The 72,089-nt window shown below is 44.0% G+C and overlaps 2 protein-coding genes and 1 pseudogene across 3 annotated transcripts in view; 1 reads left to right on the top strand and 2 right to left on the bottom strand.

Annotated features, from left to right (window-relative positions):
• LOC118384575 (histone deacetylase 5-like) overlaps positions 1 to 3,920 on the bottom strand; it is a 90,867-nt gene extending 86,947 nt beyond the window's left edge. The window contains exon 1 of the mRNA XM_052518838.1: positions 3,758 to 3,920. The gene's annotated coding sequence lies outside the window, so the exon portion shown is untranslated. The remainder of the gene's footprint in view (positions 1 to 3,757) is intronic.
• Positions 3,921 to 22,579: 18,659 nt separating this feature from the next.
• On the top strand, positions 22,580 to 33,080 carry LOC118384569 (transmembrane ascorbate-dependent reductase CYB561-like). Of its 2 annotated transcripts, none has more exons than XM_035771203.2 (6): positions 22,580 to 23,208; positions 24,035 to 24,248; positions 25,954 to 26,052; positions 29,710 to 29,813; positions 30,027 to 30,184; positions 31,122 to 33,080. In XM_035771203.2, the coding sequence occupies exons 2-6, from the start codon at positions 24,038 to 24,040 to the stop codon at positions 31,315 to 31,317; spliced, it is 768 nt and encodes a 255-aa protein (XP_035627096.1). In that variant the 5' UTR covers positions 22,580 to 23,208; positions 24,035 to 24,037; the 3' UTR covers positions 31,318 to 33,080. The 2 variants fall into 2 exon arrangements, with proteins under 2 accessions (XP_035627096.1, XP_035627095.1); XM_035771202.2 differs by having other exon boundaries at positions 24,031 to 24,248.
• A 91-nt stretch (positions 33,081 to 33,171) lies between these two features.
• On the bottom strand, positions 33,172 to 63,861 carry LOC118384572 (protein TANC2-like; annotated as a pseudogene).
• Between the last annotated feature and the right edge of the window lie 8,228 nt (positions 63,862 to 72,089).

Raw genomic sequence — 72,089 nt, 5'->3', positions numbered from 1 at the left:
GCAAAGGGACCAGGACGACTGATCCGTCCGTATAAAGGAAAGAATGAAATGGGGCCATTGAAGATGAAACGTGGCTGGGTCTTTCAGCATGACAATGATCCCAAACACACCGCACGGGCAACGAAGGAATGGCTTCGTAAGAAGCATTTGAAGGTCCTGGAGTGGTCTAGCCAGTCTCCAGATCTCAACCGCATAGAACATCTTTGGAGGGAGTTGAAAGTCCATGTTGTCCAGCAACAGCCCCAAAACATCACTCCTCTAGAGGAGATCTGCATGGAGTAATGGGCCAAAATACCAGCAACAGTGTGTGAAAACCTTGTGAAGATTTACAGAAAACATTTGACCTCTGTCATTGCCAAAGGGTATATAACAAAGTATTGAGATACATTTTTGTTATTGACCAAATACTTATTTTCCACCATACTTTGCAAATAAATTCATTAAAAATCCTACGGGATTTTCTGGATTTTTTTTCTCATTTTGTCTGTCATAGTTGAAGTGTACCTATGATGAAAATTACAGGCCTCGTCTTTTTAAGTGGGAGAACTTGCACAATTGGTGGCTGACTAAATACTTTTTTGCCCCACTGTATAGCTGAGGTTATTTTTGCTTCACACTGTAGCCTAAACACTTTTCTACAGTGTATGAATCCAAGTTTCCATGCATTTTTGCATTGCAAACAGAATAGGCAAACATCAAGGCCCTGTATCTTCAGGGCAGCACATGGGCAGGGCTGTTCAATAGCCTTTTCAACACCTTGTGTGATTCATCAGGACAAGCGACTCTGCGTCACGTCATTGATGAACTGTCTTAAAAAAATTAAAAGGAGTTGCCATCTTATATACTGAACCTATTTCATGAAGGAGTAGGCCTAATCTCTCGTGGACAGATGCACGTAACATGAAAATGGTAGTAGCATCTGTCGACAGCCTGTGGGATGGCAAATAGACTAGCCCGAAACTGGCTGAGAGTTTCCATTTAGAGGGATGAAGACTTTGCTAGTATCGTTAATACATTTACGCAAGATTTTATTTCTGGGTGTCCGAGAACAGAGAAGCAAAGTTCGACCCATCAAGTTTAATTCAGGCAATCAATATAAAAGATAGACATTTTAAAAATAGACAGTGACCCGCATAGAGAAAGCACATTTAAATGTATACTGTTCAGTGGCCATGGTCTGAAGCAAATGTTATTTATATCCTCCCTCATAAGGAAGAGGTCCCCTATGAAACATGGGGTCTCAATGTGTGACCCTTTAAGGTCTTGACATCGGTCACCATGTAATTCAACTGGGCACATCCAGATGTTTGCAGATAACCTGATCTTATCTGATAGCCAAGAGGGCACAAAATCAGGAGTGTGTGACAAGGCAACCCTTGAGCAAAAAAGCTGATGCTAGAGATGAAGAAACGCTAGCTAAACCATTTACTTGGAGTGACTTAAATGAGGGAAATTCCACAGCAACAGGGATGCTGATATTTTTCACATTGGCATACAATTTAAACAAAATCCAATGATTAAAGTTAAACAAACCGTACGACTCCATGCACAAGGACTTAACCATTTTCAATTTTTTAAAAACACTTGCAAGGCCACTCGAGGACTGTGAGAGGCATCCACACACACACGTGATCCACACACACACACACGTGAGAAGCAGCATCTGTCAATCAACTGATCTCTAGCAAATCTTTGACACTTAATCAAAGACAGGCATTTGTCATTCATTTCATTTTAGGATGAAATCCTTCTCCATCCAACTTGGAGCCAAAACCACAAGCCACATCTTTTCATAGGCTTTAGGGTAGGGGCCTGCAGGTACAATGTTAACATGTATAAAAACACAGAACAAGTCACAAATCAAAACCTTACTTTGGAATCCACTGTAGAATATGCACTGAGTGTACAACACATTAGGAAAACCTGCTCTTTCCATGACAAACTGACCAGGTGAAAGTTATGATCCATTATTGAGGTCAACTGTTAAATCCACTTCAATCAGTGTAGATGAAGGAGGGGAGACAGGTTCAAGACGAATTTAAGCTTTGAGACATTGAATGTGCCATTCAGAGGGTTAATGGGCAAGATAAAATATTTAAGTTACTTTGAACAGGGTATTATAGTAGGTGCGAGGGGGACTGGTTTGATAGTGTCAACTACTGTGCTTTTCACACTCAACAGTTTCCTGTTGGTATCGAGTACGGTCCGCCACCTTTGGAGTCAACATGGGCATCCCTGTGGAACACTTGACACCTTGTGGGCCGTTCCCCAACAAACGGAGGGCAAAAGGGGAGTGCAACACAATATTAGGAAGGTGTTATGTTTTGTACACAGAGTATCTAGGCCTACCTTTAATAAATGCCATGTTCCTTTCATAACAGTTATGCCTATCATGAAAGTAACTGCAAAAACAACTTTGTCAGCAGACAATCCATTGTGATAACTGATACAGACCATAAATTAAGAAACTATTCAGACATCTCTACATAAGGAGCAAACCTACCCATCTGTACTTCACTATCTAGGCACAAAAGGTGCTTCCAGTAATGCAAATTTGTATTTTGGGGGCAAGGAAGAGTTAATTGGCCTAAGCTATTATACTTTTCACTTTCATCCACATTTTATTTTACGCAGTGGAACTAGTGGCGTTAAATGTCATTTAACTAGGAAAGACAGTGAAGAACAAATTATTATTTACAATGACAGCCTACCAAAAGGCCTCCTGCGGGGACAGGGGCTGGGATGAAAAATATAATATAGGACAAATACACATCACGACATAAAGAGAGACAGACCCAAGACAACATAGCAGGGCAGCATCACATGACTACACAGCATGGTAGCAGCACAAAACAGGGTACAAACATTATTGGGCACAGACAACAGCACAAAGGGCAAGAAGGTAGAGACGACAATACATCACGCAAAGCAGCCACAACTGTCAGTAAGAGTGTCCATTATTGAGTTTTTGAATGAAGAGATTGGACAGTTCTCAGTTTGAGTGTTTGTTGCAGCTCATGTTAATTAGTATAACGTTATATTGAATATGCAAAAATACAGGCTACTGACTGTGTGGGATCCTCTCTCACACACGGCATAGGAACTGTATACACCTATAGAAACAACTATCAGGGAGTGGGACCAAAACTCAAGTGGCACCATTACCTTTTTAAAAAATGAGGCGTCGCAAACTTGGAGACGACTGCAATGGGGGTAACCAGAAGTGGAGATTGCAGAAGTGGCAAACTAGTCATTTCAACTCGAACAAAAACACAGTTTGCTAAACATTGAGGACACAAATTGCCATGGAGAGGGCACCGACGGCTGCGGTACTGCTTTTAGCAACCACCCTAAATAAAAACGTTTTAAAATTGTGATAGCTAGTAACGTTTAGCTAATTTAGCTATCTGGAAGTAGGCTGCTGATGAGCTAACGTTAGCTAGCAAGCTAACTAGACGTATGGGATCATTACAACCTGGCAAACTGACGCTTTAAATCAGATTCCAATACTATGTGTCAGTTTGTTAACTTAAAATTTTCAAAATCAGAACAATGCATTCGTGCACATTTACATTAGCTAAAGCAACTTCGCTTGCTATAGCTAACGTTAACTAGCTATCAAAACTTCATAGCGTTCGCTCAGCTTGTTAGCTAGCCAGCAGTAACCAAACGCATCAGATGAAAATATCGCCGTATAAAAACATTTCTTACCAGCAGTAGACGAAAGATACATTATCTCCCAGCAAACATAACGTACCTGATTGTCGTTATCCTTTTCGCTGCTCGGGGATTGCCTCTTCGACCGTTACACTTCTTGATCGGGTTAATAATATTTTTTTTGGGGGGGTTGAAATGTCTAATGTTAACTGTCACAACTCTCCTCCATATTTTCAGCTCCTCCACCAACAACATTAATGACGTTTGTCCCCTGTCACGTGACCCCATCTGTTGGCGCTAAAAATAGATTATACACCCAATGAGTAACTCAGAACAGCAGGACAGATACCCAACACAGTCGCAATGGTAGCCACTACTACCAAGGCCCGAGTAGGAAAGGACTACAAGTTTCCTACCAAAATCTTGGTTGCGCAGAATGTGGAGCGCATCTTTTCGGGAAGACTATCAATGTGAATCTTGGGCGCCACTATTAGATATACGGTAACTTAGAACAGCAAGTTACAGAGTATGCTAGAACTAGAGCATGGGAAACATGTTTACATTGCCAAAGCATGTGGAATAGATCATAAACAAAAGTGAAATAAACAGAAATGAACAGTGAAAGCTTTAAAAGAATAGAGCCATTTCTATTACTGGCTACATACAGTGTTGTAGCAATGTGCAAATAGTAGAAGTATGAAAGGGAAAATAAATAGCATGTGGATTCTATTTGGAAATGTTGGTAGCACAGGTGAGGATGTGTTTCTCTTTAGACATCATTTCCTTAATTATTGTTGCTAACCAGATGTAAAATTATGTTTTGATTAATTTATTGATTGAGTGGGTTAGGTCTGCCCTATACCAAATGAGTCTCTTCCCTGTTTCACACCTGGTAGTTTGGTGGACTGTCTTGTCTTGTCTTGTCTGTCTGTCTGTCTGTCTGGTCTGGTCTGGTCTGGTCTGGTCTGGTCTGTCTGTCTGTCTGTCTGTCACAGACTTAATCTCACTTGCACAAGTGTGGTAGACCTTGCATTTGCACTGTGATGTCCCCTTATACATGCAAACTCTTGTTCTCACACTCTCTATTCTGGCCACATAGTGCACTGTCTTACTGCACAAGGAGAGAGATTGCCCTACACTCTCACTTTTACTGTTTGGTTTCCTGTGTGTTCATGTGTCGTTAGTTGCCATGGATGCACCTGACTGCACAGCTCCACACCTTACCCCACCGGTTTACCAGACACCCTCTCTCTTTCCCTCATCCTTCTCATCTTGCTCTCTCCCTTGCTTCTTTCATTTTAAGAGGGGTCTCGTCAGTCTGTCTGTCACAAACCAATATTGACAGTACTGTGAACCCTCCTGCAGAGGTGGGAAAGGACGTCATGCCTCCCAGGGAGCCAGCAATTGCTGCCTCTTACGTCAGAAAAGGCCATTTGTGTGAACATGGTGAGGTGGGATCGATGGATTCACGTTGAAAGATAAGATAGCAGCTAAAAATAACACAGGCAGTGCTGCAAAACAGGCTAAAAGCGAACAAAAGCAACCCTGTTTGTTCCACTGGCCTGACAGCAAAAGAGAGCGAAGGGAGTGGAGGAGAGAAAAAAGTTGAAAATAGAGGAAATGGGTATATTCTGATAGGGATTTTTACTCATGTTGGCCTGACCCACAGGTGTCTTGGATTTTATGGTGTATTTGCCTGCTTTTGATTTGTCAGGTCACACAAAGTAGTTGGAGAGATTCAAGGCTGCATTTTCAGTGGAAAATAGTCAACAAATTCTACCTATGAAGGACAATAAGGATGAGATTGACATGTGCTGAGAGAGAGAGAGAGAAATATTGAAAGATATATGAAGAGAGCAGCAAGAACTCATCATTACCTCATTATGATTGCACAGAGAGAGAGAGATATGGGTAGATGCATTGTCTTACATCAGATAGCATGTCGATTCCGTAGGACTTGGGGGTACAATGGGGTAGGGATAGGATGACAGTGGTTCTACTCCATTATGATATACAGATGATGCCCTAAATATCAACATTATAATCCATGTCAATGCCATGGGTTATAAATATGCTACAAATGTTGATCATTAAATATAAACATGAACTTTAGTTATCTTACATTTCCACATTACAAGCATAGAACCTGTAGAGATTCCCTACAGTCAAGTTATCATCCCAATCTACAGCAGGTGACCTTACCAGAAGAAAGGATAAGGGAATCTGGAATCAAAACTCAATGTCATGCAGAACGAGTCATGCACATTGTGTACTCTGACCGCCTAAAGAATGAAGAGAATGAGACAATGCTAAAACATAGCAATATATACCTCAATGTCATTCGCATTTCTAAGTACAACAGCTGCAAGGAAATGGTTAGATGGATGTTGTGATTGTACAAGCTTCAGTCAAGATTCAGGCATTCATGATTAAGTGACTCTTGATATGAAAAGTTTATTTCCAAAACACTATATCCATTTTCAGAAATGTTGGTAAATTAGCTTTTGTTGTTTAAAAAACCTTTTGTGTTTTTTCACTATCTAATCATGGCATGGGGTTGTTCAATGACAGACATGTATTTATTGGAAATGTATCACTTGATGGTTTCATTTCAGAGAGAAAAATAATCATGTTTTTTTGCAAAACGCTATACATTTTCCTTATTCTCCGAACAATAAGTAGTACTGCTAGGTTTTACACAGTCAATACAACAAATAACTACATTTTTCATAAAGAACTTTCTTTACAAATAATACATTTGTGACATCAATATAATTTTGTTTAAATGAATCGATATAGTAATATGAGATCTGTATGTAAACATGTACATTTGACATTTTAGTCATTTAGCAGATGTTGCTATCCAAAGTGACTTACAGTTAGTGCAGTCATCTTAGCCCTCAAACTACTGACTGGAGTCATTTTGACCCTAGGGGCATATTTTTTATCATAGCTCAAATGTGGTTTATTCAATTCTTCCACATGTTCAGGACTTTCTCAATCAACTTGTTCTTAATCAATCTAAATCATTAACCAAATTCAAGTCCTTTAGGCTCATTTTGACCCCAGCAAAAAACACCCAATTCCACCTATAGTGATTTGATAGATAGGAGATTTATTTAAATCTAGATTTCTCTGGAGACATAATAACAAGTTATCATGCCACCAGAGGGTGGAGGGGGACCTGTATCAGAGATTTCGACCAGCTAGACAGATCATTTGAAGAGATATAGCTTCCAATGTACTCACCTAAAATTGTACTTTTCTATACCACGTATCATATGACCGTGTACAAAATCAAAAATACCTGATTAAACTGCAATACAGAACTCAGATATGCTATGAATCTATACATACAGCTGTATTGGCAAATCTATAAAAGTATTTATTTTCAATTCAGGTTTCTCTGGGGACATACTATTAGGTTTTACATATCCTCAGAGGGTGTAGGGGGACCTGTTGGAGTGATCTTGATCTGATAGACAGATCACCTGCAGCGATGGAGCACCATATGCTCCAGGTTACAACTGGTTATAACTAGATATGACTATGTACAAAATCAAAATGACGTGAGATATATTCTCAGTTGCCGTCAAAACAGATCATAAAAGTCTGTCAGTGGTGTGAATAATTGGTAGAACTGTAAAACAGAAAACAGCTACACTCTGAATGTACACATAGTGCAGTATTGGTGTGTATTCTCCGAAAAATTAAATGTAATATGAATACCAGAATTCCTATAATATCTTTTAATATTCTATATGTGCAGCTTTTGGTATTCGTGGTATTCGTGTTCCTATAACACAGACCTGACCATAGCATTTGGTTTGAAGTGACTGAGGATTTGGGCATGCTTTTCACAAGCAGCAACGCTAATGCTGGTTGCGGGGTAAGTAAATAAAGAAAACTAAGCCATACTTTTGGTCATTATCTCTCAGGATCAATGGATGAAGATTTTTTTAATCAATAAAATTAAGTATATTTAAAATGTTGGTGTACTGCCCCTTTAAATGGTAGTAGTTTTTTTTTACCATATGCAGTGCCTTCAGACAATACTCATACCCCTTGACTTATTCCACATTTTGCTGTGTATTGATTAAATATAATTTTTTTCTTACCCATCTACACACAACACCCCATAATGACAAGTGAAAACATGTTTTTATACATTTTAGCAAATTTATTGAAAATGAATTACAGAAACACTGCATTAACATAAGTATTTACACCCCTTTGCTATGACACTCCAAATAGAGCTTAGACGCATCCAATTTCCTTTGGTCATCCTTGAGACATCACTACAACTTGATTGGAGTCCAACTGTTGCCTATTCAATTGATTTAGAAAGAAACACACCTGTCTGTATAAGGTCCCACAATTGACAGTACATGTCAGAGCAGAAACTATACCATAAAGTCCAGGTAAATGTCAGTCGATCTCCCAGATAGGATTGTGATTGAGGCATATATCTGGGGAACGATATAAAACAATTTCTAGAGTGTTGAAAGTTTTCAAGAGCACAGTGGTCTCCATCATTGGGAAACAGCCACGGGAAGTAGGGTTGCTGAGCCCTGATAAATCACATTTATTAATATATATGTATGTATATATATGTATGTGTATATATATGTATGTGTATATATATATATATATATATATATATATATATATACAGTACCAGTCAAAAGTTGACACACCTACTCATTCAAGGGTTGTTCTTAATTTTTACTATTTTCTACAATTTAGAATAATAGTGAAGACATCAGATCTATGAAATAACACATATGGAATCATGTAGTAACCAAAAAAAAGTGTTAAACAAATTAAATAAAAAAATATATTTGATTCTTTAAAGTAGCCACCTTTTGCTTTGATGACAGCGCTGCACACTCTTGGCATTCTCTCAACCAGCTTCATGAGGTAGTCACCTTGAATGCATTTCAATTAAAAGGTGTGCCTTGTTAAAAGCTAATTTGTGGAATTTCTTTCCTTCTTCATGCGTTTGAGCCAATAGGTTGTGTTGTGACAAGGTGGGGGTGGTATACAGAAAATAGCCCTATTTGGGAAAAGACCAAGTCCATTTTATGGCAAGAACAGCTCAAATAAGCAAAGAGAAATGACAGTCCATCATTACTTTAAGACATGAAGATCAGTCAATGCAGAAAATGTCTAGAACTTTGAAAGTTTCTTCTAGTGCAGTTGCAAAAACCATCAAGTGCTATGATGAAACTAGATCTCATGAGGACTGCCAAAGAAAAGGAAGACCGCAGAGGATATGTTCACTAGAGTTAACTGCACCTCAGATTGCAGCCCAAATAAATGCTTCACAGAGTTCAAGTAACAGACATATCTCAACTTCAACTGTTCAGAGGAGACTGTGTGAATCAGGCTTTCATGGTCAAATTGCGGCAAAGGAACCACTACTAAACCACACCAATAAGAAGAAAAGACTTGCTTAGGCCAAGAAACATGAGCAATGAACGGATGATCTCCGCATGTGTGGTTCCCGTTGTGAAGCATGGAGGAGGAGGTGTGGGGGTGCTTTTCTGGTGACACTGTGATATCTTTTATAAATTCAAGGCACACTTAACCAGCATAGCTACCACAGCATTCTGCAGCGAGACACCATCCCATCTGGTTTGTGCTTAGTGAGACTATAATTTGTTTTTCAACAGAACAATGACCCAAAACACACCTCCAGGCTCTGTAAAGGCTATTTGACCAAGGAGATTGATGGAGTACTGCATCAGATGACCTGGCCTCCACAATCACCCGACCTCAACCCAATTGAGATGGTTTGGGATGAGTTGGACTGCAGAGTAAAGGAAAAGCAGCCAACGCATGCTCAGTATATGTGGAAACTCCTTCAAGGCTGTTGGTAAAGCATTCCAGGTGAAGCTGGTTGAGAGAATGCCAAGACTGTGCAAAGCTGTTATCAAGGCAAATGGTGGCTACTTTGAAGACTCTCAAATATAACCTGTATTTTGATTTGTTAAACACTTTTTTGGTTATTACATGGTTCCATGTGTGTTATTTTATAGTTTTGATGTCTTCACTATTATTCTACAATGTAGAAAATAGAAAAAATACAGAAAACTTGAATGAGTAGGTGTGTCAACTTTTGGCTGGTACTGTATATATAAATTAAAATTGTTTTCCCCCACCAAATTAGTGGACTAGGCCATTATTATTCCTGTATGAGCAGAAAAAAGACTTTTCAACTATTTTTATTATCAGCTTTTCAATGGCAGGGACTGGGAGACTGGTAAGGATAAAGGGTACAATGACTGGAGCCAAATACAGGTAAATCCTTGATGAGAACATGTTTCAGAGTGCAAGCAAACTTAGACTAGAGAAAAGATGTACATTCCAATAGGACAATGACCCAAGCATACAGCCAAAGCAATGCTGGAATGGCTTCAGAACAAGAATGTACAAGTAATTGAGCCAAAAGCCAAGACTTGAATCCCATTGAAAATCTGTGGAAAGACCATCTAACTTAACAGAGCTTGAGAAAATCTGCAAGGAAGAATGGGAGAAAATCCCCAAATCCAGATGTGCAAAGCTGATACAGACATACCCAGGATGACTCAAAGCTGTAATCGCCGCCAAAGGTGCTTCTACAAAGTATTGAGTCAGGGGTGTGAATGCTTATGAAAGTTATATATTTCTGCGTTTTGGAAATAACTCTTCTATATTGAAATGTTTTCTTAATTTAGAAATCTAAAGCGGGTTCTGTAATAACTTTTATACATTGATTATAATTATTCCTATGCTTTGCCCGTCTCAATCTCTTCACCCTTGACTGGGTATGTTTATGATATCTTGTCTGTGGTTCCAATCAACACTGTCTCTGGTGATCATTCTCCCCAAGCTCTAGCCAGTCACCACTTACCCCAGCCCTTCACATCGATGAAGAGCCTGTTACCATGGCGATACTGCACTTGCTATGCCACGGGTTAGCGTCGGCGTGCACTGGAAACAGATAGAGCTGTCACGTCACCCGCAAATGCGGAGTAGGCTTAGTCATAGGCAGCATTCACTGCAGACTTTGTGTTTTGAATTTTGATAACCATTGCACAATTTTCACCAATTAGAAGGGCTTCTTGCCTTGACCAAAAATGTATATCAACCACCAATGTCTTTTTCTTGCTCTCTAACACATACACACAATATATTGAGCTTGCAGGGCTCATTGCTAACCTCAGTGACCTTTTTAGTCCAGATGTCATTCAGGGTGTGCGTGCAGGTTTGCTGCATCCCTCTCTGCCCTGCCTTTGGCCTCAGGGTCAGAGGAGCTGTCAGAGGAGCTGATATGAGGAGAGGTTTGGTTTATTCCCTGTGTGTGAAACTGTGAATGGACCCTGGGCTGCTAAATTTGTAAACAAAGCAATGAGCGGTGAGTCATAAATTAGTCATGCCGTTACCGAGTCATACTCAAATGTCATCTTCCGTTACTCTCATACCCTCCCACCCCCGGTTGTGAGACAGGAAATTAAAAGGAAAACAGAAAGAGTGAGAATGCATATATTACTTTTACTGACATGAATAATCAAGTGTATTAATGAGTCTTTTAGGGTATGTCACTATAAATAATAAAACAGAGAGATGATGATCAGTTTGTGAGGTTATTGTCGGTCATTATAGATGAGCTAATATACACATAAGCATTTACACATAAGTTACTGGGGTTGACATTAAATAATGGCATTTCATACTCTTAATATTGTTCTTGCGTCACTAAAAACAATACACTCTTAGAATTGTTGGAATACAATTGCGTTGGCCATACTACACTTGGCGTACAAACATTAGGAACACCTGCTCTTTCCATGACATTGACTGACCAGGTGAATCCAGGTGAATGCTATGATCCCTTATTGATGTCACTTGTTAAATCCACTTAAATTAGTGTAGATGAAGGGGAGGAGACATGTTAAAGACATGGATTGTGTATGTGTGCCATTCAGAGGGTGAATGGGCAAGACAAAATATTTAAGTGTCTTTGAATGGGGTAAGGTAGCAGGTATCAGCAGTTTCCCATGTGTATCAAAAATGGTCCCCCGCCCAAAGGACATCCAGCCAACTTAACACAACTGTGGGAAGCATTGGAGTCAACATGGGCCAGCATCCCTATGGAATGCTTTCGACATCTTGTAGAGTCCATGCCTCCAACAAATTGAGACTGTTCTGAGGGCAAAAGGGGGTGCAACTCAACATTAGGAAGGTTTTCCTAATGTTTTGTACACTCAGTGTATATTGGCCATTGAATTATCATACAAACCTACAATTAATCAGACAATTTCTTGTTCATTCTATGATGCCTTACATATTCATATAATTCAATCTTAACCTATAACATAACTTACCATATAACATAAATGATAACTTTAAAAAAAACTTGGGAAGGCAACAATTTATTCTAAAACAAATCTATCCATAAAAATATACAGCGAAATAGAATAATTTGCAGAAATACTAAAAGGGCAAATCAAATCAAATCTCTGAGTGGATACATGCATGGGAAGGGGCGACTCCATGCATATAGTGGTCAAAAAATGTTAAACATCTTCCTGCCTATCATTAGAATTGGATGCCAAAAAAGTTGTTGAAAGTTAAAATTCTCAGAAGGCAGGACTGGACTTCTTTTCTTTGCCTGAGAAGAAGTGGAAGAAAGTGTCACAGTTCATACATGTGGAGTGTGAGTACATAGCACCAGTGGCGATTTAGCATGTAAATCTTGGTGGGGCAAACACATTGTTTTGGGGGGATGCATGCCAACAAAGCCACTACACTACATAACACAACACAATACATTTAATTGCACTATAATGGTGACAAATGGTGACAAAGTGCCCACAAACTGTTGGGGCCTGCATAAAGCTCTCCAAACAGCAGTCCCAACACCTTACCACATCTACACCTGGCTATCAGCGGAGCCTTGTCTGGCAGCGAAACAGTTCATTTAGCCTCATTTAAAAAACATTGCTGATATGGCTGACTTGCTTAAACAAACGTGGTTTCTACTGACAATTGAGATGTACAAACTATGGAATAAGGGGATGACAAGCGGCAATACGTAATTTCGATTAAGACATTAATGAGAAAGCTAGGACGGGCGTAGTCAGTATAACTATTTGTTCAGCACTTTTGAAATGTACAGTGACAGAATTCAGAACATGGGCCATTCTTAGCATTTTCCCTGTACACTGAGTCAGAACCATAGGATAAATAAAGGGGGCATATAAGCAGACAATGAAAACTCTTACAATATTCGATGATTACATTTCTCTAAAACAGGTTATACTGTAGGCTACATTTTCACCACCAAGTCAGAACAGTAGGTGAAATTAAGAGGAGACAATAGACCAAATGATTAGGGCTATTAACAGCTTACTACACAACATACACTTAGTATTACTTTCTTAGCTACAGTATATATTTCTCCCTGGCATATTACATAATTTATGCAGCAGCATACTATACATTTTTGGACTCACCTTGTTGTGCTGTGCTCACTTGAACAGGAAGGTGGCGTGGTAGTCCTTCGTGGGCAAATTTTGTCATCAAACTTTGTCAAGACAACTGGGAACTCTGAAAAAACAAGGTTGAATAATGATGATGTCAGTGATCTTCAGGTCGTAGCTCTAGAAAGAGGCCCGAGTTCCCGATTTACAATTTTGAGTTCGATGACCGTTCAAAATGTATTTTCCCAGTCGGTGCTCGTTTTTCCCCGAGCTCCCTGTTCCCTGAACTCACCAATGAGCGATAAGCACCAATACGTTTTATCTATAATTTCTCTTCATATGACAAGGATTAAAAATGATTTGCTAGGAGAATGTCGACTTGATTCATGATGATGAATACTAGCTAACATTTTTAAGGTATGACGTTGACATGATCAGTCCAATCAAATGAATGACAAAATAACATGCAGAACAGGCAACCCCTGCCCAACCTGCCCTGATTGACGGATCGCCACTACATAGCACTGAGATCCATCTTCACTATACTGTCTAACTGAAACATCTTATTCCCCCTGGGCACATATTCCCCCTGGGCACATATTTCTCATGGTCATCATGTCCACCTCTGGTTGGTCAGAAAGGGCTAAGCTCACTTTAGACTGTGAAAATAATGTTTTTTTTAAACATTAAATTAAACTTGCCTTGAAATGATCTTCATCAAAATATATGGATAGCCTCCTGAGAACCTGCCGTCTTGAACAAAGGCCTTTGGATATTGCAGGCCAATTTGTCAAGGGAGGATTCCAGGATAATGTCTTCCTTTTCCACCATGACAACATTGGGATTTCTGGTGAGCAGGTCGTGAGTCTTATCACATCCAGAGTGATGAGGTTGAGCTTTGTTCTTTTACATTTTTTAATATTTTTTATTTAACCTTAATTTAACTTGTGTGCAACTTCAGCTCTTACACATAGGTGTCAGCATTATAATCACCTGCATGGAACGTTTTGAGGAGGATGGGTACAAGTTCATCCAATTGAGCCCTGTGTGACATCATCTCCTTTATATTATCCTCTGTACTATAATGGTTGTGTAAGGGTCGACGCTGGTAGAGACAAGAAGCAGGTACAGGGAGTGAACATTTAATGGCAACAGACATGGAAAAGGAAAGGACAGCGTCTGGACGTGAGCACATAACAACATTAATGCAGACACAGGGAACAAACAGGGGAGCAGATAGTTATAGACGGGGCAATCAACAAAGGGAAGGAGTCCAGGCGAGTCCAATGAGCGCTGCTGCGTGTAATGATGGTGATAGGTCCCTCTTTGGACACTGTGCTAAATAACCTCCAGATGAGCTTCAAAGCCATTACAACTCTCCTTCCGTGGCCTCCAACTGCTCTTAAATGCAAGTGAACAACTACAAATACCTAGGTGTCTGGTTAGACTGTAAACTCTCCTTCCAGACTCACATTAAGGATCTCCAATCCAAAATTAAGTCTAGAATCGGCTTCCTATATTGCAACAATGCATCCTTCACTCATGCTGCCAAACATACCCTCATAAAACTGACCATCCTACCGATCGACTTCGGCGATGTCATTTACAAAATAGCCTCCAACACTCTACTCAACAAATTGGATGCAGTCTATCACAATGCCATCCGTTTTGTCACCAAAGCCCCATACACTACCCACCACTGCGACCTGTACGCTCTCGTTGGTTGGCCGTCGCTTCATACTCGTCGCCAAACCCACTGGCTACAGGTTATCTACAAGTCTCTGCCAGGTAAAGCCCCGCCTTATCTGAGCTCACTGGTCACCATAGCAGCACCCACTCGTAGCACACGCTCCAGCAGGTATATCTCACTGGTCACCCCCAAAGCCAATTCCTCCTTTGGTCGCCTTTCCTTCCAGTTCTCTACCGCCAATGACTGGAAAGAACTGCAAAAATCACTGAAGCTGGAGACTCATATCTTCCTCACTAGCTTTAAACAGCCCATATACAGTGCCTTGCGAAAGTATTTGGCCCCCTTGAACTTTGCGACCTTTTGCCATATTTCAGGCTTCAAACATAAAGATATAAAACTGTATTTCTTCTGTGAAGAATCAACAACAAGTGGGACACAATCATGAAGTGGAACGACATTTATTGGATATTTCAAACTTTTTTAACAAATCAAAAACTGAAAAATTGGGCGTGCAAAATTATTCAGCCCCTTTACTTTCAGTGCAGCAAACTCTCTCCAGAAGTTCAGTGAAGATCTCTGAATGATCCAATGTTGACCTAAATGACTAATGATGATAAATACAATCCACCTGTGTGTAATCAAGTCTCCGTATAAATGCACCTGCAACACAAACTCGAATATCTCCATTGCCCTAAGGCAGACATTGGCCTTGCTTCATGTTTTGATTACTCTCACCTACACAAGCTGTATCACAACCGTCCGTGATTGGGAGTCCCATTGTAAATAAGAATTTGTTCTTAACTGACTTGCCTAGAAAAATAAAGATTAATAGGCGTCCTGCTAGCAGGACACAAGCCGACAACATCTGGTGAAATTGGAGGGGGCGCAATTCAAATAAATAATTGTAATATTAAACATTCATGAACATACAAGTATCTTATATCATTTAAAAGCTTAAAGTATTGTTAATCTAACTGTGTTGTCTGATTTCAAATATGCTTTACAGCGAAAGCATACCATGCGATTGTCTGAGGACGGCGCCCCACATCAACATATTTTTCAACCAGCACAGGCTTCATAAAATCACAAATAGCGATTAAATAAATCACTTACTTTTGAAGATCTTCCTCTGTTTGCAATCCCAAGGCTGCCAGCTACAACACGAATGGTTGTTTGTTAGATAAAATCCTTCTTTATATCCCAAAAAGTCTGTTTAGTTGGCGCCATCGATTTCAGCAATCCACTCGTTCAACTTGCAGACAAAGGAGTCCAAAAAGCTACCGCTATACTTCGTCCAAACAAGTCAAACAACGTTTCTATCTAATCCTCAGGTACTCTAAAATGTAAATGAACTATAATATTTAATACGGAAAGTAGTATGTTCAATAGTAAAGGAAAATTAGTAAGTGCGCACGAGGGAGTGATTGTTCCGGTGTTCTTCTCGCCAAAACTCAAAATTCTTGCTTGTTTTTCAAAAAACAAGCCTGAAACCTTGAATAAAGGCTGTTGACATCTAGTGGAAGCCATAGGAATTGCAATCTAGGAGACGGATTTACATAAAAACAATAGGTTTCCATTATAAGAGCCTGGGAGCTCAACAAACAAAAACATTTCTGGTTGGATTTTCGCCTGCCATATAAATTCTGTTATAGTCTCAGACATTATGTTAACAGTTTTAGAAACTTCAAAGTGTTTCTATCAAATGCTACCAATTATATGTCTATCCTGGCTTCTGGATCTGAGTAACAGGCAATTTACTTTGGGCACGTCAGTCATCCGAACTTCGGAAAACTGCCCCCAAGCCTTAAGAAATTAAGCTGCCTCTGCATCTTCTCCACCACCTCCAGGACTCTGGTGTTGACCTGCTGGGAGACTGCTCTCTTACCTGAGAGGATATCCTAACTGCTGAGCCTAGTTTTGATCATCTGCAGTATTGCACTTTAGGACTCTCCTGTCCTGGGCCGTGTTTAGGTCAGGGGAGGACATGCTCGGTGATGCAGCATTCGATGAGTTACTGGCACGGTAATCGTCATTTCGAATGACTATGTTTACCATGATCATATCAAGTATTTCATCATAGTAGCTTCCCAAAGCCTGTTGTGGTAAACAGAGGATGACCTCCAAGGAGTTTTCCGAGAGTTTCAGAGTCACTGCCAACCGGCCTAACTGACACACAGAGTGGTGTGTTCTGACTGAAAGAAGTGGACTAATTAGAAGTATGGCCATCCTGTTCCTCATCCAACAGAGTTGAGGATACAGTCCCCTGAAGTCTCAACACAGAGATTACATTTTCAAATGTTGAATCCACCATATCTTCTCCAAGAGGGCTGGTCCTGGAGTGGCTGACCAAAAGCTTGATGGAAGATAGTCTTTAGAGGAAGTAGGGGAGCCGCAACACTCATAGGGGTAGATACATCCAGTGATTCTGCTTGACTGAAGCACAATGACACCCTCTCCACAGCTGTCTGAAGCTCCTGCATAGGGATGCTATGGTCTGAACAAGCAGCTGCAATGGAGCCACCAATACGGGAACCAGGAATTCTTATCTAATTTGTACCTTCTGAAAGTTTGGGAGGTTCTGCTGGTTGAACCATGGCTAAGAGGTATGGCCATTGCTAGATCCTCACTGGAAATCAGGCAGGCTCTGCTGCTTAAGCCCTGGTGGGAGGACTTTTTACAGGAGATGAAAGATGTTTGACTGTTTGAATGGCTGGAATTCTGTTTAAGGGAGACCAGAGAGGTGCTGCTGGTTGTGCCTTGGCTGGAGTTTTTTTTTTACAGACCATGGAGATTCTGCTGGTTGAATCACGACTAGAGGGCTCTTTTACAGACCATGGAGATTCTGCTGGTTGAACCACAGCTAGAGGGCTATTTTACAGAGACTAGAGAGGTGTGGCTGTTTGTATGGCTAGAGTTCTGTTTAAGGGAGACCAGAGAGGTTCTGCTGTTTGAACCATGGCTGGAGCCTGGGAAAATGTCATATCAATCTCATTACTGTGTGCAGGGAGATGTGACTAGAGCCCTTACTGAGAGGGGGGACATAGCTAGTTCCTCGTTAGAATTACTGGCAGGGCTCTTGAGCAAAGGGAGAGATACATCTGGTGACTCTATTAAAATGTTCCCTTTCTGTCTGTTTTCAGACGGACTGAGGCGGAACGAAGCCCCGTCACAGCATGCAGTATGTGCATGTTCATTCTACACCTTTCTCTCATTTTCATTCCATTTCAAGTAAAATAGTTCAAACAGGAACCAAATGGCTATTAGTTAACTTACTGATGTTTGTCTCTTTATCATTTTTTTTTTGGCATCATGGTGGTAGTGCCTTCATCCACACACCTAATAAGAGAGAGAGAGAGCAATCTTCAAATGAAATATGAAATGTGCCCCACTTACAATATAAAGTAAAATGATGTCATAAGTCAAACATTGGCCGAGACACGTCAAATGGAGTTTCAGTAAAGCAAAAGTTGGCTATATTTGTACCTCCCCATTTATGACTATCTACGCTACAGTACATGATACAGTCAGCAAATATAGTTTTTTAGAACAATCAACAGAGTGTGGGAATGGTCTGTCTGTCTGTCTGTCTGTCTGTCTGTCTGTCTGTCTGTCTGTCTGTCTGTCTGTCTGTCTGTCTGTCTGTCTGTCTGTCTGCACACTAGCCTTCTAAAGCGGGAGATCAACCATAGAGTGCAACCTTCACATAGGCTACAATGGTTAGTTCCCTGTGACGCAATATCACTTCTCTGATACCTGGCCCAATAGGTCTAATGAACCCAACATGCTACTCAAATTTTTGGGACTTGAACCGTGGCTCCTGAGGTAGCATACAGAGGCAAGTTTCTAACGGACTAGGCTAGAATAACTCAGACCTCTGGACAAGAGCAGCAGGGCTCCAGGAATAAGCAACATAAGCAATTGCTTACCAGAAAATAACTCTTACAAATACATTTGACTACGTAGGGGTCTAAACCTACAGTTACAATAGTAGAATACACAAAGTGCAATTTAGAAATTTGGTTCTGTTCTGGATATAAAAATGAGTCTAGCCAGCTATCTAAACTTGTAGTAACCATGACTGAATACCGAACGGGCAGGCAGGGCATGTGACTAGGGGCCCTGACTTCTAGGAGCCCCCATTCATTTTGTCATTCACTCTCGCTCAGATATCATTAACATGGCATACATCTTGGCAAAATGTGTAGAATTGCAGGAAATTGGCTTTAAGACTGCAAACGTTTCTCTCCACCCCATGGCAAAAGGGTTTAAATTGCAGGATATTTGCTGTAAAACTGCAAAAAAAATATCTCTGCCCCATGGCAAAATGAGTACACAGCCAATTCCACAGTGTTAAATCAACACTGACAGTGTCTGTATGGGTCCACATTTTTCAGAATTAAATTACTTACTTACTTAGTGTAAAGCCTTATTTGTAAATTTCCCAGAGTGCCTTGCCTTTCGAGTAACTTGTAGAGTTACCACCCATGACTGTATTTGTTAGTGACAGAGACATGGATTAATGCAACATGATTGTTGTATTCATCCATTTTCAGTCCTGTAGCCTTCACCAAGTGAGATTCTAAGTGAATATGTTGTCATCAAAATGAAAATGATTTAATAACACAATACAACAAGTTTTTAATGAGGCCTTATTTTGAGGGCACCGTTTTACTCTAATGCAGCTGCCTGAAACATAAGGTTTTCAGGCCTGCAAGTCACATTATGATGATTTGCAAAGTGATGTGTGATTCCTATTGTAATCCAGCCAGAGCAGGGATATCCAACATTTTGATTGACTGCTGGGTTTAGAAGACTATGAGACTACCTAAACCATCTAAACTGGAACAACAATTTCAGTAACCGGTGCAATAAGTCCACGTAACAGATTGGATTAGTTTAGAAAAATGTATGTTATTTATATTTGAGTAGTATAAAATAAATGAATCAATGTATATACAAAAACATGTATATTTTAAACAAAACAAAAATCTACCTTCAATAGAGCATGCTGGAAAATCTGATAATGATGGGTGTAGTTTTGGTTTAACACTGGTTATTAACACCAAAACTGGGAATATTTACACTATTAATTATACACTTAATAACCCCTGAATCAGCACTGAAAAAGCAATACTAGGTAACACTGGCAAATTTGCTGTCCTTCAGAAAGTGAACACTACAAAACTTTGAAAGTGTCTGCTTCTATATTAGCCTATTCGGGAAATCACATTAGGGCTACGGCAAATTGCCTTACGTGAACTATCAAGCGTAACGCGGCCTTTGGTCACGAAGTCCTTGAAGTCTTTGTCTCCCTCTTATGGATAATTTGGGGAAGCGGTATATTCATAAGCGGAGCTTCCAAATTCTGCCATCAAGTGTTTTGCTGAAATGTGTGATTTAACGGTAGACTCAGCTATATGACGTAGATGCAGAAAGTAAACAGCATAGTGGGTCAATTTCCACAACAAATAAGAGCGCGAGGCTCAACTTCTCCACTGTTTTGGTGCCTTGGCGAATCAGGCTATTAAGAGCTTGAAGCAAACGCTTACAACATTTGCAGATACTGTGTGTGACTGCGTGAGAGAGAAGTCTTGCATCTCGCTCATCTCAATATCTGTGGTGCTCCTCGTGGCAACATCATTTCGCTGAGTCTACCTGTAATTAACAAAATATCCTAATTCATATTATGCAACCAGACAAAATATTTTTTAGACCGATTTGTGTGCTAAACCTAGATTTTCAACATTAAGCCTAGCAGATTAAGTTGCCAAACTATTTAGATAAAGCAATGTCCATAATTATTGGCACCCTTGATAAAGATGAGCAACGAGTACTGAGCTAGGCTGTATTGTATGATCCAAACATTTTGGAAATCATATTAATTTCTAATAATACAGTTGCTCAGAGAAAAAAATGTGTTTAACAAGTATCATAATCTAAAAAAGATTGGAGTCATAATTATTGGCACCCCTGTTTTCAATACCCTCCCCTTGAGAGGATAATGACACTGAGCCTTTTTCTAAAATCTTTTATGATATTGGAGAACATGTTGGGAGGGATCTTAGACCATTCCTCCATACAGAATCTTTCCAGATCCTTGATATCCTTCCTCTACGCTTATGGACTGCCCTCTTCAATTCAAACAGCAGGTTTTCAATGGGGTTCAAATCCGGAGACTGAGATGGGCATTGCAAAATGTTGGTTTTGTTGTCAATTAACCATTTATTTGTGGATTTTGATTAGTGCTTGGGGTTATTGTCTTGCTGGATTGTCCACTTGGCCTCTACCTAGCAGAGGCAACCAGGTTTTTGGCTAAAATGTCCTGGTACTTGGTAAAGTTCATGATGCCGTTGACCTTAACAAGGGCCACAGGTCCTGTGGAAGCAAAACAGCCCAATAACATTAAAGATCTACCACCATATTTTACCATATGTTTATAGCTTCAGGATGTAGGGATGCTGAGGGTGCTGCAGCACCACCTTAAAAGTCATAATAATAATACAATTAAAAAACATATATCTAAAAATATATTTTTTTTATAATAAAAGTAGGCCTTTAATAGTCATGTATTAGCGAACGGACATAGCCACATGCAGCTTGGGCAAAAACTTCCTTTGAAATATTAGTAACTACTTTGAAATATTAGCCTACTTTAATTAAATAAACTGTTCTTTCCTGCATCTTTATTGTTCAACACAAACATCCAAAGCTGGGCTATCTCTCTTTCCACTGGGATTCTCTGCCTCTAACCCTATTACAGGGGCTGAGTCACTGGCTTACTACTAGGGCTCTTTCATACCGTCCCTGTGAGGGGTGTGTCACTTGAGTGGGTTGAGTCACTGATGTGATCTTCCTGTCTGGGTTGCCCCCCCCTTGGGTTGTGCCGTGGCGGAGATCTTTGGGCTATACTCGGCCTTGTCTCAGGATGGTAGGTTGGTGGTTGAAGATATCCCTCTAGTGGTGTGGGGGCTGTGGTTTGGCAAAGTGGGTGGGGTTATATCCTTCCTGTTTGGCCCTGTCCGGGGTGCCATCGGATGGGGCCACAGTGTCTCCTGACCCCTCCTGTCTCAGCCTCCAGTATTTATGCTGCAGTAGTTTATGTGTCGGGGGGCTAGGGCCAGTTTGTTATATCTGGAGTACTTCTCCTGTCCTATCCGGTGTCCTGTGTGAATTTAAGTATGCTCTCTCTAATTCTCTCTTTCTTTCTTTCTCTCTCTCGGAGGACCATGCCTCAGGACTACCTGACATGATGACTCTTTGCTGTCCCCAGTCCACCTGGCCGTGCTGCTGCTCCAGTTTCAACTGTTCTGCCTGTGATTATTATTATTTGACCATGCTGGTCAACTATGAACATTTGAACATCTTGGCCATGTTCTGTTATAATCTCCACCTGGCACAGCCAGAAGCGGACTGGCCACCCCACATAGCCTGGTTCCTCTCTAGGTTTCTTCCTAGGTTTTGGCCTTTCTAGGGAGCTTTTCCTAACCACCGTGCTTCTACACCTGTATTGCTTGTTGTTTGGGGTTTTAGGCTGGGTTTCTGTACAGCACTTTGAGATATTATATCAGCTGATGTAGGAAGGGCAATATAAATACATTTGATTTGATTTTGATTTGATTTAGGATGCGTTTACACAGGAAGACCAATTCTGATAGTTTCTTCCACTAATTGATCTTTTGACCAATCACATCCGATCTTTTCACGTCAACCCCTTTTTTCAAAAGACCAATTAACTTAAAAAGTTCAGAATTGTGCTGTCAGTCTAAACGAGCAGACAAGATCGCACAGCCCATCTTTATCCATTTAACATTAACATACATTTAAGTCATTTAGCAGACGCTCTTATCCAGAGCGACTTACAAATTGTAATGCTGTTAGGGTGGGAGGAGCTGAGTCAACTAATTGGTCATTATGCCTTTTTAATGAATTGCCTTGATTCAATGCCGGGTCTGCATCTGCAAGAACGCCCTGAGTAGCCAAGGTAATAGACCTTTGGACAGTTTCGTCAGTGCGGTGCCAGACGTCATACTCTCTGAAGGCTGTTTGTGCTCCTCCCTCCTCTATGTTTGGTGCTAATTGAAGGGAGAGAGGGAGTGTATAACGTATTTCTCTGTCAACTCAACATTTAGCTGCGCCACTGTTTCTGTCACGACTAGTCGACAGATCCACCCACCCGCGACGTTTTTGTAAAGCGCGCGTGAGGAGTAAGAAAGCGTGAAATATTTAGTGGCAAGCCTAGGCTATAGGACTTTATTGCGTTTCTTTAGTAATGAGGTTACTAAGAAAATTGTAGGCGTATTTAGAAATCATTCCAAAATACACACAAGGAGCGGAACAAGGATCTCCACTCCCTCTCAGACTTGCTGGGAAAGCACGTTATTTACGGACCAAACGGTAAGTGGAACATGTCCTACCTTACCGATGTTTGCGCTTGAAGCTGTATGATCGGATAGAGCTCCGAGACGTGTGGTATCCAACATTATAGTCGAGGATAGCCTATAAATAGTGTTTTGTTTGTCAATAGTTTGAGTACATTTAACCACAACATGCGCGATATTTGGTTCTTGTTTCTGACATGCATCCGTCTCAAATCCAATCAGTAGCCTAAAATAAGAGTTGACGTTTTCGTAGCAGGTTAGGAGTTTATTAGTTAACTAGTTTCTTAACCTAATTATTCTAACCTGCTAGGTTAATAATCCTAACCTGCTGCATAAATTATCCTTACCTACGAAAGTCACTTTCCTCTGTAGCTGTATACCATCTAGTAAAAAACAAGGTGGTGTAGGCTAAACGGTCATACTCATAGCCTATAACAAACTGTTATTCAACTGAAGAGCAAACACCTAGCCATGTAAGTGTTTTTCACATGGATGTGAGTTTCCCCAGTGTAGCGCTCTGCAGTCAAACACGCACATCATTACATGAGCCTAGAAACGGCGCAGGAAGAGGACGCTTCTGTTTATCTCAATCCCGGAGACATGACTAGACTGACCCAATATTTGGTTATTTCTCTGACTCTTTTAGGGTGGTGACTGGTATGACTAGGTAAAGATTTATATCACAGGTTTTGTTCATGAGTCCAAGGTCTTTTCAGAAAGCTATAGGTGGGTTCAGTCAAAAAAAGTCAGGAAACTAGTAATCATAACACATACCTTTTTGAACCGCTGGACTAAACCATCATTCTCCCCCTCTTTCTATCCCTCCTCCCCCTCCAAGACAGACCATGGAAGATAGCCCTCAGCGGACCGTGCAAGGCCTGGGCTCCTTCCCGTGGTACGTGGGGGGGACTCAGGTTCTGGGCCTGGCCTGTGTGGTGATCACGGGCGTGTGGATGGGCAGCTATCACGGAGGCTACGCCTGGGACGGTTCGGGACAGGAGTTCAATGTACATCCCCTCTGCATGGTCCTGGGCCTGGTCTTTCTCTATGGAGATGGTAGGGTAGAATTAAACTAACTTAAATTAGAATTAAAACCATTCCTCCAGGAATTTAAAACACCTATCTATAAATCGCCTCAATTAATGGCTCATTGTCCCAGTGATCGAATTGGTAATGTAGAGGAATAAAGTAGCTCTCCATTGCTGCTGTCCTATGTACATAGACATGGAACTCTGGTCACTTTTAATAATGTTGACATACTGTTTTACCTACTTCATATGTATATACTGTATTCTAGTCAAGGCCTATCCTATTTAACTATACTATTAATATCAATGTATTCTAAATATATACTATTTATTCTATCCATATGCTGTCTACACATCCCATCATACATATACAATGTCGAGTCCGGTGTATATGTATCTCACACACACCAGACTCGACATTGCTCGTCCTAATAGTTCTTATTTTACTTTTAGTTGTGTGTATTGTTAGATATTATTGCACTGTTGGAGCTAGGAACACAAGCATTTAGCTACACCTGCAATAACATCTGCTAAATATGTGTATGTGACCAATACAACTTGATTTACTGGTAGCATGGAGAGATGGAGGTAGATGAACAAAGGGAAGCTGAAGCCACAATGGCAGTTGTCTTCTCTGATGTCTGCTCTGTTAGCCTAGGGGTCTTCTGACCTATTGCATTAGTGTGATGCTAATGCTACACAGGGCACAGGCCTGAAGGCACACTGCAACCGGAATACATTCCTAATGCTGTTAGGGTGGGAGGAGCTGAGACTTTATTTTGTTTGTTTCTAGGCCGTTGTGTTTCTCCCCCTCTGTGTGAGATATTAGTAATGCAGGGATTTGTTCCCATAAATAGTACTATGATAAACACTTACTGGAAAACGGTTGCAATGAAAGCAAACATTTTCAAAGGGTTTTCCATTGGTCCCTGAATCATGATTGTAATGAGAAAAATAAGTTATTCAGCCATTGACAATGTAAAATAAAATGGCTGCTTGTTAAGTCAGCTGTAGCCTCCTTTATTCCTAACCTTGCTACAACAATTTAATTAGGACATTAAACAGTAAAGGTCACTTACACCTTAATGTGAGCGGTCAGTCCAAATGGAGCTGGGATGAAAACACCCTCCAGGGGAACCAGCTGTCCTTAGTGGGATCAGGAGACAGACAGCAAATACAATTGCCTGGAACATTGTTTCAGTGTTTCTGCAAGGTTAATATAATTTCTTTATAATTGTAATAATACAGGAACTCAGTTGAACAGTTTGTTCTCATAGCATTTCTGTAACATTTTTATGCTAACCAACCCTATGTGCTGCTGAGACCTTGGTGGCAGCTACTTGTCAAGTGTTTGTGAAAATGCATTAGTGGTCTTGTTGAATGACTTCTGCCCCACTCAAAGCCTCACCTTACTTAACCTTCACCTCAAGCTCACTGGGACTAAAACACCCCCATAACTACCCTGATTCACCCTTTCTTTTGTAGCCTCATACCTGTTATTGCCCTTGGTGCCATGTTGGGTGTGATTATGGTACTATGACAAAAGTAATGACTAACCTTTTTAAAAGGTTACAGCAGATTAAGGTGCAAAAGCGGTGTTTCAAGGTTTTATTTTGTGTTAAGTCGGACCACTGTATATTTAGACAGGCTTGACTTTATTATCATCTTCTTGTGGAAATGATTCTATTTGATTAGTCTTATGTGAATGTTAACCAGAATTGTTTCTCTCACAGCGATCCTGGTGTACAGAGTATTTAGGAATGAAAGCAAACGCAACGTCAAGATTCTCCATGCTGTGCTCCACCTTCTCGCCCTCATTATCAGCATAGTGGGTAAGGCCTGTGTGGGTGTCTGTCTATGAACAAGTCTTGTTGTTTTTGCCCTTTCCCCTTGAACCCAAACATTCTAAACTAATCTAAAGTTGTAGCTACTGTGTATATAAAATGCCTAAGCTGGCTAGTTGAAAATATGTGTGTGTGTATATAGACAGACATGTTTGTCCCACAACGCAAGACAAGTGGACTTAACTATTGGAGGGTCATAAATACAGGGCCTTGCGGAACTTTGTGACCTTTTGCCACATTTCAGGCTTCAAACATAAAGATATAAAACTGTTTTTTTTATGAAGAATCAACAACAAGTGGGACACAATCATGAAGTGGAACGACATTTATTGGATATTTCAAACTTTTTTAACAAATCAAAAACTGAAATTGGGTGTGCAAAATTATTCAACCCCTTTACTTTCAGTGCAGCAAACTCTCCAGAAGTTCAGTGAGGATCTCTGAATGATCCAATGTTGACCTAAATGACTAATGATGATAAATACAATCCACCTGTGTGTAATCAAGTCTCCGTATAAATGCACATGCACTGTGATAGTCTCAGAGGTCTGTTAAAAGTGCAGAGAGCATCATGTGGTCCTTCTGTAGCTCAGTTGGTAGAGCATGGCGCTTGTAACGCCAGGGTTGTGGGTTCAATTCCCGGGACCACCCATACATAGAATGTATGCACACATGACTGTGTCGCTTTGGATAAAAGCGTCTGCTAAATGGCTTATTATTATGAAGAACAAGGAACACACCAGGCAGGTCCGAGATACTGTTGTGAAGAAGTTTAAAGCCGGATTTGGATACAAAAAGATTTCCCAAGCTTTAAACATCCCAAGGAGCACTGTGCAAGCGATAATATTGAAATGGAAGGAGTATCAGACCACTGCAAATCTACCAAGACCTGGCCGTCCCTCTAAACTTTCAGCTCATACAAGGAGAAGACTGATCAGAGATGCAGCCAAGAGGCCCATGATCACTCTGGATGAACTGCAGAGATCTACAGCTGAGTTGGGAGACTCTATCCATAGGACAACAATCAGTCGTATATTGCACAAATCTGGCCTTTATGGAAGAGTGGCAAGAAAGCCATTTCTTAAAGATATCCATAAAAAGTGTTGTTTAAAGTTTGCCACAAGCCACCTGGGAGACACACCAAACATGTGGAAGAAGGTGCTCTGGTCAGATGAAACCAAAATTGAACTTTTTGGCAACAATGCAAAACGGTATGTTTGGCGTAAAAGCAACACAGCTCATCACCCTGAACACACCATCCCCACTGTCAAACATGGTGGTGGCAGCATCATGGTTTGGGCCTGCTTTTCTTCAGCAGGGACAGGGAAGATGGTTAAAATTGATGGGAAGATGGATGGAGCCAAATACAGGACCATTCTGGAAGAACCTGATGGAGTCTGCAAAAGACCTGAGACTGGGACAGAGATTTGTCTTCCAACAAGACGATGATCCAAAATATAAAGCAAAATCTACAATGGAATGGTTCAAAAATAAACATATCCAGGTGTTAGAATGGCCAAGTCAAAGTCCAGACCTGAATCCAATCGAGAATCTGTGGAAAGAACTGAAAACTGCTGTTCACAAATGCTCTCCATCCAACCTCTCTGAGCTCGAGCTGTTTTGCAAGGAGGAATGGGAAAAATTCAGTCTCTCGATGTGCAAAACTGATAGACATACCCCAAGCGACTTACAGTTGTAATCACAGCAAAAGGTGGTGCTACAAAGTATTAACTTAAGGGGGCTGAATAATTTTGCACGCCCAATTTTTCTGTTTTTGATTTGTTAAAGTTTGAAATATCCAATAAATGTCGTTCCACTTCATGATTGTGTCCCACTTGTTGTTGATTCATCACAAAAAAAATAGTTTTATATCATTATGTTTGAAGCCTGAAATGTGGCAAAAGGTCGCAAAGTTCAAGGGGGCCGAATACTTTCGCAAGGCAATGTAGGTTCTCTAGGGCCAGATCAGTCATTCAGACTAGAGGTCTACCGATTAATCAGCTTGGCCGATTAATTAGGGCAGATTACCAATTGTTATGAACTTGAAATCAGCCTTTTTGGACTCAGATTGCATTGAAATCTGAGAGGAGACTGCGTGACAGGCTTGACCACCTGTTACATGAAGGAGCTAAGCTAAGTTGCTAGTTAACATTATTTATTTACAAGATAAGTTTAGTCATCACATAACAATGTGTAGGTAACTAGTGGTTAATGATATTACTAGGTTAACTAGCTTGTTCTGCGTTGCATATAATCAATGCAATGCCTGTTAATTTATCATCGAATCACAGCCTACTTCGCCAAACGGGTGATTTTAATAAAAGCGTTGCACAAATGTACCCAACCATAAACATCAATGCTCTTCTTAAAATCAATACACAAGTGTTTAACTACATATGCATGTTTAAAAATATTTAACAGAAATCATGTTAGCAGGCAATATTAACTAGGGAAATTGTCACTTCTCTTGCGTTCAGTGCAAGCAGAGCCAGGGTATATGCAGCAGTTTGGGCCACCTGGCTCTTTGCGAACTGTGTGAAGACAATTTCTTTTTAACAAAGACTGTAATTAATTTGACATAATTATGACATAACATTGACGGTTGTGCAATATTTAGGCTTAGGGTTGCCACCTGTTCGATAAAATACGGAACGGTTCCGTATTTCACTGAAAGTATAAATGTTTTGTTTTAGAAATGAGTTTCCAGATTGGACTATATTAATGTGTTTTTATTATAATTAAGTATATGATTTGATAGAGCAGTGGTAGGCAGCAGCAGGCTCGTAAGTAAGCATTCATTCAAACTTTACTGCATTTGCCATCATCACTTAGCAATGCTTCATGCACTGTGCTGTTTGACTTAAAGCCTATCAACTCTCAATATTAGGCTAGCAATACTATAGTGCCTATAAACATCCAATAGTCAAAGGTAAATGAAATACAAATGGTATAGAGAGGAATAGTCCTATAATAACTACAACTTAAAACTTCTTACCTGGGAATATTGCTTTTTTTACATGGCACATATTGCACTTTTACTTTCTCCAACACTGTTTTTGCATTATTTAAACCAAATGGAAAATGTTCTTTGTATTATATTAAAATAAGTGTTCATTCAGTATTGTTGTAATTGTCATCACCATCTCTAGCTAACTTTAACTCACAAAATGATGATTTGTGTGTCTGAATTTGGTCGACCGATTAGGATTTTGCAACGCCAATACCGATTGGAGGACCTAAAAAAAAGTCTAGATTGTGAGGCTCCCAGGGAACTGGGAAGGTCTCTATTTATTTTTTTACAAACATAGGTTATGAACACAGGTAAGATGAGACTGCGCATGCTAACCACGAATCAGTGGTGCGGCATGGGAGTCTAAAGCTGAATCGCCGTAGCCTGCGTCCTGTATTGAGGTCTGGAGTAGTCATGGAAACAGGCAGGTGTATCCAAACTGGTCGTCAGTTTAAACGCTGAAATCGGGCTTCAGGCAATCCTTACTGACTCAAGAGAAACATTTGGTTTGCAAGCAGTGTCATCATGTAAATAATATCCATACTTGGGAGGCAGGTAAATTCATAATTGATCAACATTGTTCTATACAAAATGAATGGGAAAGATTGACAGCATGTATCATTGTATCTCCTCAGGTATCGTGGCTGTGTTTGACTTCCATAATCATAACAAGATCCCCAACATGTACTCCCTCCACAGCTGGTGTGGCATGCTCACCTTTGTTCTCTTCTGTGTACAGGTCAGCCCTCGCCTCTCCTTCTATGCACACATGCAGTCACGTGCACACACACACACACACGAATCAAGCTAATAATTTAAACTTTTTCCTTGTATCAGAATTCCAATTAATGTACTGTTTACACTGAGAACCTAGCTGTATACAGGCAGTAGCTCTCATATTACATTCTAATAGGCATAATTGTTTAATAACATTGATCCTCTACTCCCTCAGTGGCTGATGGGGCTTGGTTTCTTCCTCTTCCCTGGGACGTTAATGGCGCTGCGGAGCTGGTACCTGCCACTACATGTCTTCTTTGGGCTGGCCATGCTCGCTATGTCCCTAGCCACTTGCCTACTGGGCATTTCAGAGAAATTGTTCTTCAGTATCCAGTGAGTATTACTATGCAGGGGCTCAGTTCCAATATACTACCACCACGTACAATGAAGAAATGTATGCAAATGGCATGCTAAAATGCACATAATTATTGGGTGAAAAGTAGTTTGGTGGGCCTCCCGAGTGGTGCAAGATACTGCATCGCAGTGCCACTAGAGATTCTGGGTTCGAGTCCAGGGTCTGTTGCAGCCGTCCGCGACTGGGAGACCCATGGGGCGGCGCACAATTGGTCCAGCGTCGTCTGGGTTAGTCCGGCAGGGATGTACCTGTCCCATCGTGCACAAGTAACTCCTGTTGCGGGCCAGGTGCAGTGCACACTGACACTGTCGCCAGGTGTGCAGTGTTTCCTCTGACCCATTGGTGCTGCGGGCTTCCGAGGGGTAAGCGGCTGTTGTGTCAAGAAGCAGTGCGGCTTGGTTGGGTTTTGTTTCGGGGGACGCACTGCTCTCGACCTTCGCCTCTCCCGAGTCCATACGGGAGGTGCAGCGACGAGACTACTAACTACCAATTGGATATCATGAAAACGGTAAAAAATAAATAAAATCGTATAGTAAGAGATGTGCCAGATGTTCAAGTCAGTGGTGTGTTTGTCACTGGATGATGTTGAAGTGCTACTACTTTACCCAGCTCTACCCTGCTAAATCATAGAGGAGTTAATTATTGTACAGGGTATGTTTGGGGAAAGCTGGGATTTTGCTGTTTGGGCTATCTTTATGGCAATGTGGTCAGACATGGATTTTAATAGTCTTTGCACATTATGAATCATTCTCCTGTTTGGTGCCATATGTTATGCTTAAGGTCACCTTGATGAGTCACACAGAAATATTATAACTAATGATTCTTTACAAATGTTAATTCACATTAGGCTGTACTGTATCACAACAGAAACTTCATTATTATTATTTATAATATAGAAATCCTTTTTCTCCCCAGGCACACATATTCACAGTTTGTCCCAGAGGGGATCCTTGGTAACATGCTGGGACTGCTGCTAGTAGCATTTGGGATTCTGGTAGGCTACGTGGTGACACGGGAGGACTTCAGGAGACCCCCACACCCAGAGGAGGAGGCGTTATCTGTACACTTTAAGACCCTGACTGAGGGGGGAGGGAGCCCCACCTCGCCTTAAACCAGAAAACACTCTGGTCTGAAAAGCTACTGTGTGCTCAGGCTTTTATTTAAAAAAAATCTGGTATGGAACAAAAGCCTGCACACCCAGTATCTCTCCAGGTCCAGCTGGAGATCTGGCTGATATGTTGTCTTTATTTCATGTCACATCAAGAGCAGTTCTACACCCCCTTGTGGTGAAATGGAGGTATGACAGGATTGATTTGACCAATGTATTTGATTGCTGCCACAGACTAGCCATCACAAAAGTGCCATATTAGGTCTCTTACACAAAATAGCCTTTGCTAAGTTTTCAGTGAGGACAAAGCCATGTGTCCAAGCCAATTAGTTGTGCCTTCATCTAGGGCAGCAGGGTTATACTGGAAGTTACTCCTTTTTTAACAAACAACTTCCATGACTTTCAAGCTTGTGATAAATTTAGAAGTTGCAGTTCATTCAGGGATGTTCATTGTGACAAAATAATATTGAATTATGATAAAGGATCAAAAGTATGCACTAAGTTGTGACTGAACGATGCCTGGATTTTTGGGGTTGAATTCTAAATTACCCCTAGGCACTCTTGAAGCAGCTTCTTCACCATTCCTTAGATGTGGCTGGGTTGAATTTGAATCATTGATTCAGGGTTTCCCCAACCGTCTCCCCGGACCCACCCAGATGTTATATATTTTAGTTAACCCTAAAGCACACGTGACTCAATTAGTCAAAGGCTCGATGGTTACCTGACTAATTGAATCGGGTGTGCCAGTTAAAACAAATGTGAAACATTACCTCTTAGGAGAGGGTTGGGAAACCTGCTACAACCTATCCAATAGATTCAGGGCCCAGTTCTTCTGAGCAGATTAAATCTTAGCATTGGGTAATTTTCTGTCTTAAAATACCCAATCAAATTCTCAAAGGTAGTGATTAGGATACTCCGTAGAGCATTACGGGTTCACCCATATGTAAAAATACAATAAAATGTATGCACTCATAACTAAGTCGCTTTGGATAAAAAGCATCTGCTAAATGGCAAATTTTCACAATCTTGATCACATGTGGATTTAGAAAGGTGAAAGGCACTACAACCAAGACTTTTCAATGTAACTAAGGTGGGGAGGTTTAAACATTCTTACATTAAATCGATGCAGTATAGGTATGTGGTCAGTTATATTGAGAGGTGTCAAATAAATGCATGTTCTTTTGTGATATGCAGACAATTAATCTTAGTTACTTTAATGTGTTTCACTATGACAGTGTAGTAGTAGTCATGACCTGTCTAGTAGAGGGCAAGGTATAGGCCTACTCAAAGCACTGAAAATCCAGATTCTGTGATCTTAATATTGTAGGATCTGATCCTTTTAAAATAAAGGCTCAATTGATCTGATCTTATTTGCAAAATATAGGGTTACAGAATCGGGATCATTTATCTGGGCTAAGGGGTCGATTCAGTAAATATCTTTATGCTTCTGTGATAAAGTGTAAAATGCTCAGAGCTACTGTAATAGAAGGGCGTTATAGTATGTGTGCCAAACTGGATTTAATTGTACAATATGCTGCATCCATGTTTGTCTGTTTATATTCTTAGTGTATGAATTATGTATTGTTCGAAGCATCTACTTGTCCTCACATTTAATCAGTTTTAAAGCATTATGTAACTAAGATTAGATTAAATATCGCTACCTCTATTTTCACTTGTGGAAACTTGTTCTATACAATAGGTACTGCTGACTGACTTATTAAAACCTATATTGCCTTCCTATAACTTATTAAAGATGCATGACTCAATAGGTGTTTTGGGGTGTGCTTTGTTTGATAAAGTCTGTGTGAACGTGTTTAAGAGACGTCGCTACTGATGATGGTGTGAACAAGCTAAAAGTAAAGGAGCCGACCCACGTTTATTTTCCTTGAAGTGGTAACCATTTTTAAATAAGTACATTTTACAATCGCTTAACTGGGTTTAAAAACGCATGTTTCTTATTACCTTCTCGTTTCAAAACGCCACAACTCACATATACAGACAATTTACAGAACTCTGCTCAGCAAGCCCAAGAGAAAAAAAGATGGCTGTTCCCCCACCCTGTACTCTGCCTCCCTCTCCAAATATTGATAAACTGCTATACAAACATATTACATGTTTATATCAGCATGGGAGTAAGCAGAGAACAAACATGCATTTCTATGCAGCACAGCATGTACAATTATTTACAAACTATATAAAAAGTTTCTTGAAAATAAATGTTATTTTGGGTGTTAATCAGACAGAGGGTATTGACAAGTCCCTCCTGCAACAGGCTCAGATGTAGGGTTAACCTTTGATATTAACAAGAGGTGCATCCATTCAACTAGCTCATTAATTTCCTTCAACGTCCTGGTTGGAGTGTTTATGAACCGATCCGAGAGCCTCCACCTATTACCAAACATAATCAAGCACACCAATACACAGTAAATATTTATAAATAAAACTGTTCGTCTAAATGTTTGACATTTAAGTGACAAGATTGAAGACAACAGTAAATAAAAATGTAAACTTCAGATTCATATGTTCCTCTAAGAGAAGTATCTGTTTTCAGCTGATTGTTGTTAATACTAAGTGCCAGTAGAGGACAAAGGGTGTTACCAAACTGCACTGTAATTGTGTTGCATTGACTTGCATCAAATCAAAGGTATGAAATCCATCACAATTGACAACCTTCTATAGATAGATCCTAATCTAGTCCAACCATGTTATGTAGCCTAGTCTTGACACTTTCTTCAGTGTATTTTTTCAAAACATATCTAGTTTCATGAAAGTGTAACCAAAATGTAGACATTGGATGGTTCTGAATATATAGGCTGACTACAACAATTGATAACTCGGTTTACATCCTTAACCTAAATATTAGCTTTGGGCCCATTTCTGTTCTATATTGAAGACAACGTCTGACCACCTAATTTCCATTGGTTTTATGGAAAGCATTTTGTGGACGGATAAAACTAGTCCTTCAATGACCACTTGGGTCATTTGAAGTCATGTGTGCATGCTGCCAACATCTTTGACCCTTTAGTGGCTAAAACTGCATGTAGTAAGTACAGTGTTATGTTTGAATAACTGCAGCTTTGGCTGGTAGAGATAATTCAACTGTAAAAGGAAACATTCAAGTTGTTGGAAAATAAGAAATGCCCGTTTCCCAAAAGCTTCACAAAGCTGCATGTCACTTCTTGAGCAAACAAAATACAATCCAATGGAAATAATGTATTTTACAAACATAACTTAAATGATAAATATTACATTTTTTTTGTTGCTTTTCCTATATACAAGTATGTTGAAGCCTCTCAGTCACATTTTACAGCAGAGAACATGGTCATCTTAGTGAAGGGCGGCCTTCTATTGAGTTGTTCTGAAGAAGGCATTGAGAGTTTGGACTTCAACAGGTTAAGCAGGGAAGTGCTCATGGCTAGAGTGTGACCATCCCAGGACAGGCATTGAGGGGCAGGGCGAAAACGGCAGGCAGCAGTCTCCCCTGCTTGAGATCTGGAGGTCAGGGTGGGTGTGTGGTATTAGTCCTCCTACATGCTTTTCCAACAGACTCCAGTTCCTAAAGTTGTGGATCATCCCTGTCCCCTCCACTGACTATACAAACTACTCTGCAAACAGAAGGCCAACATATTCCGGAGTACTGGAGGTGTTGGACTCACCTGGCAAACTGCAGTTTTAGGCTTTCTTGTATTCATCCATAGTAAATGGCTGTGAAGGACAGAGGCAAAGAAGATGCATGGGAGGAGAGTTTAAATGCGTTTGTCTGCTGTAGTGTTGCCTTCCCAGTCTCATCACATACCCTTGGGGTTGTCTCTAAGTCATTCCAAATTAAAATATCTGCAGGCTTATCAGTCCTCTCCCTCAGTCCCTCCCTACACGTTTGACTCCACGAAAGGTCTCTTTGGTTTGATAGGGGACGTGGGGCCCTGCCTTTCCCTGGAGTTCTGCATGTACTCACTGTCCTGGTAGGCCTGGGCCACAGGCAGCGTCCTGGCCACCTTGACGTCTGGGTAGGTGGGCGCCTGGCTCATGCGGCCCATGCCGTCTGCCCTGCTGTCCCGTGAGCTGTTAGCTGGCGGCTGGTAGTAGTCATCGTCCAGGAGGTGTCCGTTGTGGGCGTTGTTGGTGCGGTTGTAGTAGGCGATGTGTCCCAGGCTGGGCTGTTGGCTGTAGCCATGCTGAGGGCCAATGTTCCCTGGAGACGTGGTGGAGCTTGTCACCACCGTGTCCAGGGAAGAGATGGCCCAGGAGCGCCCTATTGTCTGCGGTTGCGGTGGCAGGTACTGGTGAGTCCGCGCCGTCTTGTCGACAACGCCCATGAAAGGTGTGTTTCTGGAGCGGAGCGCCTTGTCTGGGTACGTGCCTCCCACCACCCTTATGTCGCTGCCCTGCGGAGGAGACACAGGCGAGAGGTCGTCGCAGTAGACTCTACCATCCTCGTAGGACAACTGTAGAGGGATTTCCATCTGCTGGGCCGAGGTGGAGCCCCGGAAGCCTGGGGCTAGATTAGCTGCAGAGACCCCACCCAGGCTTGTGTTGGAGTGGGAGAAGCGGAGGCCTACGCTCTGGGAGTGCATGAGGGGCCGGGGAGTGGGTGCGTGTGGCTTTGGCTCTGCGCTGGTGGCACTGACAGGTCGGCGCAGGCCGTGGGGGTTCTCCGGTGATCCCAGCGCCGCCTGGTGCTCCATCTCTAACTCCATCTCCATCTGAGGTGAGACAGGGTAGTACGCTGCCGACTGGCTGCGACTGATCTGGGGGGCCTGGCCATAGCGCGGACCTCCAGGCCGGTAAGCTGAGGAGGGCCGCTGGGGGAGCTCGTCCTCCATTGGGACCATCTGGATCCCACCATGTTGGTAGAGTGCTCCTGCACTGAGGCTGGCCTGCACCTGCAGCGTGGGCCTCCCTTCCAGGGCACTGGGGTATATATTCACCCCGTCCCCTAGCTCGGCCAGGTCGGGGGGGAGGCGGGTGCTCATGGAGTGGGCCATCTGGCTGTAGGCACTGGTGCCCAGCACAGCACTGGAGTGCACAGCGGAGCTGGGCTGGTTGGTGCGTACGATCTGAGCCTTGGCAGGCTGCAGCCACTGGCCCTGCTGGGGAGGCTGCTGCTGGGAGAGCAGCTGGAAGGAGCGCTGGCTGCTCATCTTAGACAGCGGAGACTTCGGCCGGCCGGGTATCTGCTCCGACTGGTAGCGGGCTGAGGCTGACTGTGGCCGGTACAGACCTCCTCCGCTCTCTGAGGTGGGGCTGGCGCGGTACTGAGGCCCCGGCGGAGAGGCGAAGGTGGTGGGCTGAAGTTGTACGGCGTAGCGGAAGCCTGGTGTGCTGGGGAGGTGTGCGGAGGGCTGGGCCGGTAGTGGGAGCTCTGGTGCGTTGGGGAAAGTGACGGGGAGGTGGACTGGTAGCCTTGGCGCGTGGGGGAGGACATGGAAGGGGGGCTGGGGGGCAGCTCGAAAGCCTGGACCATGGAGGGGTCTCCGGAGAGGTAGGGTGAGTTGCGGTGGCACGGAGAGGGGGGCAGGCTCTGGATGAGGGGCAGGCCAGGGGGGCTTGAGTGGGGCTCAAGAGTCATGCCCATGGGGAGGTTCTCTAGGTCCTGCTCCAGGTAGTCCTCGTCCTCTTCAAACAGGTCCTGCACTGGCTCCAGGGACTGGGGAGGGGGCGCGGCCTGCTCTCTGGGAGGGGATGGGGGAGGGTCCAGCTCCTGTTGCTCCTCGAACTGAAGACACTCCTCCTCCACCCTCTGCAGCAGGCGCTGGATCTCCCGGTTGTTGGGGCAAAGGAGGGTGGCCTCATTCAGGTCCTCCAGGGCTGCGTGGAACTGCCTGAGGTGGATACACGAGGGGGTGAAGAGGGGAATATCAAGAGAGAAAGGAGGGAGATTGAGAAAGGATTCATGAGAGAGGAACAGGAGAGGTGGAGGGGGTACAGATGAACATGACAAAGCATGACACCAAAGACCGTGAGGGAGTAGCATGTGGTCAAAATGACAACACCACAACTGCTCAAACGACTTGCCCTCACATAGTAGTCAAAGTACACTCTTACGCTAAAACATAAAAAAATGAGCCATGACAATGAACAAGCCATAGGGCTAAGGGGACCACAGGATGTGTAAGCAGACATAAAAACCACTCAACATGACATAGGGTGAAAAACATGGCCAAAATGCTCATGAACTCTATTTATTATGTCCCCCTGTAGTCATCTGTCGACAGTGCATTGGAAACCTGGTGATCATGTGACATGGAGGGCCCAATTGGATCCTAAGGCTGAGCTCACTCTGCGCTAGGCCACCACCTCCCTGTTCTTCCCGTTGCTACGGTTACCTGCTGCTGCGCTTGGCGCGGGCTCTGGCGTAAAAGGCCTCGTACGATTTGGATTTCAACTCTAGCGCCTTGGTAGCAAACTCCTCAGCCATCCCAAAGTCCTGCAAGCAACAACAGCAACAGGGCCGACAGTCATTCACAGAGCCACGCGTGGAGCGGTACATGAGTCAGAAATGAGTCAAGAGGTGAGTCAAGAGATTAATGGAAAAAAGGTTATAGATGAGACGTACATAGAACCATGTACAGAGTCAAACATGAGTCATATGACGGTCATTCAGGAGTCTTGTATCAGTCATACATATAACCATACAGAGTAATACAGAAGTGAATAACTGAGTCGATGAGATCGATGGAAACTTGGGTTCAGATAGAAGACACCCAAGAAAAAAATAACTGAAAGACAAATGGATGACACTGACAAATAAAAAATAATACACGAGTCCATGACGATACCATGTAAATTGAGCAATTAAAAACATTGATATGAACACACATGACACAGACTTTCAGAGACATACAAACACAAAATACAAACACACATTCACACACACACACACAAACCGCTGTTGCACTGCTCTGTCATTAGAACCTCAGCTGGCCACTATGGCCCTGACCCAAACCAACCTCTTCTTGCACCTCCTCTAAAGTTACCAGAGCTACAAACACAAACCAAAACCAAGCAAACTATAAGAGGGAATGGAAGATGCAGGGATATGGGCCTAGGTTAGATGAGGCTATGGTTGAGGGAGATTTACCTTCAGCTATTATGTTGAAGTCTGATCTACTGTACCATTTTGCACAATGATATTGCCGTCATCAACCTTTTGAAACCAATATTTTTACACTGCTTAAATCCATGTGCGGTTTTATAATCTATCAGAGGAGCTAAATATCTTTGTTTGGGTCGTTCTATTGTAAGCACAATGAACAAGCATACATCCCAATGAGGGATAATACAGTTGTTTTGTATTGTAATGTCTTGGTAAACCTTGCAGATGGTAATGCTGTTGAGTGTAAGCAAAAAAAGCAGCTCCTGTCACAGCCAGGTGGGGTGAGGGGATAGAGGAGGGTGCAGTGGAGTGTCACTCACATTCATTTTCCTCCGACAGCGGGACAGGTTGAGGAGGAGGGACACCTTGAGCTCTCTGAAGGTCTTGAGGTCCTCGCTGAAGCCCTCGCGGGGGAACTTCTTTAAGGCGTACTGGTACCGCTGGGCCGCCTCCTTCACTTTACCTTTCTACAGGACGGGTAGAAGAAAAAACCCTCAGAAAGGCGAGAGACGAGTACGGTTTGGCACCACAACAGTAGCCCTCAATGACCACTGTGCTATATTGCTATATTCTAGGAAGGGCTGACCTTGTAGAAGCCATCTCCTTCCTCTATCAGCTTGCTGAGCAGGACAATCATGATGTCGGGTTTGGAGGTGGCCATGGCCCAGGTGGCTGGACCTGGTGGAAGACAGCAGGGGGCATGATGGGTAACGGGGAGTGGCCGGAGGAGAGTGGCAATGACAGGAAGAGGGGGCGTGTCTCAGAGTAAAAGGACCGACAATGAGAAGGACGAGAGAAGGAGCAGGGTGAAGTTGCCCCTAGGCGCTGATCTGGTCTGTTTTGTTTATCCCTTCCAGTAATGTTAGCATTTGGAGAGAGCAAACTGATCCTAGATCTGTAGGTAGGGGCAACTTCACCTCGGAGTGTAGCGAAACCAGTTGACAGGTTGAGATGATGATGAAGCTCTACCCAAGATAAATATGGCGTGACTTACTGAGGCAGACAAGTTTGGGGTTTCTTTGCCCCTGCATGTGCCATTTAAGCGCTCAGCTAACAGGTGGATTCATAGATATTGACGTCATACCTGATGCAGGAAGGCTCTGACTCAAGTACAGAATCAGTAACTTAATCTCTAGTAAAACCACTGGGAAAACGATCAATTTATTTATGTTCCAATGCCAATCTCACCCAACATGAATACACAATAATATGTCATTATTAGCCAGAGTTATTCTGTGTTATTCTGCATGCTGTGTAGGGGGGGACAGGCAAGCACAAGCCATGCCAGAGCAGAGGGGGATCACACATGCATTTATGGCTTCCCAACACCAGGGGGAATGCATGGACTGTGGGCCTTGTTGTGGTGTTTATGTCATAATCTCTTATTGGGCAGTGGATGACTTGGGTGGTTAGCTTACTTCACAAAGCCACATATAAAGAGTAAAGAGGGTAAAAAAAAGAGAGGACGAGATAGTAAGAGCAGAGATGTATATAGAGAGAGGGCAAACTGTGTTAACTCGGGGTCGACTGGGAAGAGTCTGATATCCTGATTACGGAGAGGGGGCGGAGCCAGGGTTATGAGTGACAGGTTAGAGAAGGGAGTTAGGTGGGTGAAATGAGAGGAAACATAATGGAAGCAACCCAATAAGCCGAACCAAGAGAGTATGTGTGTGTGTGTGTGTGTGTGTGTGTGAGAGAGAGAAAGTGAGCGAAAGAAAGTGAAGTGAGTGAGTAGAGGGAGTGAGTGAGATGAAGAAAAGAACAGAAAGAGGCAGAATTGAGAAGCTGTGGCCAAAAAAGTGTCAGCAAAAGAAAAAGGTGCAACAGCAATGTCAGCAGCAGTAGGAGCAGAGGGAGGGGCCTCACATCCACCATTATAAACATGGTGGAAACAGAGGAGGGGGGTTAGTGGTGACTGGGGAGGAAGGCTTGGCGAAGCCTTGGTGATCACCAAACCACATAGTGAAGAGATTCAGGCTGTAGTTGACAACATTCTAGGAGTCAATGGCGACTAATAGTCCTACCGAGGGGAAACACCAGTATACTAAATAGAACTATAAAGTTGTAGCTAAACCACTGAAGCTAAAGTAGAACAATATTGCACAATTAGAAGACAGTCCTATATACCAGTGTTTTTAAATCTGTGTGTGACTAGTGACCTCTAGTCAGTTCGTACCCATCTTGGCTCCCTTCTTGAGCAGAGCCACCACCACAGAGGTGTTCCTGCAGCCCACGGCCCGGTCCAGAGGTCGCATCCCACTGTAGTCCACATGCTCTATCATCGCCCCGTGGTCCACCAGATACTGCACCTGGAGACAGACGGGCGGACGGATGGGGAATAAGAGAGGGAAGATGGGAGTTTAAAGGATGAAGAAAATTTGAGGGGGAAAATTAAGAGGAGGAGAGAAAGAACAGAAGGGCATTCTACCTTCAGGTACTTATTCCAATCAACAACAGTGAAAACTTTCTCCGTGCTGCACTGCCATGGGAAGGTCATCAACGTGGCGACCAGCGACCACTTACCACTTCTGAGTCTCCGTAGAACGAGGCCAGGTCCAGGGGGGTGCGTCCACTCTTATCGGCGTGGGCGGTGGCCGCGCCTCTCTCAACCAGGCAGCGCACCAATGGCATGTGGCCCTTCAGACACGCCCAGCTCAGAGCAGTCAGACCCTCCTTGTCCATCAGGGCCAGAGACGCACCTGCAAGAAGGGGTTAAAGGTCACGTTTTCATGGCAGCCAGGGTCATAACATGGCCACTTGGCAGCTGTTTTGTCCATTACTAAATACTACACATACTTTCTGTCTGCTATATGTTGCCCATGTGGAAGTCAAACCTACACTTTTACACTAGGTACTCTGAACCAATGAGATTAGTAGTTTGGGTGGTGGTGATGTTGAGGGTGAACTGAACTCTGACCTTGTGCCAGTAGGAACTCTGCTGTGCCGAGGTGGCCCTCTGAGGAGGCCATCATGAGGGGTGTGCGGCCCTGCTTGTCTGCCATGTTGACGTCAGCTCCATGGTTCAACAGCAGGTCCACTATCTGATGAGCAAGAAACCAAATAGTATGTAGCTACGTTAGTATTGTTTGTCACCATTGTTCTCTATCATTGCCAGTAGTGTATTTTAATATTTCCATTTAAGTTGTATGGCTTTGTGACTTGAAATAATGAATGGGTATGAAATTCAAAAAGTGCCCACCCACCTGCCAATGTCCCTGGCGCACAGCGCTGAAGAGAGGTACGATGCCTCGGCGGTTAGGCTGTCCAACCGCTGCCCCTTGTTCCAACAGCAGCCTGCACACATCCAGCTTCCCCCTGCCTGCTGCTGCAGTCAGAGCTACAGTGGGAGAGGGTGAAGCCAGGGTCAGTGTGGGTAAAAGCATTCGACAGACTTTGATACAGTAATACACAAAATAGCACGTACCAGTCTCTCCCCAGAGTGTGTCAAAGTTGTTGATCTGTGCTCGCTCCTCCTCCTCCTCATCCTTCTCTGGCAGGTCCAATAGGTAAGAGGCGATCTGTACAGGAGACAACATTCAGACTTAGTGTGTGTACAGTGTGTGTACAGTGTGTGTGTGCACATGCGTGTGTACCTCTGTGTATCCCATGCTGGCCCCTGCTATAAGGGCCTGCTGGACAGCGTGACTCTTGGTGAAGGCTCCTTGAGGCTGTCCGTCAGGGTTCCAGTCACTCTGCATCAGGAACTTGACCACCTGCAGGTGTCCTCGCAGTGCAGCGTGCACCAGCGCACACTGACCGTTCCTGTCCAGGTGGTCCACCTACACACAGGGAGAGAGAGGGTCATTATACACACACACAGACGTCACATGCAGACACTGTTCAAAAATACCTATTGGTACATTTTGCCCAGTAGGTTCCAACATGGCTGCCAGAGAGTTATATCGTGTTGTGTAAATGCATCATAATGCTGTTGTAATAAACCTCAATTGCCAAAGTGACAGTATGCACAGTAGTGGTGGTTGGTCCCTGACCTTGGCCTTGCAGGCGCAGAGCGCAGTGACGATGGACAGGTGTCCAGCGGCGGCGGCGTAGCCCAGTGGGGTGAGGCCGCTGTCAGACTCCCCGTCTACGTGCGCTCCGTTCTCCAGCAGCAGGCCGGCTGTCTCCGCGTAGCCCAGGTGGGCGTGGACACACAGCAATGGGGCGTTGTTCAGAACCTCAGAACGGTAGTTAACGTTGGCTCCGCCTAGGACCAACAAACGACTCACCTAGAGGGAGGAGTGTCAGACATATAACCAATACACCGAACATGTAATGCAATAGTGCTTTGGTTAGGCCACTGCTGGTGAGAGTGTGTCCAGTACCTTGATGTTGGGTGTGTAAAGGTTCCTCAGTGAGGCCAGAGCAGTGGAGAGCCCCTCTGTGCTGTAAGAGACCCACAGCCCCTGCAGGACTGACGAGGAGACCCCAACCTTCTTACTCAGGCCCTGTGGAGAAGATAACAGTAATATCAACAGCAGTGTTACTGCACAGTGGGTAGAAGCCATTGACCCAGATGTTGGAGGTGTGTTAGCGTGCTGTAGTGATGTGTTGTGTGGTGGTGGTGTGCCGTTACCTTGAAGATGTGTGCTTTGAGGATGTGGTGGCCCAGGTCTATGGTCTGCTGCCGGTTCAGTTTGCCCTCCTGACGTGAGAACCAGAAGGCCAGGAGAGTGTGGCCACTCCTACAGCCAGAGAGAGATGGAGAAGGGAGGAAGAAAAGAGTGAAAGTGGAAAAAGATAGATGTAGAGAGAGGGAGAGAAATTAAGAGCAGAAAGCTCCACAAATTCCAGCTGTAAACATTGATGTTCCAGGTACACGCTGGCTTTGCAGAGGGTCTGTTTGTTCCTCTCAGGGGACCAGTGTCTCCCTACCTCGGGTCACAGAGGAACTTGGTCTTCTCCCCGTCCTCCCTCCAGATGAGCCACTCCCTGAAGGAGGGGTGTGTGAACATACGTGTTCCGTCCCTCCTCCGCACCAGGAAGGGCGATAGCAGCTCCAGTCTCCCCTGGAAGTCTTCCCAGTCCAGGGCAGGGCCTCGCACGGCGCCAGCGTTCACTGCCCCGTATGCCTGCTCGTCCGTGAGGGGGTGGAGGGAGGCCACGGCCACGTTGAGCAGGGGGAGGGCACGCTCGAAGGACGACTGGGTGGGGAAACGCATGTTGAGCTGCAGCAGGTACACCTCAGCCAGACTCACCGGCACCACCTGGGGGGAGACATGGAGAAACACCTCGGGTCAGTTTTGTAAGGAAACATCATATGAACTTTTACAGAAAGAGATAAACACACAAACAGGCAGAGTATGGAACACAAGCAAAAACCTTGAGACATACAGTATATAGCTCCAGGACTGAGACACAGACTCACCTTGAAACTGGAGCTCTTGAGCACCAGGTAGCCCTTCTCGATGAGGTCCAGCGTCAGTTTCAGGTAGAGGTAGGAGCCACGGCTCAGGGCCTTAAGGTGGGTGCTCAGCTTGGCGAAGGCTGCGTTGTCCAGACGCCCGTTGAGAGACACGTTGCTCTGGATCTCAGCACTGCCCTGGATCCGCTGCAGCAGGTAGCCCTGCAGGTTGGGAAGAGAAAGGAGTTCAGCATCATGATAACTCGGTAATACTATCACCATGACTGCTTTTATCACAATATAGTTGACTATAATTGTTTTAAATCACGATCGACTACTTTTACTACAATGATTGAGGTTGAAGTGAGAGATGACTATCAGAGAGTAAAGATGTCAGACAGATGGTTTGGTGTAAACCTGAACCCTACCTGCAGGTCCTGGTCTATGGCATCATTCTCCTCCAGGCGGTCAAGAGAGATACGGTGGAACGGGAGGGGATGTGTGATCTCCTGTAGGGAGGTCCTGACGGTGACCACCAGTTTGAGCCAGGGAGGAAAGCGTTCCATGGTCTTACACAAGAAGGAGGTGATGGTGTCGCCGTAGTCCGGCTTGTGGAACTCTGCCTCATTCAGCCCGTCTACCAGAATGATTAGGTCCTCCTCACATGCTATCTTCCTCTCTGATGAACACAAAGACAACAAGGTTGTTTATCAGGACAAGAAGTGGAAATAACTAACTATTAGCTACTGAGATGGGACATTCAGTTGTTTTTTGGAAAACATGAATGGCCCAAACCCTGAGAGGAAATAACAAGTTATCAAATGACCAGCTCCTATGCAGTTCCATAAAACCTTGAACACCCCTGACCTCTGTGCAGGATGTCGAGGGGCTCCAACACGCCCCTCCTGAAGGCATTGAGGGGGTCCTGGACACAGGAGCGTAGACTGAGGGTGCTCTGAAGGTGGGGCTCCCGCAGAAGCTGCTCCCTGTAAGCCATTAGCTGGGGTGCCCGGCACAGCAGAGCCGCCACGTTGTGGACAAACTCTGGCACCAGGCACGTGTAGGCATTGTCCGCCTGGCAGTAGTGGTATGCCACCACCTGGGGGCGATAGAGAGTGGAAGTGAGTGGGGTGGGGGAGATTTTTAAATATATATGACTTTTATATAGGTGATCCCATTGAAAATGAAAATATATTTTTATCTCGATATCTCTGATTATCACACTTTATTTTTCCAAAGAGAGAGGTACATTTAACAATCCAAAAGCATTTCACTACACACGCAATAACATCTGCTAAACACGTGTATGTGACCAAAATAATTTGATTTGAAGAGGGCGCAAATCAACCCACACAAATATATTCCGTCTTGAATCTTCAGCACGTAACAATAAAATAAAACACGAACCAAACAGGCCTAGGTGACATTCTGTGCCAACTAACCACTATTATTTTTATGATACAAGAGAGTTAAAGCAGACTGAAGCACAGCTACATATTGAGGATTCATTAAAACATTGTTGAAAAACAATACCATGTTACATTATTAATTGAAGAGTGATGACTGCTGTGTAGCTTGTTGTGACTGTCAGGTCTTTGTCTCTAGTGTGTCAGAGGAGATGCCTAGCACTAAGACCCTGGGGGTGGTGAAATGGTCCAGGATCAGATTATTTTTAACCCCCTTGTTGGATAAGGTTAGGTAGTCTGATCCTAGTTCTGTAGTTTAGTGTATGGTATAATACAGCGCCACCTTGGATAGAGTGGACTTGGAGTGCTGAGGAAAGCCAGTAGGCTTCAGACTGGCTCCAACTTAAAGCTTCGCTCAGGATTATTTCAGACCAGACTAGAGCGCTTCACTCAGGTCATACACATATTCATAGCCATATGCTTCTGGCCACTGACATCCACAGGGATGTCTGTAGTATTTGTGATGCTTGTGTGTGCTAGTGTTGTGTGTAGTGTGGGTGTGTGTGTGTAAAGTGTGAGTGTAAAGTATGTGTAGAAAGTGTCTGTGCGTGGGTCAACCACTGGAGCAGGCTATCATTAAGAATGCATGTGGCCGCTAAGGGGATCTAATGGCTCGGCTGGAACACTGCTCCCTGGGCCTATACATATTTCATTAGGTCATAGCACAGAGACAGAGGAAACAAGAGAGAGACAGCAAGAGAGGGGGGGGGGCGTCCCTTTGTTTTTCTGCTGAGTCTGCACAACACCGCCAGTCATGAAAATGGAATGGAGAGAGATAGACAGAGAGAGAAAAAGAGAGACGGAATGAAGAGCCAGATTGGATAGCAGGAGTTGACAGTGGATGGAGGAAGAGGGAGATAGAGAGTGCTAAGTGAATAAAGGAAGACATTAGCATCAGTGTTGCTAGACAGGATGGGTTAAGGACATAGGGAGAGAGCATGGAGAGAGAAAAGGATGTAGAACAAACGGAATGCAGATAATGGAGAGAATGAGAGAAGAGTGGCAGCGAATAGAGAGAATGAATAATAGAGTGAGAAGGGAGAGAACAAGGCCACAAGAAGGTCAGAGGGCAGAGACAGCCTCCAGACCAGTGACACTGTAGGAAAGAGCTGCCGACACTGAAGAACAAAGGAGCAGATGTGCAGGCTTTGATTTCAGACCAGTATCAACACACCTTCCCACTTAGCAATGTCTCAATGACCAGTTAATTAGTTGAATCCGGGCCACGTTCAGTAAGGCACACCGGTGTAGAACGTTCAAATAAAAATAGAACATAGTGTAAACCAGACATGTACCTCTTAGCAAGGATTCACCCAGCTGGTCAGGTTGGTCTTGAATGGTACTTAAGACTACTGAGATCCAGCCGTGGTGTGGTGGTGTAGTAGTACTGTACCTGAGAGGCGAGCCGCCGTAAAGCCTCCTCCTGGCGTCTCCTCATCTCGGGTGTGCCAGGGCAGCTGCCCCCCAGGGTGCCATGGGAGTGCTGGGGCTGGGTGAGGGGCAGGGTCTCCCCATCTGTGTGAGTGAGTGAGTGAGTGAGTGAGTGAGTGAGTGAGTGAGTGAGTGAGTGAGTGAGTGAGTGAGTGAGTGAGTGAGTGAGTGAGTGAGTGAGTGAGTGAGTGAGTGAGTGAGTGAGAGAGAGAGAGAGAGAGAGAGAGAGAAGTACGTTTATAGATCAAGTTGAGTGCATCTACTGTGTGCATTATTTATACAGACACAAGGATGCTTTTTACACGCATCTTAAGACCCAGTACCAGTGGTATAAAATACTTCAGTATAATTTTAAAGTATTTTTGGGGGGTATCTGTACTTTACTATTTATATTCTGGACAACTTTTACATACACTACATTCCCCCCCAAAAAAGAATGTACTTTTTACTCCATACATTTTCCCTGCCATCCAAAAGTACTCATTACATGCAGAGTGCTTCACAGGACAGGAAAATTGTCAAATTCACGCGCTTATCAAGAGAACACATGGTCATCCCTATTGTCTCTGATCTGGCAGACTCACTAAACGCAGATGCATAGTTTGTAAATGATGTCTCAGTGATGGAGTGTACCCCTGGCTATCCATACATTTTAAAAACAAGAAAATGGTGCCATATGCTTGAAATTATTTATACTTTTACTTTTGGTACTTAAGTATATTTGACCAATTCCATTTACTTTTAATACTTAAGTATATTTAGAACCAAATACTTTTACTCAAGTAGTATTTTACTGGGTGACTTTCACCTAAGTAACTTTCTATTAAGGTACTTTTACTCAAGTATGACAATTGGGTACTTTTTCCATCATTGCCCAGTACAACAGGCCCTTCTAGCAGCAGCCAGCATGGATCATTGCCACACACACACACACACACACACACACACACACACACACACACACACACACACACACACACACACACACACACACACACACACACACACACACACACACACACACACACACACACACACACACACACACACACACACACACACACACACACACACACACACACACACTCCTGTATGACAGTATAAGCGTACGTTTGGGCGAGGCGTGGGGGCTGTCCGAGGCGATCTGTCTCATGCGGTTGCCGTGGCAGCTGAGTGCCACCAGGCGGGAGATGATGGCAGTCTTGCCAAAGCCCACGTTGCCCACGACAACCACACCTCGATTGGCTGCCGAGTCGTCGCCGTGAAGACGGGCGTCCACTTCCTGGAAGAGCCACTCCCTCCCGGTGAAGAGCGAATCAGCTGTCAGGCTGGGCACCTCGAACAGAAGGGGCTTGAGGGCGATATCCGGGGGGCGGTAGGGGGCAAAGCGTACTGTAGAGAGAGAGGAAGGGGACAGATTATAGGTGAGGGAAAAGACACAAGTCCACTGCACTGTCATTGTCATTTCCTCAGTGCAACGTCAGCTTGTCACCCATAGAGGGGGATGTTCATCAGAATAACACACACCATGGGTGAACGCCACCATTGGGCTTCATACTAAGAACTACATAATGAAACAGAATTACTAAGTGTATGGGTAGATACTGCCTGTATATAACAAGTACATATTGTTAGCAGAGCGGGGGACAGGGGATTAGATAACATATTGTAGTAGAGGGATACTGTACTCCTACTAATACAGCACCACTAGTTTAATAAGCACATCATTATAACGTGGCATTAACTGATGTAGAACAGTATAATGCCTTATAATGGGAGAAGAGAAAGAGAGGAGCATCACTTACGTGAGTTAGATTGCCAGGCATGGCTGTAAGCAGAAGCTGAGGCAGAGGACAGAGGAGAGAGACAACGCAAGAGAGGAGACAGAGACAAAGCATGAGAAAGAGACAAAGTATGAGAAAGAGAGAGAGAGAGAGAGAGAGTGAGAGAGAGAGATGGAAGGACATGGGAAGGGGAGAAGAAAGGGGAAGATGGATGGGAGGGTTGGTGCATCTAGCTAGCAGAGGAGAGGGGATGGTGAGAGGGAGGGAGGGAGCAGGGTGGTGGGGAGCCACACCCAATGTTTCATCCCTGATCCTAGGATGAAGCCTCAGACACATACAAATATCGTTTGAGCATATTTCTTGTTTTTGGAGCCCATGTTTTCTGTATATGCCTCAGAGCCGAGGTTGTGAGAGTGTGTGCGTCCAGTAGTTCTGTACTGAGGAGTAAGAAAGGCAAAGGTAAGGCGATATCTCTGTATGAGTTTTCATTCCCGGTGTGGTCTGATCTTAGGGAGAAAGTGCTGTGGTAAGCATGATAGTGTGACAGGCAGGGGGCTAAAAATACAGTCAGCGAGAGGGTAGGGAATAGAGAGGGAGGAATAGAGGGAGAGGTATAGAGAATTGGAGAAAGATAGGGTGTGTGTATTTGTGTGTCTACATCGGAATATCTGTGTGTGTGTGTGCATGTGCAAGTCTGTTTGTGTGTGTATTTGTGCGTGTTCAATGTGTGTTCAGTGTGTGTGTCTTTGCTAGTGTGAGTGTGATTTAAGCCTTATAAAGCCTTGGCCATGAGTGATGGGACCTCAGACAGGACCCCTGCAGTGACAGATGAGCCAGGGAGTGGTGAGGAGGAAAGTCAATAACATTGATCTGGGAGGGGAGACAGATTAAGGTGTACCAGGATGTGTGTGTGTGTGGTGTACCAGGCCCAAAGGGAGGGTTGCATCACCCAATACCAGGCAGGGATAGGGGTTTAGAGGGTGCACCAAGTATGTCTACACAGATATACACTCACTCACAAATCATACTTACTAACATACTGATTTACATGTATACTCAAAGACACACACAATCTCTCTCTCAAACACACACACCTTGACAGATTTTGGGCGTGGTCAAGGTAGAATGGGAGTAAATAGGAAGATGAAGCAGATTTAGCACACACCACAAAATTACCCCTCACAACCCCAGTCCCTAAATCACCCTACCTCCACTCCCTGACCCACACCCCAAAATGGCCCCACCCCCATTTCCTCATCCATCAGTATCCCACACTCAGATCCTAAACCTGCCCACTCAGATCCTAAACCTGTCCACTTATTAACCACACCCCCACCAAGAGAGATATGAAGCGTACCTCTAAGGTCATGTCCGGAGCGCCCGGACCCAGAGTTCTGACGGGGCATCCTGAGGGAGGTCCTCAGGGGAGTGTGTCTCTGCTCATCCAGGTAGGCCAGGTCCTCCAGGTGGGCCGAACTCGTGGCTAATGTGTGTGTGTGTGTGTGTGTGTGGTTAATGGGTGCAACAGATGAGAGAGAAGAAAGTTAGTCAAACAAAGCCAGGAATCACTGAACCGCCTAAACCTGAATGCTAAATTGCTAATGCTAACGACAGGCACCCTTGGAAATAGACAAACATATCAGTTCCATACCTCCCCATTGAGATGCACTACGAACCAGACCCATTTGAAATCCATCTCCAAGGAAACAGAAGTGGTTTAAACTGGTCAGTATCCAAGACTAATGTGAACTAATGTGTGTAGCTATAGCGTGGTAGAGTGTGTGTGTGTGTGAGCCTGTGTGAAAGTGTGCGACCTCATACACATTTCCTTCCTCGGACGACCCCTTTTCCAGATAGTTTGTTTAGTTGTTCCCCTCTCTGTTAACAATATTCCCAAGTCTGGAGCTCTTCCAGATGTCCCAAAAAACCATGTCTCCCAATAGGGAGAAAAAAAAGAGTAGGAAGATAATGCAGTAAAGAGTTTTTATCTTTAGGATAATAGCTTTATGGAGAATGGCAGAGATAACCTCGTGCTACAGGAAGGGACTGACAACGCAACTCCTTCCTTCCTGCGAAGAAGAGTGTAATCCTGTTTTTTTAATGGGCTTCAATAAAACCCTGCATACCACAAAGTTGTGAACCACTGGGCTAGCTGCCGCTAACAACAATTAAGTGGAAGAAAATAAGTTCTATCCACAACTCACCTAAACTGCAACTCGTGATCTGTTTTACCTATGGCAGGGATCCCCCCCAGACTACTACCTTTTCACTGCAATACAGCTAAAACTGTAGCAGGCATGTGGCGAGTGGAATTTACGATGGATTTACGATGGTTTGCGGGGACCTTGGTGTGGGAGAGCAGCTATATTATGCTTAGATTTTAGATCAGTTTATTAGTCACATGAATTCTTAAGCTCAGAGCTCCAACAGTGCAGGTCTAAAATACAAGTGAATGAAACAATAATAAAAATAATAATACATGATCCTCTGGGTCTTCCTTTCCTGTGGCGGACCTCATGAGAGCTAGTTTCATCATAGCGCTTGATGGTTTTTGTGACTGCACTTGAAGAAATGTTCAAATTTTCCAGATTGACTGACCTTCATGTCTTAAAAGTAATGATGGACTGTCGTTTGGCTTTGCTTATTTGAGCTGTTCTTGTCATAATATGGACTTGGTCTTTTACCAAATTGGGATATCTTCTGTATACCACCCCTACCTTGTCACAACACAACTGATTGGCTCAAACGCATTAAGAAGGAAATAAATTACACAAATGAACTTAACAAGGCACACCTGTTAATTGAAATGCATTCCAGGTGACTGGTTGAGAGAATGCCAAGAGTGCGCAATCTGTCATCAAGGCAAAGGGTGGCTATTTGAAGAATCTCAATTATAAAATATATTTAGATTTGTTTAACACTTTTTTGGTTACTATATGATTCCATGTGTTATGTCATAGTGTTGATGTCTTCAGGCATATTCTACAATGTAGAAAATAGTCCAAATAAAGAAAAACCCTTGAATGAGTAGGTGTTTCCAATCTTTTGACTGGTACTGTACATATTTAAAACATAATCAATGATAAATGTCCATGGGGGTAGCCACTGCCATAGCTCATAGGGCTTGACGTGGAGCTATGGGGACATTTTCACACTCTACCACATTGCTTAGGTGGAGTTGGGTTTGTGTTTTATGTATTTTTAATAGTCATTGCTATGTGAGATATGTGCTGGGAGAGAGAGAGAGAGAGAGAGAGAGAGAGAGAGAGAGAGAAGGAAAGTGGGAGGAAGGCGTGTGTTTCTGCAGAACATAATGTCAAGGCTCATAAGGTAGCCTCTCTGTCAGTTGGAGTAATCTAGTGCATTTGAACCAGGAGATTAGAGTCATTTTGAAAGTGAGCTTGACTACATAGGATGAAAGAGAGCAGACGGAGATGAGAGAGGCAGGAGGTAGAGATGGAGGAGGAGGTGGTTGGAAGAGGAGGGCAAGAGAGAGGAGAGGTGAGGAGAGAAATAGACAAGCTAGAGGGAAAAAGGGGAGGGAGCGAGGTAGAGGTAAAGAAAGAGAGGATATATGGAGTGAGAGCAGAGAGCTTCTCGTTCAGAGCCCAGTGTGGGTGGCTGCCCCTGCTCTGCTCCTGAGGCGTGTAGAAGGACAGCAGACCAGAACATCCGTACCTACTGCTCCCCCTGAGCAATGACCCTCACTGAATCACTCCTCTCCTCTCAGTGCCGTGTGTGTGATGATCAAAGCTCTTTATACAGTTATTCAATCTACCATTTCACAATGTCCCCAGTTTACAAGATGTCACAGGCGAGGGCTGTATTTATAAGCTGACATACTGTTATATTTGACATGACAGTTGTCCCATTATCACTTCCAGGCTTGCAACTGGACTGAGTTATGTTGGGCAGAACATAATCACAACAATCATCTAACCCTACATGAAGTTTGGTGACGTCCAACAGAACACTGTCTCTAATTGGATGAGGAACTGTGGCGGCCTATTGCCCAGCTACCACCACAAAGTCCCGAAGGCCAAAGGATTGTAGGTCATATTATTTCCTATACTCCCACACTAAACAGAGAGAATGCTCTCCCTCGCCCTCCATTTGGCAAATCGGACCATAATTCTATCCTCCTGATTTCCGCTTACAAGTAAAAAATTAAAGCAGGAAGCACCAGTGACTTGATCAATAAAAAGTGGTCAGATGAAGCAGACAGGACTGTTTTTCTAGCACAGACTGGAATATGTTCTGCGATTCCTCCGATGGCATTGAGGAGTACACCACATCAGTCATTGGCTTCATCAATAAGTGCATCGATGACGTCGTCCCCACAGTGACCGTATGTCCATACCCCAACCAGAAGTCATGGATTACAGGCAACATTCACACTGAGCTAAAGGCTAGAGCTGCCGCTTTCCAGGAGCGGGAATCTAACCCGGAAGCTTGTAAGAAATCCTGCTATGCCCTCCGACGAACCATCAAACAGGCAAAGCATCAATACAGGACTAAGATCGAATCGTACTACACCGGCTCTGACGTGCGAGCATGCACTGACCAACTGGCAAGTAATCTTCACTGACATTTTCAACCATGTCCGAGTCTGTAATACCAACATCTTAAGCAGACCACCATAGTCCCTGTGCCCAAGAACACTAAGCTAACGTCTGCAGCCATGAAGTGCTTTGAAAGGCTGGTCATGGCTCACAACACCATTATCCCAGAAACCCTAGACCCACTCCAATTTGCATACCGCCCTAACAGATCCACAGATGATGCAATGCCTATTGCACTCCACACTGTCCTTTCCCACCTGGACAAAAGGAAAACCTATGTGAGAATGCTATTCATTGACTACAGCTCAGTGTTTAACACCATAGTGCCCTCAAAGCTCATCAATAAGCTAAGGACCCTGGGACTAAACACCTCCCTCTGCAATTGTATCCTGGACTTCCTGACGGGCTGCCCCCAGGTGGTAAGGGTAGGTTACAACACATCCGCCACGCTGATCCTCAACACAGGGGACCCTCAGGGGTGTGTGCTCAGTCCCGTCCTGTATTCCCTGTTCACCCACGACTGCATGGCCAGGCACGACTCCAACACCATCATTAAGTTTGCCGATGACTCAACAGTGGTAGGCCTGATCACCGACCACGACGAGACAGCCTATAGGGAGGTCAGAGACCTGGCCGTGTGGAGCCAGGAAAACAACCTCTCCCTCAACGTGATCAAGACAAAGGAGATGATTGTGGACAACAGGAAAAAGTGGACCGAGCACGCCCCCATTCTCATTGACGGGGCTGCAGTGGAGCAGGTTGAGAGCTTCAAATTCCTTGGTGTCCACCAACAAACTAACTTTTAAAAAAAAAGATATATTATTACCTTTATTTAACTACGCAAGTCAGATTGGAACAAATTATTATTTACAATGACGGTCTAGGAACAGTGGGTTAACTGCCTTGTTCAGGGGCAGAACAACAGATTTTTACCTTGTCAGCTCGGGGATTCTATCTAGCAACCTTTCGATTACTGGCCCAATACTCTAACCACTAGGCTACCTGCCTGGTCCAATCACACCAAGACAGTCGTGAAGAGGGCAAGACCAAACCTATTCCCCCTCAGGAGAATTAAAATATTTGGCATGGGTCCTCAGATCCTCAAAAGGTTCTACTGCTGCACCATCTTGAGCATCCTGACAGGTTGCATCACTGCCTGGTATGGCAACTGCTCGGCCTCCGACCGCAAGGCACTACAGAGGGTAGCGCATACGGCCCAGTACATCACTGGGGCCAAGCTTCCTGCCATCCAGGACCTCTATACCAGGCGGTGTCAGAGGAAGGCCCTATAAATTGCCAAAGACTCCAGCCAACCTATTTATAGACTGTTCTCTCTGCTACCGCATGGAAAGCGGTACCAGAGTGCCAAGTCTAGATCCAAGAGGCTTCTAAACTGCTTCTACCCCCGAGCCATAAAACTCCTTTAACATCTAATCAAATGGCCACCCAGAATATTTGCATCCACCCCCCCTTTACACCGCTACTACTCTCTGTTGTTATCATCTATGCATAGTCCCTTTAATAATGCTTCCTACATGTACATATTACCTCAACTAACCGGTGACCCCGCACATTGACTCTGTACCCCCTGTATATAGTCTTGCTATTGTTATTTTACTGCTGCTCTTTAATTACATCTTACTTTTATTTCTTATTCTTATTTGTATTTTTTTTTTAAACTGCATTGTTGGTTAGGGGCTCGTAAGTAAGCATTTCACTGTAAGGTGATTAATACAATTTGAATACTGCAGTGGTGGAATTGGGGAGCCGCACTCATTCTCTCCAACATTCACACTTTATCTCGCTCCGCTCCCTCGTTACCAGGGTGCCTCCCTCCTATCTTTCTTTCTCTCTCTGTGTGATTCTCTCGCTCCATCTCCCCCTCCGTCTCTCCCACCAGTCACCAGAGGGACTATGCCCATGGCTTTGATGTTTCAGTGCTGCCTGGGCCAAGCCTCTCCATGCCCGGTTTATCCTCCCTCCTTTTCTTCTCTCTATCCATCTTTCTTACGCAGACTCCCCTCTCTCTCTACTAAACTAATGTTGCTCATTCCTTCCATTTTGCTAAATGGCATATATTATTATTATTATTATTATTACTGTCCTGATGACTGGAATCTATGCCACACATTCTCCCCTTCTCTCCTGTATCCGTTTGTCTTTTTTCCTTTTCCTCATTCTCCTTTTATCAGTGTCCCCCCTACTGTATATCCATCTGCTGGTAGCCCTTTGTCTCTTTATTCCTCTATCAGTTTGTCTCCCTCTCTTTACATCTCTATTCCTTTCTCTTTCTCTCTCCTATATCAGTCTCCTCCCCCATTCTCCCACCATGCCCAGATTTCTTCCCTGGCTCTTCAATAAGCTTTGTTTGCACTGTGGCCTCTTAGAGGGCATGTGTCAGAAGTCAAAAGAAAAAGGCCAAACAATGTAAACCCCTGTATGATCGATCCCTTAAACACTGCTAGCCCAGCTCCATTCATCCCACTGGATAGGCCAAGTCAGAGGTGAGGAGCTACAGGCTTTTTAGAACCAGCTTGCTATGCTACTTTTATATGCCCTGACATAGAGAGGACATTGAAAACACATGTTTCAACACTTTTTTTGAACACACAGGGGAATCTGTGGGGCTTTCCTCACCCTGAAGGAATGTTTTACCCTGGCATCCATGGTATTCACCCCCCATCCTCAGGTACTGTGAGGACATTAACGTTCCCTATTCCTTTAAAGTTAATGTCGGAGGGGCACAGGGAGTTAAATAAGAGCACCTAAATGAGGTGGGAACACTTAGGCAGTCTCAGATGCTGAGAAGGGGGTCAATTACAACTTGGTAACTAGATAATGAATCTCCTACCTTTAGCGGCACATTCACTTGTGTGCCACTTTGGTGTAAAAGTGTGCAATGAAATGTGGTAAACAAATAGACAAGAGGTGTGGCTGGCACAGTGACTCACCTGCCACAGAGTTGGGCCGGGGCATGAGGTAGAGGGGGATGGAGTGGGCAGAGTGGGAGGAGTGGGCCGTCTCCAGGCTCCTCTCTGGGATCTTGTTCAGGCTGTAGGTGGAGGCAGCCATGTTCTCATCCACACGGTACAGGAACGAGTCTGTGCCCGAACACTTCTGGGTCTGCCATAGCTTCAAGCTACCCCTCGAGCCCTCCCCATGCTTCCCTCCACCCCGGTCAGCATTCTCAGAGTAGCTGGTCAGCGTGGCTGTCAGATAGAAGGTAGTTTAGACAAATATATGCAGTGTTGCAGTTCTTTAGAGACTCTGCTTAGTTTAAAACTGATTAAGGCCCATGGAGCAAGGCGAGTTTACTCTTCATTCAATTACACGCCTCAAAGTCAATGTTATAACAATAAGAAAATCTCCCAAAAGTAGAGCCCATAAGGATATAAAGCAAACATATTTAAAAATGCAGCTAACCCCATCACCTGGCTTTTCCAAAATGTAAAGAATTTAAACATGAGTATATCAAATTGTTACAGAAAACATGGCTTTCAGTGTAAACGTTTGGCATGCCAGGAAATACATGGGAAACATTACATAACTTCCACAACATAAGTGAGCGTCTGTCCCTCACCGATGATGCCGCTGTCCCTGCTCTCCAGGGTGGAGGTGGGGCTGGTGATGGAACCATAGGCGCAGTCTCCGGAAGCGTGGTTCCCGGGGGCCCCTCCTGGGGGCAGCGTGGAGCAGGGGCTGCTTGCAGGGGGAGAGGCTGTGCTGCTGGCCAGGCTGGAGCAGGGGCTGATCCGCTGGGTCACTGACATCATGCCCTGGTAGGGAGGGAGGAAGGGTCAGGTCTATACTGAAGTACAGTGATACACTGGACTGCATCAACCCATGAGAAATGATCAGGTAAATTAGCCATGATTAAATTATGATAAGGCACAGCCAGTTGACATATCACATAACAAAGTAGCCTACACACACACGTGCACCCACATGCACACGCACACCATAGACCGACAAGACGATTGCTGATCCTAGCATTCTTTCTCATTGATACAGTCCTTGCCGGTCATATTATTCCAGTGCATGTGTAACCGTAGAGTCATCTCTTTTTCATATCTTTTGATGACTCATGCAATTATTTTCATGAGTGAACTATTTTTTGCAATATAATGAATTCTAATTCAGTAGAATATCAATATGTTTAGTGAGCCACGCAAGTAGAATAGATCCAGTTATACTTTGATCTATAGAGCAGGGGCAATGAGAGAGAGAGGCAGGCCCACCTCCGGGCATGCTGGATTCTTATTCCAGACAATCTGTTCATCAATTATCCATGGCCCTGTCTCTACACGAAAAACAAATTGATTTAGACAGTCATTTGAAAATAAATCGGGAGATTAGTCAGAATAGCATAGAAATACACAGAAGTGGCCGGGAGACCAGGATATGAGCAGAGGTGTGAGTGACTTCTTAGGGAAGGTTTGGCGCAAGACAGAGGGCCTCCAAGTGTGGAATTCTCCTTGGTCATGATAACAACTCTGTTGTGATTCGGATGTGTCAAAAGGGAGGCGTCGAATATAGACATGAATATAGAACGGGAGGTTCCCGCCTACCTAGCCTACCCAGACTGCATCTGCTTGCGCAGGAGTGGCAGGCATCTAAACTGAGACTTGAGAAAACCAGGGCTGGGCTTTTGTTACCACTGCAGTTTGGCACGAAGGACCGAACCAAAGACATACTGCTGAGCTGTGCAGAACAAGGGGTGTATCTCAATAGTCTAAACAAGCTCTCCTCTCCTCGTGTCCTTCCACTCACCTCAACAGATCACAAAGACCGATAAAGGCAAAATGAGCCAGAGTCAGATCATTGCTGATGAAGGACACCAGAGGTGGAAGGCACTAGTTAAGATGCACCCAATGTGTGAAGTTTGGAAAAGTGGGTCAGGATTTAAGTGGGAGTCGCTCCAGCACCATTGGATAGGCCTCTGTGGAGGCACACTGCTTAGACAAGAGAATGTGGCATGCGGCGACCGAGGTAGCGGGTTACCTTCCCCTGGTTACCTTCCCCTGGTTACCTTCCCCTGCCCTGTGTCCCGGTCTGTTGGTTCTGCTCTGCAGGAGTGAAGGAGAGCCTAGCGTCCCTCACTCAGAGCTAGGTTATCCGTAACTCACAGGATTGATCTTTACAAACAGGCCAGATCTTCACAAACATCTTTTGAACCAGCGCATACTGGTGTAAGGGGCCATTGAGTTTGCCGTAAACAAGTGACGTAATCTACAAAATGGTCCACTTGGTTCCGATGCTTAAGAGGCCTTGGAAAGTGATCTGCACATCCCACTGATTTGGGGTGTGCTTCTATAGCTGTGGGGCCCTTATAAGCTGGACCACATTGTGTGTTGGCCACCTACAGTAGTGACTATTGGAGTACCACTCATCTAGGGGAAAGCCTGCACTTTGTATCCTGATGCCATGATGGGTCTTTAAAGACTCCAAAGTATTGACAAACTAATAATAATATACTGTAACAGTGCATGACAGAAGGGTGTGTAAACTACCTGTCCGTGGTCGTGGTCGTCCATGCTCTTACTGTACTCTAGTGTGTGTGTAGTGTGCGTGTGTGTAACCTACCTGGCTGTCGTCGTGGTCGTCCATGCTCTTACTGTACTCTAGTGTGTGTGTAGTGTGCGTGTGTGTAACCTACCTGCCCGTGGTCGTGGTCGTCCATGCTCTTACTGTACTCTAGTGTGTGTGTAGTGTGCGTGTGTGTAACCTACCTGTCTGTCGTCGTGGTCGTCCATACTCTTACTGTACTCTAGTGTGTGTGTAGTGTGTGTGTGTGTGTGTAACCTACCTGGCTGTCGTCGTGGTCGTCCATGCTCTTACTGTACTCTAGTGTGTGTGGTGTGCGTGTGTGTAACCTACCTGGCTGTCGTCGTGGTCGTCCATGTCGTACTGTGAGCCACACTGTCCCTCATTCATCTTGTCTCCCAGGAGGAAGCCCAGGCGCGTCATCAGGGTGTTGGCTGCCTCGTCCACAGAGGGAGGGGGGCCCAGCTCCTGGCTCTCCTCACCTGGAGGGATGGAGGGAGAGATGGAGATGGAGGGAGAGCGAGAAAGGATTCAGATCAACACTACAGTACAGCGATACAGATACCAGGAGAAATATGTATGGATCTGCAGCAGATTAAGCCTGAGGGGATCAATTCTCAATCCGGAACCATAATGAGGCAACCCCTTAATCTAGTCAAAGAGCCGTTGGCTTGCTCTCGCTCTCAGTTTAGTTGAATTGAAAGAATCATGTGCACTGCTCTACCACCAAAAACAACCACCAAATCTCTCACCACAACACACACATAACTTAGAGAATAATCTATAGAGCTCGTAACAATTTCCCCAGACACAACAACACTACAGTTCCTACAACAAATCCCCTTGGAGGAAGTTACTGTCCCTTACACACCCTGGCTATCAATCTGTCCTTCACAAAAAATGTAAGCTATCCCACAATCCCCTGCGGCAGGACGTCGGGTAGACTGTACATTGATCCTACAGTATGTGAGAAGCAGAGGGATGGAGCAAGGGAAGCACAGCGTTGGGGAGAGCAAACTGGCTCTGGGACACTGAGGAAGCCCGGAATAAACAGGGGAGGGCTCGGAAGTATTAAGAACCCATTTCTATTATTCAGACCAGGACCCCTCCACAAAAATAAGTCTGACTTCATTTCGCCTCACTGTTAAGGTTGTCTGTCATGAGCTTTCCAAGCACAATTTCTGCCACGTATTAGTAGCTTGTGTTCAAGTAGGTGATGTCCCTGCTTAAATATCCCCCTCTTTCACAAGGACGTCTCTTAATGCTAAGGACAATCTGGCTAATCTTCTTCATTAAACAGCATGTTCATATTACATCAGGCAATCAAGTTAATCAAGCTACTGGAATGCTCCGAGCATGTGCTTAATCCTCTGTGATGTTATTTAACTAGCTAACAGTTGTATTAGCATAAACAAGCGTCAGTGTAGTCTGCACTCCGAGCCAATAGAAGACCCTAGAACGGCTCTCATCATCACCACGTGTTTAGCACCCAAACGAGGCAGCAGTCAGTCCAACACAAAGACGGCAGATGGGAGAGGACCAACGCCCCATCTCGTTGAAGGAGTGGAGCGGAGAGAAAGAAGGAAGAGAAAGAGGAGTAGGCTAGGTGACACTTTCTGCTCCTCTGACAGACATGTTGTTGGTCCTATGGGCAGGTCAAAGGAAGTAACGGAAACCAATAAAAACAGGAGACGGCCATCTGGACGACTGGTTACTGCCCCTACACCACCACAGACCATACATTTGTATCAATGTCGACTACTCTGTGTCAAAATAAGACTGCTCAACAATGGGCACACATGGCAATTGACCACACCCCCATAGACAAACAGAGACACAGACAGACAGAGGGAGACAGACACTTGTTTCTTCTAAAGGCTCCAAAAAATAAATACACCACCAGTGCACATTCTAGAGAGGTGGGAGTGTTATTTACTTAACACATCATAGTACTGTCACTGTTGGAACACACACCTACACTGGCTATAAAATGGCTGATTAGTCACCTATGCCTAAGAGAGAGGGAGACGGCACCACAGCTGAGAAAAGAGACCGCATAGAATCATTGATCTTCATTTTAATGTATTCTCTCGACCTAAATATGCCAACTACAAGCACATAGAAAATAGAACAGCTCTGTAGAGATCATCTTTTCTTTCAGAACATGTGAGCCTAAAAATGGCACAGAATTTTTATAATAAACACATACAAATCCGGACATTACTGTATGATCACAGCTATCGTTCACCAGAATGAAATATATGGACCTGAAAAAGAAGCACGTACATTACAGTGCTCTGGTGGTTCTCCTTTCTCTCCCTCGCGCCACAGAATCTCACCCTGCTGAAGGAGTACAATAACGCAGATGGTCGTCATGGCAACTATCAGTGCACTACGGAATGTGCTCCTGGTTGCTCGAGGGCGTCTCACTCTTTCTTTCCATCTCTAGCCCTTTCGCACCGGCTCTCAAGATCTCTTTCTTTGTTTTTCTTCCACTGGTGGACTATAATTACTGCTGGATCCACTGACGCCATTATGACAGTAAATCTCTACAAGGCACATGGCTGGAAAATGTTGTTGTTCATCAAACATGTCTGTTCAGAGGTTTCTCAAGCAGTATCAGCCGCTAACAATGACATTCTTTATAGCTGAATAGCGTTGGATCCTTACTAGAACAGAAACGAGCACAAGCATAACAGTTGACACTTAATGTCCCCCCTAGAACAGAAGAGACACACACATGAACACACATCTATACTAGAGTGAGCAGTTAACCCCTCCTGGAGAGAGATGTAGACAGTGGCCATTAAATAGGTCCGACGCTGCAGGGGGTTGGAGACTGACAGGGGTTAGAGGTGGGGGGTAATTTCAGCAATATGAATTTCAACAGGAGAGCAGGGGAGGTGGATGGATTTATGACCAACAGCTTATCCCTGTTTGAATGACCCCTGTTGCATTCATCTGTCAAGGAAAACACAGTTACAGTGGTCCCGAGAACACAATGCAGACTTGAACTAGCTTGTTCTGGGCCGTTTAGGCCAAGCTTGGGTCACTGCAAGAAACCTCAGAAATGGCAATCTAGTGCATTGACAGAACCCATCCTCGTGAGCTGCCCAACATTGTGCTAACTAGTGACTGGCCATGTCTGAAGTAGGGGGAGTTGGACAGTGGAGGGTCACAACAGCTAAATGAACTATGTTCTGTTGGTCTGCCATGACACCCACCTTTTCCTCACTAGTTAATCCAAACAATAACAGTAGTAGTGTCTCCTCAGCTCAGATGTTAAAGTCATTCCACTCTGGGATACAAGACCCATGGGGACCCCTCGTAAACATCCCCAAAGTACCTTGGTCCCCGCCTCCTCCATCTCCCAGCAAGCTCTACTCTAACCGAGCGTGGTTCCCGTAAGAGACACCGTTAATTATTTGTGTTTCATACTTTCTCTCTCAGCAGCTGTAACGGTCTCAAAACAGGAGAGGTGACAGCAATTGGCTAAGTGGTTTTTGAGTGACGGCATATTAACCAATGACTGATTTGATAGCATAGCTGGCAGAGGTGGTCAGGCTACATCCCCCACATTTGAATGGCAAAGTAAGACCCCTCCTTCCAAGGCCAGTAGTGACAAAGCCTTTTGAAACAGCATGTGAAAAAAAGCTTACGTTGCACTGAAATAGAACGGCCCACCACACAGCAGTGCATTTAATAGCTACAGAACGCTGACTGAACCCTTCATCTAATCATTTTATTATCATTCCAATGGCACTGACACATTGTTTCCAACTCCTCTGGAGTAGGTTCCCAATGCTTAGAAATCATTACTGTTCTTCTACAAATCACAACGGTCTTGTAACGCAACTGAAGAAACGTTTTTTTTGTTGTTGTATTGAAAATAAAATGTCATCATAGGCAGCTGCTTGAGTGGCGGGTCATCTTAACAACAACACATACTGAACTTGTTGGCAGGTCACCCATTTTTTTGGATTACAATTTTGGTGGAGAGTCGGAGTTGGATCTTTTATTTTTAAGACAGACAGACGCAGACAGAGAGAGACAGACACAGACCTATAGGGGAGGTAAGATCACAATGCCCGTAAGCTCTACGCTCAGAAAGTACATGTCCGAAAATAAGTCAGCAAGCTGGTTTGAGTTAGTGGAGCTGCACAGAGTGGAGTGACTTCAGAGGTTTGGGGGTGGGTGGTGGAAGAGAGGCAAGGCTGGGAGATGAATGAGATGGGTCTATCTGTATGGAGATCCAGGAATAAATACCCTCAACATATGCTGGAGACAGTATTAAAAACATTGTGGAGATAGTAACTTGAGCAATTAAACAATTAAATGCTGCACTTCCTGTGCCAGCAAGAGTTAACAAAACACCTATCATTTGTTTACAGTCATCTGTGTTACAGTTAAACTGTGTACTCAATATCTCACAAATGAACTGAAATTACATAAAACCTCAGTTCAATACAATATTCTTCCTTCTCTAGAGACACTATCCGAATTTACACCTCTCTCTCTCTCATCGAACACCATTTATGCTGTGATCTCCCTCCATTTGTGTCTCTAAATCTCCCTTAATCGAGACAGACGACACCGCAGCCACGCCTCTGGTCATCTCTCTTCGTGACACACACTCCACACAGAGGCATTCCAATGGATCAAATGTAATGAGCTGACAGAGGCAATAATGGAGGTCAAATATATATAATTATCACAGGGTTTATTACAGACAGATGCCATGCCTCCTCATCATCATCCACACCCTCCCGTCTCTCATTGACACCTTGCTCTGGTGAGGGGAGGAACGAGACCTATGAACTACAGAACACAGTGAGCGGTTATTAGTCAAACGTGCTGTCAATCATTGAGTATTACTATGGATCGTCTAATGGAGTCAGGTGGGGAGAGAGAGAAAGAAGGGCTTTGAATGAGCTGTGATGGACAATGAGACAGCGATTGTCCGCATTCAATAACTCCCCTCCTCTTCTCCATTCTCTACTTCTTCCCTCTATTCTCACCTCCTCCTTCTCCATCCATTTCTTGTCCATCACTTCCTTCAGTGTGGCCTGTCTCAATGCGAGGTAGCTCTGAGGTGTGCCCATGGGACAAACAGCAGATATCCGACAACAATCTCCGGAGTAACGAGGAGGCATGACCGACTCTTGTTGCCATAGCGTCACCTCCACAACCCTGTTCCCGGCGCCGCCGCAAACACCTTTGTCGCGAACACCTCACCCCTGTGCGGACACACGTCTTCCTCATTGATCCGGAGCAATCCATGATAGGTAAGAGTGTTGTACCGCCACAATGAGCGCAAAAGCAGCCCTTGCTAAAAATGGGTTCCAGTAGTCTGATGTAAAATGAGCTGGGCTGCTTTGTCCTGGTTCTTTTTTCCTACATTGGAGCTGGGACGGGACGGTGGAGGGGGGAGGCGAGGCCTGCGCTGGCGGTTTGGTTGTTCTGTAAGGCTTCAGAGAATACCACTGGCTGAGACTTCAACAGAAACCATAAGGAGTCTGAAAGGGTTGGAGTCCAAACACCACAGAGCAATGGAAGAAAGTAGGGAGAGAGAGAGGGAGGGAGGCCAGCGAGAAACCACCAAATTCATTCAGCGAGCTCAGCATTGCTCTCTGCCCTTCTTTATGAAAAAGTGCTGTTAAAGTTGGGAGAAACGTCACACACACACGCGCTCTCTCACTCAGACAGATCAGGTCCTGACAGACCGAAGGGGTCAGGCTTACCAGAACAGTGCATATCCAGGTCAGTATTCTTGGCACAGGGAGAGGTTAACGTAGGGAGGGAAAGCTCCAATTCTGGAATGGGAGGACCCCCCTTCCAAAAATGGTCCCACAAGCACACACATACATTCACAGATAAAGAAAGACAGACATAAAAAGGGCAGGGAGCCACAGAGAGGAGGAGAGAGGGAACCACTAACCAGACAGAGACAGAGAAAGAGAGAGAGGGCTGGCTTGTGAAGAGGAAGACCAGAGCACAGATGGTAATGCTTATGGGAAGTGTGTCAACCCAGGCTGTGTAGGGGGGAGGGTAGTTACTCTGTTGTTGGGTCTCGGGACGGGGATGGTCAAACGAGGGGCCCAGGGTCGTCACCCCTTTGACCTTGCCTCCCCGAGAGCCGTCGGCAGCGGACAAGGGGGTGTCGGAGTCAGGGTGGGTCATGTGTCACTGCTTTTAAGAGACGGCCAATCTGTCATCCCTGCATGTCTGGTAGGGTCAGTGGATGGCCTTGTCTTGTTTATGCACCAAGATACCATACCTGCTGTTTGTTAGTTTTACCAAGACATCTACATCCAGCCACAATAGCTGCACTTACAGTAAGCACTGGGTGTCATCTGATTTTGCGTGTATAACACATAAATACGGTAACTATAAAATGTTGTTGCAACAAGCCTTGAGACAACTCTTGAAAACAAGTATAAAATTAGTAGGAACAGACACGGAATTCAAACAAAAATATGTTGTTCCTCTGCCCCGGGGTGGGAATACAAAGGGAGTAAATAGGAAACATGAAACTCATAAAGTGAAAAGTTTAAGACATATTTTGGTGGCAATTCAAGCACGCATTCCATGAATTGTGCTTTGAAAAACAAAAGAAACCAACTAAAGCATGTCTGTGTCTTTGACATGTAAAAAGAAAGGGGAATGCCCACAAACTGTTAAGAATAGATGCTCCCTGAGTTTTAGTGTAGCGGTATTCTGACCACAGTAGGTTTTTGTCCGGCTTAAGTGATTACAAAGTCAGTCCTTCCACAGTTTGTTTCTTGACAAGCAGATGTGAAGACTATGCGAGTTCAGGCAGCTGTTGGAGATGCCAGCCAGTGCACCAAATCGTGGCCTACTATGTGGAGCTGGAGAGAGTTGAGAGACTTATAAGAGAATCACACTCTGGGCTGTGGGGAAGCTGTTTCAGACGAGAGTGTCATTCGGAGCGAGAGCCATATCTTCATGACAAACACAACTTCCTAAGAAATGTTTTAAATGGATGAGGGAATAAAATAGACAGGAATATCAGCTAATGGTCAAAGCCCACTCTCCTTTAAGCTTCCAGTGGGCAACAGTTAGGAGGAGACATCATCCTCTCCAGAATGATACTACAAGACAAAAGTACTCCAGCTGTGCTATTGCAGTCCTTTCTTCTCTCTCTTTTTAAAGTAACTGTCCAGCTTTTCTTTTCTATGAAATATGACCTATAATAATGAATTACAATGAGTGAAGTAGTTTTCCTTCCTAAATGTTTTAATGAAGTTTGTTAAAAAGCAGCTTTTCTGTGTTGGAAGGGTGTGGGTGTACCCCAACAACAGAACGGTGTGGTCATCAAAAATATTAATCTGAGTAGACCGCTGAATGGCCAGCTAATCCTCCTCTATGAGGAAATAGTGAACATTTTTGAAACTGTCTGTTTGAGATACAAGCTTGGAGGTGGGTTTTTTCTAATGTTTTATTTTTTGTTTTGGCCACAAATATGGGTATAGGATGAGTTAACAACATTATTTGGGTATACAGTGCATTTGGAAAATATTCAGACCCCTTGACTTTTTCTCCCCACAATTACATTACAGACTTATTCTAAAATAGATTAAATAAATGTTTCCCTCATCAATCTACACACAATACCCCATAATGACAAAGCAAAAAACAGATTTATTTTGTTTTGTAGCAAATGTATTAAAAAATGTAAACAGAAATACCTTATTTACATAAGTATTCAGACCCTTTGCTATGAGACTCAATTAAATTGATTGGACATGATTTGGAAAGGCCCTGCCAAGCCGCACTGCTTCTTGACACACTGCTCACTTAAACTGGAAGGCAGCCGCAAAAACGTGTCGGGGGAAACACTGTACAACTGGCGACCAAAGTCAGCATGCATGTGCCCGGCCCGTCACAGGAGTCGCTAGAGTGCAATGGGAGAAGGACATCGAAGCCGACCAAATCCTTCCCTAACCCGGTCGACGCTGAGCCAATTGTGCGCCGCCTCATGGGTTTCGTAGTCGTGGCCGGCTACGACACAGCCAGGGATCGAACCTGCATCTGTAGTAACGCCTCTAGCATTGCGATGCAGTGCCTTAGACCGCTGCGTCATTCGCGAGGCTCCGAATGCACTGTAAGTTAACAGAATATTAACTTTTAAAAGTGAGATTTTCACTGGACAATTACTTTAAGACATGTGGACGGTACGAATCCCTGAAAAGTGACAGCGGAGTTGCTCATTGAACACTCTGGAGTTTGACTGGAGAGCTGCTCTTGGGTATATAACATTTCTCAAACCGTCTGTCTGCTGGGACGAACTGTCATTCGTTACATGGGAGAACACCGCAATATGGTTTACCCCCCCCGGGCGAGACTTCAAAGTCTTCAGAGCTCATATACTTCCATCATCCTTAGCCCAGAAAAAAAACTGTGAAATCTGGCATGAGAGCTACAGTAGTTGTCTGGGCAAGAGTAGCCACACTCCTCAAAAGCTAACAAAGAACTATGTGATGTTTCAAGGTCCCTTGCTTGAGTTTAGCTGGGGTTCAACTCCTTCCAGGGGTTTAAGGAGAGGTTCTGTGAGGTAAACGTTGCCAGAAAATTGATTGCAGCTTGAAGACAACATAGTCCTGTCATGTAAAAACACTGCTCTTGGAGTGGGTGAGACAATTCTCCTCAGGATCCACTAAAAAGTGATACCTCCCCTCACTTTTGAACCAACCAATGTGTTTACTGAGAGGACTGTGAAAAGGGTTACTTGTTGTCTAAGGAAGTGTCATTCTAGGATTAAAATAGTTCCTGAGGTTAGAAGAGCATGGAGACGTCTTCCTAGGTGGATTGGCACATGCCTCCATGCTCCACTCTAACCAACACATTTCAAGGTGACAAATCTGGTCTGTCATCTTTGCTCTCTCCTAGCTTCAAGGTCTGGCAACGACATGTGAGAAATCTGTTTAACACTCCCAAGATAACATATTTAGTGTCTATTCTCTGCAATAGCACTACCTCTTCGTGGCTGAAGAGCTGAACAATCACAAAAAAGGAGATCTGAATGCCAGATGTTGCATTTCTATTTATAATGGTGAGATATTTAGAGACAGAGAATTGGGTTAAGAACCACTTTCTGGCATGCAACAACAATTTACATAAGCCCGCCAAACAGCGAATACACTGGTGCAGGGCACAAAGAGTTGAACCAGTAAACACTGGGCCGCATCGCAGGCACTACTACAAAAACAACTGCTAACAATGCTATGTCCTTGTTCTCTCCTGGCTGTTCCTCATTGGATGGAGATGCTAACTCTGCCCGCCAGCTGTCAAGCCCAGAGAGAACCTCCCCATCGCCCCAGAACGCCAAAGGACACACCTTCCATTAAAGCTTATGCTTACCATTCCCTTTGGTCTCCTCCTGGAGACCAAAGGGAAGCCAATGAGAGGAAAGGAGGAGTGTGTAGGTTAGCGGATGGGGGCAATACGAGGGGAATTAATAAAATGGTGTAAGTGCATCATGGGCGTAGAAAATCCCTCCAGGGACAGATGTGACATTTCTCAGCGGCAGCACTTTCCAGGAAGAGAAGGGGCTTTACAATACACTCCTCTACAGGGGGCTGGGCTGTCACTATGATGGATTCATAAATCCTGCTAACGAGATTACAGAGTAAGAAAATATGTCAGTGAGCGAGCGGTCTGCACAGCACGCACAGGCCGGCCGAGAAGCGGGTCACGTGTGCAATCGTGCGTGTGCAGTTTGTGTGTAAGAGTAGGATATTCCTTATTTGTGACTTCTATTGTCAAGACATAGTTGAGAGATGGATTAAAAAACCAGTGTCCCTGAATAAATATGTCAGCATAGGTACATGTAGCCCAGCACATACAGTGCCTTGCGAAAGTATTCGGCCCCCTTGAACTTTGCAACCTTTTGCCACATTTCAGGCTTCAAACATAAAGATATAAAACTGTATTTTTTTTGTGAAGAATCAACAACAAGTGGGACACAATCACAAAGTGGATATTTCAAACTTTTTTAACAAATCAAAAACTGAAAAATTGGGCGTGCAAAATTATTCAACCCCTTTACTTTCAGTGCAGCAAACTCTCTCCAGAAGTTCAGTGAGGATCTCTGAATGATCCAATGTTGACCTAAATGACTAATGATGATAAATACAATCCACCTGTGTGTAATCAAGTCTCCGTATAAATGCACCTGCACTGTGATAGTCTCAGAGGTCCGTTAAAAGCGCAGAGAGCATCATGAAGAACAAGGAACACACCAGGCAGGTCCGAGATACTGTTGTGAAGAAGTTTAAAGCCGGATTTGGATACAAAAAGATTTCCCAAGCTTTAAACATCCCAAGGAGCACCGTGCAAGCGATAATATTGAAATGGAAGGAGTATCAGACCACTGCAAATCTACCAAGACCTGGCCGTCCCTCTAAACTTTCAGCTCATACAAGGTGAAGACTGATCAGAGATGCAGCCAAGAGGCCCATGATCACTCTGGATGAACTGCAGAGATCTACAGCTGTGGTGGGAGACTCTGTCCATAGGACAACAATCAGTCGTATATTGCACAAATCTGGCCTTTATGGAAGAGTGGCAAGAAGAAAGCCATTTCTTAAAGATATCCATAAAAAGTGTTGTTTAAAGTTTGCCACAAGCCACCTGGGAGACACACCAAACATCTGGAAGAAGGTGCTCTGGTCAGATGAAACCAAAATTGAACTTTTTGGCAACAATGCAAAACGTTATGTTTGGCGTAAAAGCAACACAGCTCATCACCATGAACACACCATCCCCACTGTCAAACATGGTGGTGGCAGCATCATGGTTTGGCCCTGCTTTTCTTCAGCAGGGACAGGGAAGATGGTTAAAATTGATGGGAAGATGGATGGAGCCAAATACAGGACCATTCTGGAAGAAAACCTGATGGAGTCTGCAAAAGACCTGAGACTGGGACGGAGATTTGTCTTCCAACAAGACAATGATCCAAAATATAAAGCAAAATCTACAATGGAATGGTTCAAAAATAAACATATCCAGGTGTTAGAATGGCCAAGTCAAAGTCCAGACCTGAATCCAATCGAGAATCTGTGGAAAGAACTGAAAACTGCTGTTCACAAATGCTCTCCATCCAACCTCACTGAGCTCGAGCTGTTTTGCAAGGAGGAATGGGAAAAAAATTCAGTCTCTCGATGTGCAAAACTGATAGAGACATACCCCAAGCGACTTACAGTTGTAATCGCAGCAAAAGGTGGCGCTACAAAGTATTAACTTAAGGGGGCTGAATAATTTTGCACGGCCAATTTTTCAGTTTTTGATTTGTTAAAAAAGTTTCAAATATCCAATAAATGTCGTTCCACTTCATGATTGTGTCCCACTTGTTGTTGATGCTTCACAAAAAAATAGTTTTATATCTTTATGTTTGAAGCCTGAAATGTGGCAAAAGGTCGCAAAGTTCAAGGGGGCCGAATACTTTCGCAATGCACTGTACTTTGTCATATGTTATGCATCTCTTCAATATAGCTGGAAGAGCGTGGGTTGAATCCATAATACACCCTAGGAGTAAGAGTCTTGTCTTGATCATTCATTAACAGGAGCTGGTGGGGTTGAATAGATTGCACAATTAGAACCTGCCATCTGCACTGGGCTACAGGATCAAATTAACCACGAGACATGCTGAACGCAAAACCCAATGTATTGAATCCTAAGAAACAATTACTATGACAAAAACAAAGCACTTCATAAAAGCAGACGTGATGCTACTGTAAAAAGCAACTCCACTTCTTTGATCTAGCATTGCTCATTCACAATGGCAGCTGAACAAAAAATGGCAGTGGTGGCCAGCAAATCTATCACAATCCCATCTACACACCTCCGCTGTCACACACTGACCCATCATCTCCGAGAGGCCTGGGATGTGAGCCGCGGTAACACATGCCCCACATTCCATTACTGAGCCATTAGAGGGCGAATTGTCACACGTGAGGTGGCTACGAGGTGAAGCCTCCTGCATTGGGTCATCCATCAGGCTAGTTGACTGAGGGTCACTGCCATATTGTGTACTGGACTGCACAACGCCATAATGGTCTCTGTAAATGCAGTATAAACTCGCTCACTAGCATGCATGCTACAGTACGAGAGCAGCGCTAACAAGCGAGTAGTCACTAGCGCCTGCTTGGTGATAGATGGCAAGTGCAGACGATTAGTCCACTGCTATTGTTGCGGTTATTATCCAATTAGCTTGCATGCTTAGCCGGGTTGACTTACAAGAGCAATTGTCACCAGCATAAGACATTCAGCGGGAATAGCTCTGGTAGGTCACATTACAAAAACAATAACGATGGCAGGTCATATTGAACAGCCCCGGGCTGGTACAATGAGTCATCATTTATGGGGTATTGCAGGGCTATGTAAACAGAACACAACGATAACAATAAGAAACGGATGCTCTGACAATGACATAGACGCTCACTTAAATAGCAATAATGTTTACAGGAAACAAAGAGGAAGAAAAATTTTGGAAAATGGGGCAAACCTATAGACTTTTATGATTGGGCATAAATAGCGCACTGTTTGACTTTAGAGGCCCGTTTCTATGGTTTTCTATCTCCAATAGGGTCGCTGGGAAAGCAAGAGTAAATAGTTTCAAGTTTAAATACCAGAATATCTACTGTACTGTGCATTTTACAGATTTAGTTTCTACAGTGAGAAGACTAATTGAAGACTACGAGACCCTTATGGATCAAAGCAATAAGGTGAAAATTAGGCAATGCTCCAGAATATAAAAAGATGAAATTGTGATAAGACCCTAGTTGGGTATGACCTCCACAGTGGCAAAATGACCAACACTTGCTAGGTTTCCATCCAATAGACAGATTTTCATGCAAATATGATAAACTCTGCATAAAAACAATATGCGCATTTTCCTACCAGAGATGTTAACATCAAATTGACTTGCTGCAGATAAAAGGCTGTGCGTGATGACGTAGCACACATACAAATAACCTTTGCAGTTAAATTCCCATGTACCCAATACATTTATTTTCACGACATGTACATAAAAAAGGTTGCTTACTGGGGCGGCAGGGTAGCCTAGTGGTTAGAGTGGTGGACTAGTAACCGAAAGGTTGCAAGTTCAAATCCACAAGCTGACAAGGTACAATAAAAAATCTCTCGTTCTGCCCCTGAACAGGAAGTGCCGTCATTGAAAATAAGAATTTGTGCTTAACTGACTTGCATAAAGGAGAAATAAAAATGATCTGCATTTTGTTCTGTAGAGAACATTTCTTTCTTTGGGAAAGTCTTCTTTACATTTGGACATCTGGTCAGTCCATTGCTGCCAGTAGTATGTGTCACTGTTGATACATCTGAGATGTAGTGGTGGAGATGGTGTAGCGTGATTAGTCTCCCCAACGAGGACTGACTGTTCCTTTACGTGTGTGAAAGAGTGACAGCTGCCCGTGTCCCTGAGGGTGCCACTGACTTCCTTCCTCCGCGTGGGTTCTTCTTATGTAAGCGGTTTCCTTGACGACCGAGAGGTGCCTCAGAGTGTGTCCT

The sequence above is a fragment of the Oncorhynchus keta genome, chromosome 5 (genome assembly GCF_023373465.1).
Source record: "Oncorhynchus keta strain PuntledgeMale-10-30-2019 chromosome 5, Oket_V2, whole genome shotgun sequence".
NCBI classification, from domain to species: domain Eukaryota; kingdom Metazoa; phylum Chordata; class Actinopteri; order Salmoniformes; family Salmonidae; genus Oncorhynchus; species Oncorhynchus keta.
The sequence above is the reverse complement of the archived record's forward strand: the minus strand, read 5'-3'. Positions and strand labels throughout refer to the sequence as shown.

Bases quoted from the DNA above. Each gene is read 5' to 3' on its own strand.
- LOC118384569 (XM_035771203.2), top strand. From the start codon at position 24,038: ATGGAAGATAGCCCTCAGCGGACCGTGCAAGGCCTGGGCTCCTTCCCG. The intron at 24,249-25,953 runs GTAGGGTAGAAT...TTTCTCTCACAG, and splicing joins GGTCTTTCTCTATGGAGATG to CGATCCTGGTGTACAGAGTA. The intron at 26,053-29,709 runs GTAAGGCCTGTG...GTATCTCCTCAG, and splicing joins CCTCATTATCAGCATAGTGG to GTATCGTGGCTGTGTTTGAC.